The sequence below is a fragment of the Canis lupus genome, chromosome 2 (genome assembly GCF_048164855.1).
Source record: "Canis lupus baileyi chromosome 2, mCanLup2.hap1, whole genome shotgun sequence".
Classification (NCBI taxonomy): domain Eukaryota; kingdom Metazoa; phylum Chordata; class Mammalia; order Carnivora; family Canidae; genus Canis; species Canis lupus.
The window spans coordinates 71,605,621-71,677,709 of NC_132839.1; the positions used below are offsets into that span (position 1 = coordinate 71,605,621).

The following is a 72,089-nucleotide window of genomic DNA, read 5'->3' on the forward strand; positions in this document are numbered from 1 at the left end:
CATCAGTGAAGAATTTAGAACAGAGCCCAGCACAAGATAATTGTTGGGCACATACTCATTGTAAAGGGGGGCTCTTTTCATCACCATCCTCTTCTCCTTATTCCAGTTTCATTCATTTATTCACTAGTACACAAAGCTCACATGTGTGTTGCTCCCAATTCCTGCTCATGCTGTTCCCCTTTCCCTTCTCCTCTGATCCATCACCTGATCCTCAGGTGGCCCAGCTATGTGGTGTTATAATGCTTTGTCCTTCCCTTCACCAAAATCACAATTGAAAGCGTGTTGTGCTGCTATCAGTGAATTGATGGACAAAAAGAAATGAACCATGAGGCTGGTCGGACATGCTAGCATGTTTTTCATTCATTCATTCAGAAGTAATTTTTTCAAAAAAATTTTATTTATTCATGAGAGACAGAGAGAGGGGGGCAGAGACACTGACAGAGGAAGAAGCAGGCTCCCTGTGGAGGGCCCGATGTGGGACTTGATCCCAGGACCCCGGGATCATACCCTGAGCCAAAGGCAGATGCTCTACCACTGAGCCACCCAGGGGCCCTCAAAAGTAATTCTTGATCACCTGCTCTGTGTTGGGCGCTGCGGTAGGCCCCGTCGTCCCATTTCATATCTGAGGCACCAAGACAGAGCTTATCAGATAGTCATAGAATTCGTAAGATAACCGCCGCCCCCACCACCACCACTGCCACCACCACATTCAAAGGAACTATTCAAGAATGGGTCATACGATTATTGGGACCCTTACTCCAAGGCAAGGACATTAAAAGTGTCAAGAGAGTAGAAATCGGAAGATGTCTTTCGAGAGAGATGTTGGCTCCGAGGGCTGGAGATTGGGGAATGCTGCCTTCAAATTCCAAACCTGGTAAAGGGCAGCCAAAGGATCACCGGAGGGCTTGTCGTGTGCTGGTCGCTTGGACACAGAGCATCGGCACCTGCTCCCCTGGAGGAAGCTGAAGGGACCTGGGGCAACAGAGCAGAGCATCCTGGCCAGGTGCACGCAGAGGGTAGAGACAGCAGCAACCCGGGTGAAGGAGGTTCTCCTGTCCCTCAGCTTTCTTCCTCTCTGCGCATCAGCTCTGGTGGGGGCAGGACACGCAGCCAGCAAGTAGGGGCGTCAGTGAGTGAGGGAGAGAGAAGTGATTACGAGCCCCGCCTTCCCCGGGGCAGGTGCGGGGTCTGGAGCCCACCCAGGCTGGGGAGCAGGGAAGGCCAATTTGAAAGTGAGTTCTGAAGTTTGGTTATTCCCCGGGATTCCGTCTCCATGTCGAACTGAGGCCGTGGTGGTGACGTAGGGGGGCTGTGGAACTTCCTGCCTCATGGGAGGGAGCAGGGAAGCCCTGTATGGACGGTGGGGGTTCTCACCGTCAGCGGATAAAGGGCAGGTGGGCAGGAGGGAGTGTGAGAAACAGAACCACGACCACCTTGCTGATGGAGCCCATGAGTCCACACGACACTCTGGTGACATGATTTTGCACAACCAGGCGTCATTCTTGAATGAACGTGCATGCCACTCATTTACACCCTCTGCTCCGTGAGGGCAGGGCTGCGTCTCCCTTGCTCACAGTTTTGTCTTCCCAGGACTGGCACACAACAGATGCTCCACGATATTTGGTGAGAAAATGGATGAGACACTCGTAGCTCTCCAAATGTTCTGTTGCCTGAGAATTTATTTCCTGGTGCCCATCGGTCAGGACCTGCCTTCAGGTAGGACCTGCCTCGGGGCACAGGTGTGCTTCCTCACTCAGGCAGGTGGGACGCCTCCAGACACCTCCCCGGTCTGACTCAGCCTCTGTATTTGTAAGACAAAAAGGTTTAGTGACCTCTACCTAGGGGAGGGCGGGGAGGGGAGGGGGTAGAGAGCAGTGGTGCACCTGGGGGTTAGGTCCGTAATTTCTGCTGAGGGGCGGGGGATTGACCACCGACCGGTCACTAAAACAGTGACCCCCCCGGAGTACCTACCGTGTGCCAGAGGTGATCTAATGCTTTCCATATATTAGCTCGTGTCATCTTCACGACAGCCCTCGACTATCCCTTCCTGTTTTACCGTCAAGGACACAAGGCACAGAGGGGTTCCGCGCCTTGCCTGAGGCCACACAGTGAGCAGTGGGGGAGCTGGTCTAGGAACCCGTGCTGGTCGGCTGGGGCACCCCAGCAAAATGCCACCGACCCAGGGGGCTCGCATGCCAGAAATGTGTTTCTTCACTGTTCTGGAGGCTGCATGCCCAAGACCGAGGTGTGGGCAGGGCTGGTTTCTCCTGAGGCCTCTCTCCTTGGGGTGCAGGTGGCTGCTCTCTCCCTGTGTCCTCACTGGCCTTTCTCTGAGCACCCTGGCTGCTGGGATCTCTTCCTCTTCTTTTAAGGACACCAGTCCTCTTACAACCTCATTTAACCTTAATGAGCCCTGAAGTGCCCCATCTCCAAATACAGTCATGTTGGGGGTTAGGGCTTCTCCATATGAATTTGGGGGACATGATCTGGTCCACAGCAGCCCCCACTGCGTGCTCCAGATTCCAGGGTTCCACATCCCCCTTCCCCACCCCATGGCACTTTCCTCAATCTCAATTTTATCCTATATAAAGTGATAACTGTAATGTTATCTGTATGAGAGCACAGGATGAGAGGATGTATAAAAATACAGAACCCCGAGACGCCTGGTGACTCAGTGGTTGAGCGTCTGCCTTTGGCTCAGGGTATGATCCCGGGGTCCTGGGATCCCACCTCAGGTTCCCCGCAGGGAGCCTGCTTCTCCCTCTGCCTGTGTCTCTGCCTCTCTCTTTCTGTGTCTCTTGTGAATAAATAAATAACATCTTTTAAAAAATACAGAACACTGTTTGAATATGAGGATATTACAAAATAAACCTTATAAGCCACAGAGATGAGGCTGTGCAGGCTGAGGTCTGGGACCATCCGTTGGCTGGCCTAGTTAAAGAGACACTCTTTTTAACCATCTCTTGTGACAAGCATCAACAAATAGCCTTCCCAGGGACGCCTGTCTCGTCTTGCTCACTCCTTCCCATCATTCTCCCTGTATCAGGCTATCTTCTAGAACTCAATCAAGAGTCAGCACAAGTGTTGCCTCCTACAGGAAGCCTTCCTGGATCTCCCTAGACCTCATCTCCCCATAGCCCCTGTGTTCCCTTTGGCTCTGGCACACAGCACAGGTACTCAGATAGGCTGCTACCTTGCTGCCTGTCCCTAGACTGAAGCTCTGTGGGTGGTATGTCCATCTTATTATTTCCTGTTGGCCTCCTTTCCTTTTTTTTTTTTTTAAGATTTATTTATTTATTTATTTATTTATTTTTATAAATTTATTTTTTTTATTGATGTTCAATTTTCCAACATATAGAATAACACCCAGTGCTCACCCCATCAAGTGCCCACCTCAGTGCCCATCACCCAGTCACCCCCGCCCCCCGCCCACCTCCCCTTCTACCACCCCTAGTTCGTTTCCCAGAGTTAGGAGTCTTCCATGTTCTGTCTCACTCTAGTCTTTCATTCCTCTCTTCCAGCTTCCCTCCTTTTGCCCCCTCCTCCTCCACTTCCTCTTCTATTGTCATTTCAAAACCTTTTTCTTTTCTTTTCTTTTTTAAAGATTTTATTTATCTGATGGAGGGGGAAAGAGAGAGAGAGAGAGCATAAGCAGGGGGAGCAGCAGAGGGAGAAGGAGTAGCAGGCTCCCTGCTGAGCAGGGGGCCCGGTGAGATGGATGCAATGAGATGCGGGGCTGTATCCCAGGACCCCAGGATCAGAGCTGAAGGCAGACACTTCACTGACTGAGCCACCCAGGGACCCCCAAAACATTTCTCTTTTCTGACCTCAAAGCATAAGATACCATCCTTAGAAAATTTCACAAATTTGAAGAATCCCAGGTAAAATACAAAACTGTGATTGCAGGACCTGGATGTCTCTCTAAGCAAAGTTCCTTGCACTTCTTTCCCTCTGCATATATATATTTTTGGGCTAATTCTCACGACTCTATGCATGCAATTTTGTATCTTGTTATTTTTCTCTTTTTCTATATTCCATGGAGCATAGTTCCACATCGTGAAAGTTGCTTTGTCATCACCAATTTCATTGACAGCCATATATTCCAGTGTGTGTGGTGGTATATCTTTTCCCACCCTTATTCCTGCCTTTATAAACCTCCTCATTTCGCTGTGTTCTCTCCTTTCTGGCTCCGCTCTGCTTTCCCCTTGAGTGATGAGCCACTGATTCTATAAGAGCTCAAACTGGTCAGGGCACTTTGTTCTTAGAGAATCATAGAATTTTATGTGTGCATTTTCTTTCATCCCTAGGAACTCAAAGCCCTTGAAAGGAGGGGGTCACCTCTCAGAAAGTGACTGTGCCTGGGAATCAAGTTTTTATTAATCCCTGGCGAGTGAGTAGGAGTGAAATAGAGTCAGCCCCATTTACAGATGGAAACACTGAGGTGCAGAGAGGCGGTTTGCTTCTCCCAGGGTGAAGACTGCATTCTGATTTTGGAAAGTGGTAGGAACCGACTCTTTTCTTTCCACTGGCTGATGTCCTCCTCTACCAAACTTTCATTAAGAGCAAGTGCCTAAATTAAATAAGGTGCTCAAACCACTATATTCTTTATGCAAAACATCCCAGGGGGACAGGCTGGGGAACAGGCTGTAGACACGTAGATCCCTTCAGAATCTCTCTGTGTGTTTCCACTTGCTCTGTCTCTGTGTCTCACCCCCTAGACCTTGCCACACTGTCTCCTCTGCCTGGAGAGTCTTGATTCCTCCTCCTTGGACTAAATCCTTACTTAAGCTCTGAGACACATCTTAGGAGTGGGAAACCTTCCTGTGTCCCCAGGTTGGAGTCCAGGGCCCCTTCCCCATGCTGGTCTCTGATCATATCTGATTGTCAGTGTGTGCACTCATGTCTCGACCCCTGTCTGCTGTGTCTTTCTCACCACTATACTGTGCTTGCCAAGCACAGTGCCTGAGACATAGTAGGCACGTAGTAGGCATGTCAGAATGAATGAATCTCCATGGTCACAACTGTCTACTGCGTGGATCTGGGGGCCATAAAATGGAAAAAGAGACAAAAGGAGACAGATATTTTAGGAGAGGAGAAGGCAAAACAAAGTCAAATTGAGATGATGATAAGTATGCCAATGTATCCAACCAATTTGGACTCCTGGCCCACGTGGCAGTTAGCTTTCTTACCATAAAGGACACTTGCCTGTGGTTTATCCACCCATATCATATGTGTTGGTGTGAGTGAAGTGGTCCCCAGTCTATTCTCTGGCAACACCCAGGCTGATCTCCTTTGAGAACCTTGAGCTGGATTATTCCATCAGGATACCATGACCAGGTGGGATGGTGCATGGGCAGCCAGATGGCCTCCCTCTGGGACCAGTGTTTGCCTAGCACCCATAGTAGCCAACTTCCAAACCCAGCCTCTGGTAACCCTCACCTCCTAGTGTTTGTGTGCTGTGTAAGACCCTCCACTTGAGTGGGAGCTGGACCTAGGGACTCACTGATAACATTAGAATATGAAAAACATGGGGGCACCTGGCTGGCTCAGTTGGTTGAACATCTGACTCTTGATTTTGGCTCAGGTCATGATCTCAGTGTCATGAGACTGAGCCTTGAGTTGGGCTCTGCACTCAGTGGAAATCTGCTTGAGATTCTCTCTCTCTCTCCTTCCCTCCGACCCTACCCTGCTCACTCTCTCTCTCTCAAACAAATAAATAAAAAAATATGTTTTTAAAAAAGAATGTGATAAACATGACATGATGTTACTTCCGCTGTTAGGCTTTAAAAGACTGATTTTCATCTTGCCAGTGGATTCTTTCTACTAACTTCCTGGCTTGCAGCCTTTGATGACGTTGACTAGCACATGGGAGAGGCCCACATGGCAAGAAAGAAGCTGACTTCCAGCCAACAACCAATGAGGACTCGAGGCTTCTGTCAACAGCTGCAAGGACCTGGGTGTGACCAACACTCTCTGAGTGAGCAGACCCTTCCCTGGTGGAGCCTTCAGATGAGACCACAGTCCCTGGGCCAGTACCTTGATAGCATCCAGTCAGAAACCATGGAGCAGAGCACCCAGCTCAGCTGTGCCTGAATTCCTGACCCACAGAAACCATGAGATTACAAATGCTGTTTCAAGGTACTGAGCCTTGGGGTAATTTGCTAAGTAGCTATCATAGCTAAGATAGCACCCATTCTATGCCACTGCCTTCAATGTTTTCTGCAGGCACCTTATATCACTTGGTGCTCCTTTTCATGATCTTCTCCACCCAGCTACTTCCAGGGGATAGATGGATAAAGACTACACTTCCCAAACTCCCTTGCTTCCAGGATTCTGGTGTAATTTAGGTTCTGCCAACAAATGAACTTGTGCAAAATTTAAAAAGCAGGGATGCCTGGGTGGCTCAGTGATTGAGCATCTGCCTTTGGCTCAGGGCATGATCCTGGATTCTCAGGATTGAATCCCAATTTAGGCTTCTTGCATGGAGCCTGCCTCTCCTCTGTCTGTGTCTCTGCCTCTCTTTCTGTTTCTCTCATGAATAAATAAATAAAATATTTAAAAAAATTTAGAAAGCAGATTTTTTTCTGGCAATGGCAGTTGATAGGCAGGCTCTGGCAGACATGAACTTTTGCCATGGCCACACTCTGTGTCCCATTCTCTGCTTCTCAGTTCCAGGGTGTGGGGATGCTGGGGCATCAGCAGGAGTTTCCTGCAGTTTCTTGAGTTCAGAATCAAAGCAATGGTGATGTGACCTTGAGGCCAAAAGTCCAGCAACAGCCCATTACTTCTACACCTGCAGCTCATCCAACAGTTTTATAAGCATCCATGTCCTCATATTGAAAACCTTCCCACAAAAAATATTTAGACAAATTTCTGCTCCCTACATTGAACCCGGCTGATATAATCATTCACTGTTCAAGGCTCTGGGACCACAGGTGAACCTGACATAATTCTAGAACTCAATATGCCCACATGCTAGTGATGGAGCATCTTTCACTTGCATGAGTCCCTTCCAAGGTTCTAAGAGAAGGCTTGTGATTTTTGTTTTCATAATTTTTGTGGGGTGTTTTGTCCTTTTCTTAACACATATATTTTGAAAAAAGTTTTTAAAAGATTTTATTTAATTAATTATTTAGAGCATGTGAGCAGAGGGAGAGGGAGAGAGAGAATCTCAAGCAGACTCCACACTAAGCACAGAGCCCGACATGGGGCTTGGTCTCATGACCCTGAGATCATGATCTGAGCAGAAGTTAAGAGTCAGACAGTTAACACAGTTAACCAACTGAGCCACTCAGGCACCCTGGTTTGTTTGTTTGTTTTTTTTTTAATAAGTACCTCCTCAGAAATTGTACAAGTTCCTGGCCCCTCGAAACCTAGATGTAGGCCCTGGCTCTGGGGAATCCCATCCACTTTATGGCTTAGCCCACCAACCTTGTGATAGAAATCTCTGAGCTCCAAAGCTCTACCCACTTCTTGGACATCACTTCTAGGTTGTCTTCTGGCACTTTATTATTTTTTTTTAAGATTTTATTTATTTAGTCATGAGAGACACACAGAGAGGCAGAGACATAGGCAGTGGGAGAAGCAGGCTCCCTGTTGGGATCCTGATGCAGGACTCGATCCCAGAACCCCAGGATCATGGCCTGAGCCAAAGGCAGGTGCTCAACCACTGAGTCACCCAGCTGTCCCATCTTCTGGCACTTTAAACTTAACCTTCCCTTCACTCTAGGGGCCATCTTTGGTTGAATGACATCACCATCCACCCACTGGCCTAATCCAGACACATGGGGTCATCACTGACTCTCCTTTTGTGGTCCTACCTCATTCATGGGACTGATGTGCTGTAGAAAATTCATGACAGTACACAAGATAAATGAGAATGAGTCACACTGGTGATTCTGTCACCAGAAGGGTGGCCTCAGAGGAGGAGTTACCTGCATCCAGGGCCCAGAGAACAGCATCCATCAGAGTGACTCCAGGCAGAGAACTTGACATAGGGAGGCTGGAAAATGAGCCCAAGCTCTAATCTCCACTATCAGGCAAGGCTGGAACTGGACAGCAGTATTACCAGGTGAGTATTCAGATAATTAAAACAAGGAGGAATCCAGGGACAGGACGAGCTGAAAATGGGCATTGTGGACAGGGGTATCTTGGGGTTCCCCTTTGGCATGGCATCCTTTACTTACAAGGTTGTTCCTAAGCGCAGGTTCCCCCAAAGCAGATCCTGAGATGAAGACCCGATTCCAGTATTTCATGTGGGCGGTGATCCCAGGGGAGGGCAGTGAAACCAGAAGAGAAAGGGAAGTGATGCAGAGAATGAAGTGAGCAGGAAGGAGCCCATTGTGGGAAACCAGGACTCCGTCCCCCAGCACTTCTGAGAGCATGCAGAAGACACCCCAGAGTTGCCCCACTGCGGGCAGGGGCCCAGGGGATTTATCCTCCATCTTTTGTCCTCATTGGTTGAGGGTGGCTCTTAGAATGTCACTTTCCAGTGCTCCTGGCTTGTCCCATGTGCCAAGCCAGTCGAGCCTCTGCAGGGAGAGATGGATGTTCTTTGTGGTGTTTTGAGAATGTCTGTAGTGGTCTCTGGGCTGCCAGGTTCTCCGGTGGGGCACCGATGTCATTTGCGCCAGGGGCTGTCTCTGGTGTCTCAAAGGCTAGACTCACCTTTGGTGCAAGCAGCCTGTGGTAACCTACCTACCCGCCCCGTCTGGTGAGCAGTGAGGGGCACTGAGCAGCCAGCAGCAGAAACAGCAGAGCTAAGGAAAGAGCTCACCGGCTCTGAGTCCGACAGGCCAGGGTGGTGGGTTCTGCTGCTTCACTGATTTTCCTGCAGTGGGACCCTGACCTTGGCCTGGGGGCTTCCCCCAGTTCCCGGCTCCTGCTGCACTGCGTGCACTTCCTTGTCCCCAGCGGCTCTTTCAGGGTGCAACATCTGTTCTGCGCAGGCTGTAGGAGTCACAGTGGCCCCCAGACAAGGACACGTCAGCGTCTTTGAAGTGCCCTGGCTGGCAGAGCTCCCTGCTATTGTGGGGCTGGGTGGCTCTCTCCTCGCAGCTCCTGGAATGACAAGCTTGCAGGAGGCCCTGGCGGCCTTGGCAGCCGGGCCAATGTTTAGACAGTTTCTTCTGCTGTTTGAATAAGAGCCTCAGCGGGATTGCATCTCTGCTTCACCTCCTCTTCTGTGGCCGGAGGATGGGCCGCCCAGCATCCGGAGCTGCCTGTAAAGTTCCTCTCAGCGCCTGCAGAAGCTTTGTAGGTGAGGAATCTTCCAGCAGACTTCAAGCTTCCCCACTCTCCTCCTTTTTATGCAGGTGGCTCCTTTTAAAATGGCCTTTCCTTGACACTTAGGTGTTAAGGCACCCGAGCCCCCAGGGTGACTTTGAAAAACCTTGGCCCTGGGATTTGGCTCTCTCCCCAGCAACATAACCTTAAAAGACAGAGTGAGCCTTACCTGTTATTTAGGAGGCTCGGAGAAACTCAGTGTCTTTCCTTATGTTGCGTAGTTAGTTGAAGAACTCGGGGGAGGAGAACCCAAGCTTGCTGACTTCAAGTCCTCCAGGACCAAGGGGTGTGAGAGAGCTTTAGGGTCCAGGGGAGGGCAGGACTCACTTGCACCCACTCTCCCACCTTTGTGAGGATTCATGAGGAGTTGAGTAGAAAATGCTGTGAAATCTCCCACAGAGGTGCAGCTGACTGTGATCAGGGGCTTTATTTGTCTGTGGAATCTGGGAGCCAGTGGGAGCCAGTGTGAGAAAGGCGAGGTGTACAAGCCTGCCGTCGGAAGTGTTCCAATCCAAGTTTCTGGAATTTCAAGCTGCATGGCATTAGGTAAGTTACTTAGCCATTGTTGCCTCAGTTTCCTCATCTGTAAAAGAATGATGGTCACCCCACTGAGTTGATGCTAAACACAATGTCTGAGCCACCTAAGTCCTAGGTAAATGTTAGCTGTGGCCATTACAGACATTGTCATCATTGTTATTTGTCATCTCCATGAAGTTTCAGTTATCCGTGACATCAAGTAGAGGCTCAATACTGATAATAATGATGATTATTCTTGCCCATAGCAGTATTAAACCTGGAACTGGCTTCCTGGTCCCCCAGGTGGGGTGGCTGTCCCAGAGGAGATGGGAGAGTGTGGCCTTCAGAGTTGGTGAGAATATACCCACGAAGGCTAAACAAGACAGGACCATGATGGCACAGGCCAGGGACCATGGGTGGTATGATCCACATTCTCTGCTACAAGTTAAGTCAGTGATAAACAACCCCAGGAAACTTGAAGAGAGGAGGAGCAGGATGGAAACACTGAGGGCTTAATTAACTTGAGCAAGTCGTCTCCTCACTTCAGGGCTTTGTTCACTTGAAGAAGAAAAGGTGCATTGAGCTGATCAGTCCCTCTTAGTTCTGAAATTCTGTCCATCCACCCTTTCATCCACCCACCTATCCTTCTATCCATGTCTATGTAAGAACCGACCCAGACATCTCCCATCCACCCAATCCTATCTATCTAGCCTGTGTCCATGCTTCCCATCTGCCCACTCCCCTTTCATCCAGCATCCATTGATCCACCTGTCCATCCAGCCATCATCCATCCATTTGTCATCCATCCGTCCATCCATCCGTCATCTCTCCATCCATCCATCCATCCATCCATTCATTCACCCATCAACCATCCATCATTCATCTATCCATTCATCCATCATCTGTCCATCCACCCATCCATCCAGCATCCAACCACCTGTGCATCCAGCCATCATCCATCCATCCACATATCCATTCATCCACCCATCCATCTACCCACTCATGCATGTGTGCATCCATTAATCCATTCACCCACTCATTCATTCATCCATCATCCATCCACCCACCCATCCACTATCCATCTGTCATCTATCCACTCATCCATCCACCCTCCATCCAACATCCTATATGCAGGCCCTGGCTGGGCATTACTAAACAGATGAAGGGGCCTATAGCCATGGCCCTACTATTGAGAAGTTTATAGTTGGGTCCAACTTCCCACAGTTGGTCAGTGGGCCAGATTTCCAATCCCAGGGCTATCTGATTCTCAGAGTCACTAGTCTCACTGTAACTTGACCTTGTGTTCCTTTCTGCCTTCCTGGGCCCTCAGACAATGGCTGTGGGTTCACACCATTCTTCTGCTCTGTTCTTTGTCATGTGCTGGGGTCCCTATCCCACATGCATTTCCACTTCTCATCCTTATTCACTCTTGTGAGGCAGGGCTTCATATACTTGTTAACTGGGCAGACGACTGAAGCTCAGAGAGGTGAAGAGCTATCCCAGAGCCTCCTCTGCGATATCTGTCCCAGTGCCTTCTCACAGAGCTGGCCTCTGCCCTCCTGGGCCCTGCACAGAGAGCCTCACACTGGGTTCAGATCCTGGCTCTGCACCCTCCTGCCCTCTTCTATGAAAAGGAATAATAGTCCCCATCTTGAAGACTGTATGGGTGTTATCTGGTGTAAAACAAGTGAGTGACACATAAAGCACTCAACTATCAGTTTACCTATCATATACTACCTGTCAAGGCCAGACAGGTCCTAGGTCAATTTTAAGGAGAGGACTAACTGCTCAGTATTTGATGGAGGGATGGACAGAAGGAAGGAGGAGGGCTCCCCCTCAAGGCCACAGTCAAGGCCAGTGTGTTAAGAGCTGGTCCACAAATGTGCAGTCTGAGGCTCCATCTCCTGTCATGTGAGGTGGGCACTGGGACCACAGTTAATTTCTTTTACTGCAGAGTGGCAGGCATCAAGCCTCATTAACCCGATGAGTCCATGAGCCGGCAGGATTTGTGTAATCTTGTTTTCCCTTCAGCTGGCTTCCCGGGACGCCATTGTGCTCATACTGAAGCCTAGTAACTCCATCAAATTCCCTGCACCAGGCGGGGGCCCTCACATGCCTAAGCCCTGTCTGCTCGCATGAGAGCCCCGCAAATCACCTCTGTGCTCAGGCCTGGCCAGACATGCCTTGCCCCTATTGGCCTCCTCCAGCCTCACTCCAGGTCTGGCGAAGCGGAATGAGGTTCCCCACCCTGCACCCCACAACCTCCAAGACACTGGTAAGTGTGTTGAACACTTAAGCCACACAGAGTCAAGACAGAAAGGGAACTCATGTTCCATAAATGTCCCCATGTGCCAACAACTTTATTCCCACCAGAGTTTATCCTTTGGCTGCCATGTGGGGACCCCCTTCAGGGTGACCCTAGAGACTTCAGGGGCTCTGCTGGGACCCCAGGGGATGGAGCAGCAAGAGGTCACAGAGGAGCCTTGGGTTTGGGGCTGTGGCCCCCACTCCTTCGTTCAGGAGACCCTGTGCAGTTTTCCTGTCTATGCTTTCTCATCTGCAACCCCACCCCCAAGAGTAAGAAGCAGGAGATGAGAGGATGGCACATAGTAGGAGCTCAGAAAATGTTGGTTCCCCTCTTTCTCACTCATTCATTTGTTCATTCATTCATTCAAGAGTTTGGAACTTGCTAGATGCCAGGCCTGGCAGCTGAGCAGTGAGTTGGAAAGACAGAAACTAAAATAAACTAATAATTTAGGGAGTGCCTGACTGGTATAGTCAGATAAGTGTCCAACTCTTGGTTTTGGCTCTGGTCATGATCTCAGGGTCGTGAGAGCAAGCCCCAAGTCACACTCCACACTCAGTGGGGAGTCTACTTGAAACTCTCCCTCTCCCTCTCCTTCTGACCCTCCCCCTTCAAATGAATAAATAAATCTTAAAAAAATAAATTACACTAATTATTTAGTAGTTGCCAGTATGATAAGTACTATTAGGGGACTGAGAAAGCAAACCTGAGGAACTTGCCTTATGAGGAAATCCTCTGGGGGAGGGCTTCCTTAAGAAGGTCAGTTGTTTTTTTTAAAAGTAGGCTCTATGCCTAGTATGGAGCCCAATATGGGGATGGAATTCATGACCCTGAGATCAAGAGCTGAGCTGAGATCAAGAGGTGGATGCTTAACTGAGCCACCCAGGTACCCCAAGAAAGTCATATTTAAGCAGAGACCGACCTGGATGTTGAGGGGAGTTTGGCCCTGACAGGGTAGAGGTACCCAGCAGAGGGTGGTCAGATTGTGCCAGGCCCCAAGAGATGGGTGACAGGGAGCAGGGGCTGAGGGAGAGCAGGGCAGGTGGGCAGGGCCTTTGTGCTGCATGACAGACCTTAGGAAGCATTCTCAGGATAGGTCTCTGTTTATAAACCACATTTCCCCAATAAAACCCAAAACTGTTTATTCTGATCGGTGTGGCTGGCAAAATCCCCTTGGGACTTTGGATGTGGGTGTTTGCAAATTGTCCTTTCATTTCTCTGCAGTCTGTGTTGTGATACCTTGTGCCAAAAGCACAGATGTGTTGTGGTCCTGGTGGGCTCTGGCCAGGTGGCAAAGACTGTGAGCAAGGACACAACAGAGGGTGAGCCAGTGAAGGTCTTTCTCTTTGAAGACCCTGTGAGTCCCTAGATAATCTCAATGATGCTCGTTTCATAGAGAGACTTTGCCCTCTCTGGGTCCCTGGTGCTTTTTGGTGCTGGTCTCACTGAGCCCCCTTTGTGCCACTACCTGGTTGTGACTGCAGATGAGAGAGTAGAGGTAGAAGGCTGACCTGTGGAAGGTTGCCCAGCCAGTGAGAAGTAGAGCCAAGATTCAAACTCAGACCTTAGACATTGAGCTTTAAGCAGGCCCTTTATGCTAGGCCAGTAAATGGCAAGTCATTCCTAAGGTATTAACTTAGCACATCTTCCAGTGACAGCAGGCTTTGGCTTCTGGGAGTTACCAGGATCACCAAGGAGGCCAAGAGCTGTGTTTGGGTTCATGCTACAGAGACGGATATGGTCAGAAGAGTGTCCACTAGATAAAGTGAGCCAGCCCTTGGGTCTCTCAAGCTCAACCATCAACTCCTTACATATAGGATTGTGGAGCTGGAGTGGACACAGTGTCTCTTCAGTCTGAACTTCTGCTTCTTTGTTGATGAGGAAACATGCCCAGAATGGTCAGCGAATGGGGGGTGAGGTTAGGGGTGAGGTGGGGCTGGAGTCTAGGATTTCTTGATCCTGTCTGGTGGACTTTCTACCTCAACTGAACCACATTAGCATGGATGGGTAGAGGCACCTGACTGGCGCAGTCAGTTGAAACTCTTCTCCCTCTGACTAATAACTTAGAGCCACTTCATACCCTTCCTGGATCAAATGTCTACACAAATAATCCTGCCATGAGACCCCCTTATTAAATGACATTTCATCTCTGGGACTATTCTTTAAGGAACTCTTGATTTTGGGTTTTTAGCTCTAAAATCCCTCATGTGTCAAGAGAGATTTCACACCGGAACTTGAAACTAGGAAAAGACTGGCAGGTAAGAAAGGCGACTGAGGTATCTTGAAGCCTGGGTCCAGTGGGGGCTGCTGGTTGTGTGAAGCTGGGAAAGACAATAAGGTCTCCAGACCTCAGTCTACTCATCTACAAAGTAGTGATAACAATGGTTCCCTTTCCCTTGACCTCACAAGGGGAAGAAACCATGGCCTCTAAATCAATACACATGGATGATAGGTGGGGAATGATAATCATGGTTTTCATGTGAAGAATGATTTTTCTAAACATTAATATGATCAAATTACTCCTTTTATTAAAATTCAACAGTTTTTTCTATTGTATTCATTCATTCATTCAAAACATACTGAGTAACTAGTATGGGCCAGGCACTATTTTAGGCACCAGGAACATAGGAACCAAACAGACAAACCTCTGTCTAATGCTTACGGTATAGCAAGGAAGAGATACAACAGACAAGTTGAAGAAGTAAAATACATAGTATTTAGGGGGTGTGTTTGAGGAACTCACAATGCCTTTGGGCCCGGAGTGAGGGGGAGGAGCAGAAGTCTAAAAGGTAGCAAGGGCGGGGGAATCCTGGGTGACTCAGGGGTTTAGTGCCTGCTGTCCGCCGGGGCGTGATCCTGGAGTCCTGGGATCGAGTCCCACATTGGGCTCTCTGCATGGAGCCTGCTTCTCCCTCTGCCTCTCTCTCTCTCTGTGTCTCTCATGAATAAAAAAATACCAAAACAAAACAAAACAAAACAAAAAACAGCAGCAAGGACTAGAAATGTTAAGCCTCATCTTTTAATTTGGCATGAAATGGAGAAAGAAGCTCTGGAGGATTTTGAGCAGAGGAAAGACATGATCAGATTATGTTTTAACAAGCTCACCCTGATTGCCAGGGTTGGCAACATATTGCAGTGAGGACGGGGTCAAAGCAGCAGGGGATGGGGGTTGGGAACTGGTGGGGTGGGGAAGGTGATGAAAAACAGCAGAATTTGGTGCTCCTATTATTTGCACTTGGTTGTGTCTGCTGAGTGACTTTCGTGGGTTTGTAATTGTGGAGAGTGAGCTCATTTTCAGTGGACAAGATTTGCAACCAGGCTTGAGGGATGCCTTCCAAGCGGATTCTTTGTGTGATGCTTCCAGGTTCCCCAGACACCCACCCCCACTAACACTAGGCTACCAACTTAACTTCTAAAACAACCAACAAATACCGACTCATAATCATAGCTAGCCTGGCCTTTTTGGTTAATTTGCCCACTTCAGGTTTTCCAAGCTCGTGGGGAGCATAACTGCTAGCAGTGAGTATGAGTGCAGACAAGCTACGGGCATGAGTTCTTAAAGGATGATATGAGAGAGACCAGCAGGTCAGTCAGCTCCTCTGTGCTGGTGGGAGGGCTTTTCTGATCCTTCACTGGAGTTTAGTCTGTCAAGGGTCCTTGCTTTCTGGTGGGGCCTTCAATTCTCATTTGCTGTCACCCATGGGGCTAACCTTTCTCCTGACCCAGCTACCTACTAACACCCAAGACTCTAATTGCCCAGACTCTGCACCTCGTCCACTCAGGGTGGCCACGGGGCACCTGTGCAATTGCTCTGGTTGTCAGTTCCTGCCTTTTTGTTTGTGTGTGTGTGTGCCCTGGACATTTCCCTTATTGGTTTTTATGAATTGGCTCTGCATTTCAGGGAAGTTCTGTAGGCTTCTTTCCAGCAAGTAGCAGACGGTTCAGGTTATCTAGTCTACCATGTTGCAAGAAACCTGCCTGATTACCATCAGCGTCTTTTGACAGGGCTAGTTTAAAGTTTTTTTGAATCAGAGTCACCTCGGGAATGTGTAATGAATAAATGTGTATTCCCTAGTTTCATTCCCACATTGATCAAATCAGATTAGTAGAAATTTGGCGGGGAACATACATTTTAACAAATGCCCAGGGTAGATATGATGCACATACACTTGTGAGAACCACTGCCTGTTTGGCAGTTCGGGTTCATTGATTGACTCAGCAAACATGTATGCCACACCTACAGAGTACCTGCACTGCACAGGCTTTACAGGATACGGAAATAAATAAGATGTTCTCATTCTTCAAAGGGCTCATAGCATAGTTCAGGAGTTCGCAAGCTCTTTCTGGGGCAGAAAGTAAATAAAGGGACAGAGTAAATATTTTAGGTTTTGGGGTCATCTGGTCTTCTTTGCAAAAGCTACCAGAGACAATATGTAAACAACTGGGTGGCTGTGTCCCCACACATATTATTTACAAAAACAGGTGCTGGGCTGGCCTACTGTGATTTGCTGAGCTTTGGCATCATTAAAAGAGAAACATTCCAGGGCCCCCGGCTGTCTCAGTCTATAGAACATGAGACTCTTGATCTCCCGGTCGTGAGTTCGAGCCCCATGTTGGGCAGAGAGATTACTTAAAAAGAGAAAGAGAAAAACATGCCAAACAAAGGACCACAGTGCAAGCAGTTGCTATAGCAGAGGTGTGCAAGAGGTGTGGTGAGGCCAGGTGAGGAGTCCTGGGGGACGTAGGAGGCTTCCCAGATGAGCTAGCAGTGGAGATGAGACTCTGAGTGGTCCAGGAGGGCAGGATGCAGGTGATCACTGAGTATTTAAGTTGTTTGCATTCTTTGCTATTGCAAATAATGCTGCAAGGACCATCTTTGACTTTGTAAACTTGTCCGATTCTTTCTTAGGATAAATTCACTGTTTAGCTTTGGTGGCCCATTCCCAGATTGCTATGGGAAGAGGGAATTTCAATTTCCACATGCTCCAGGGAAGTGCACCAGGGCACACCTGCCTCTACACTTGTCAATGCTGGGTCACTAACTCAATTTCTAAGAGCACCAACAAATATCAATTCATGATAAGGCTTAGTTTGGCCTTTAATCACAAAATTAAAAACCTAGACCAGAAAGCCTTGCCTGGCTTATTATCTTTGGGAGATGTTCCAGTTCATTTTGTAATTGAGATAATAATTTATCTGTAACACTGTGTAAGGTTAAGATGAACAAGGTGCTGATTCGATACATTTCTATGTTGCAATCTGATTGCCACAAGCAGCCTTAGCTAAGAGAGCTTCTCGCTTTTTTTTTTTTTTTTTTTTTTTTGGTGTTCCTGTTTTTTGTTTCTTAGTGTTGGACAAGATAGGCTGTGTGTTTTGGGGAGCTTGAAGAGTGGCCCCTGGAATGGCATGATTCCTTGGTGTCTGCTGCAGGAGGAGGGTTGACGCCCTATCTCTGTGCAAACGGCACAGTCTGCCCAGCTCACTCTGCTCAGAAATCAGCTTTTTACACCGTGGCTAAACGCACACCCACATCAGTAGAAGGGAGGCCCAGGGAGCCTGTTTGATCTCAGTGGAAAGCTGGCCCAGGCTGGCATTTTGACATTTGGAAATAGTGAATACAATTACCCATCTGTGGACCAAAAGGGATTTTTTTTTCTTTAAGGGAATTGAAGGTATTTTGCCCGCGGTAGAGTTTCTCTCTAAGAGGCCCCTTCCAACTGGAGCAGTTGGAGGATCTGCCACAAGGTTTAATTCAAGAAAGAGGGGGAAGGAGGCGGGCTGGTGCGAGAAGTTTTGTCTTCCCCTGGAGCTGACCTTTTAGTCAGAGAAAAGTGGAAGACAAGCCAGCGAGAGCCACTCTGGCCCCTTAGAGTTAGCTCAGGGCTTTCGCAGACTTCGTTCATCTGTCCCTCACAGAGCCCTGTGGGGCGGGTGTGGTTACTTCATTGTTGACAAATGACAGCAATGAGACCAGACCTCGTGAGATTGTCTCCGATCACACAGTCGGACCATGGCAGGGCTGGGATGTGACCTGGAATCTCCGGACTTCAAATTTAATTCTATTCTCATGTTTTATGGGTTGAATTGTGTCCCTCAAATTCGTAAGTTGAAGTCCTAACCTCTAGTACTTTGGAGTGTGCCCTTCCTTGGAAATAAGGTCTCTGCTGATATAAATTCGTCAAGGTGAAGTTGTACTGGAGCAGGAGGGGGCCCTGATCCAACATGACTGGTGCCCTTATTTAAAAAAAAAAAAATCCATATGAAGAGTCAGAGACACATGCAGAAGGAAGATGATGTGAAGACAGAGAACATCATCTACAAGCCAAGGGATGCCTGATGCATCTAGAAGCTAGGACAGGGACATGGTACAGATTTTCCCTCAGAGTCTTCAGAAAGAGCCACCCTTGCCACACCTTGATCTTGGATTTCCAGCCTCCAGAGCTCCACTTACTATAATAAAGGAAATTGTAGCTCTTGAGGATCTACTCTGTGTGGCGATACAACCTATTGGGACTTGTGTTTTGTTCTCCCCATACGTTTTTCTCCATGTTCCAAAAAACTAGGACATAAATGGCTAACTGTTCTCCCTCCTTTGAACAAAAGAAACCTCCTCCCTCAGTTCAATAGCCAGGGACTACATTTCCCAGCCTCCCTTGCAGGTGGGTGTGGCCACGTGACCATATTCCCACCACTGGAGTGTGAGTGGATGCCTGTGTGCCACCTTCTGCAGCCCTGCCCTAGGAGGACATTGCTTGTATTCCTGTTTCTCTTTTCCCCCTTCTTGCAGCCTGGAATGTGGTCATCAATCACCACAGATGATCAGCTTGCATTATGTGGGTGTAGAACAACGAGGTGGAAGGAAAGTTGGTCCCTGAGTGACTTTGTGGAGCAAAGACCTAGTCCCTGCTGGTCTCCTGCTATGTTCTGGGCTGTCATGAGACAAAGGAAGAACTTTTTGTCTTATCTGAGCTGCTGTGTTTTAGGACCTTTGGACTATATCAGCTTGGCCTACATACCCTAACATGTGTATGTGTTTGCCTTTTGTTGCCTTTGGAGACGGTTGTGCTCCAGGCGCAAAGGCAGAGGTTGTACTCAGATGACCTGATTAACTCCTTTCTAAAACAACTTTGTTGAACTGTAACTGACACATGATAAATAGCATGTATTTAAAGTGCACGCCTGTGAAACCATCACTACAATCAAGATAGTGAGCCATCACCTTGAAAAGTTTTGAGTCACTGGGTTTTGTTTTCCAGGAGCCCTAATCACTTAGTGGGGAGACGAGAGAGGTGAGCAGCTAGCCGGAAGAGAGATCCTGGAGCTCGGTATGCGACAGAGAAAATGGGGATTTATATCAGGAGGCTGAGATTCAGAGGGACTGGGAATCTGAATTCTTTTTTTATTTTATATTATTTATTTATTTATGAGAGGCACAGAGGCAGAGGGAGAAGCAGGCTCCCTGCAGGGAGCCCAATGCAAGACTCATCTAGACCCCAGGATCACACCCTGAGCCAAAGGCAGGCACTCAACTGCTGAGCCACACTGGTGGCCTGGAATCTGAATTCTTAAGAAGGCTCTCAACATCCAATCAGGGTGAGGAGGATCTGGTCTTGAGCCTTTTCCTGGGAGATGAGTCCAAGGCAAGCCAGGCTTCGATTCTCCATCCCATTCTCCTTCCACACATCCATGTGGCCTTCCTAAATAGGGTATTAACTTAATGTTCTGCAAAGAAAAGAAGGAGAAAAACTTTGTTATTCTTTTGATTAACAGGGAAGTTGTCCAATTGGCTACGCTTGAATTATATCCCCTGAATATTAAACTCAGTCTTCTTTAGTTTTCATTTATTTTATTGGATTGTACAGAGATATTTTGAAAGAGTAAGGTGGGGGCAGGCGGGGGTAGTATTCTGGGATGGGGGCCACTTTTGCCACATGCAGAAGGCCAATACTGCTTCCAGAAGACTCAAGTAGACACAGGATTTCTTCACTCAGTGAAAGTTTTTTTATTTCTTCCAGAGAATATGATGTGGGTTCATAATTTATAACAAGCCAAAGTCTCTTCTGGTTCCCTGTTTAGAAAAACGGGTGCTTTGCTAAACAGTTCTCGCTCATGGCTTCCTTCCTGCATGGCAGTGTGATTGTCTCGAATATAAATTCTTGGAGGATTGTCCAAAGGCCACAGGCACTTATGTACTCCTCTGCTCTTAAAATGTTGTGATTCTCAATAAATAACCCACAGCCAAAGCATGGTGTTTTGTTTTGATTTGTCACAAAGAGTTCCAGCCTGTTTTTATTACACTGAACTGAGAGGATCTCAGCCTCCAAGAGCAGATTTTTCTGAGCTGGCTGTTGTGTTAGGAGCACTCGCTTTGCTTGATGAGGGTCTTCAGACCCACCGGGTGTGTCTGTCGGGCAGAGGCCTGTGGAACACAAGCACTAACACCATGTACCTCCAGCACAGTCAACACTGGACTCATTGAGGAAAACTTCAAGCAGAGAAGTAGCAATGTGCAGGATCACTGACTGAGCAACCAGCACACCACCTAGACTGGACGCCTCATGGAAAGGGCTTCTGAAGAGCGACCCTGCCCTAGGGATTCTGCACAGACCAAGAAGGAGAGAGCAGGAGACCTCCAGGCAGCAGTCAGCCTCATTGGAGAGGGGATTCTTGATCTTATGGCCATCTGCCTTTCCATCCCTCAGAAAAAAGGCAGGTCTGCTAACCTGGCTGGGCTCCCAGAGAAGGGAATGAGCCACAGGGCCTAATGAGCTGTCTGTCCTCTGTATCACTGCCATTCGACTTTGGGTGACTTTCCCCTGACCTCACCTGGCAAAGGAATAGTCTCTTAATCCAACAGTGTTGGGCACAGAATGTAGATTCTAGACAGGACTTCTGTGATTCTAGTTCAATTAGTGCCTTGCTCCAAGAAGGGAGCAGAAGCAAAGAGAAATTCATGGGACTTTCCCTGAATCACCTAGCGAATTCATGTGGGGCTGGGAGGAGTTTTCAGATTTGTGATATTATCTCCCTAAGGGCCCTTTGCCAGGACAACAAGAGCCATCTTCCTGATCCTGAGCTGAGGATGAGATTTGTTTGATTTCTCCAAGTTTGCAACATGTAACCTATTTCTTCCTCCTTTTCTAAAAATGTCCATGTATCCAACTGAAAGGGTCAAAGGATTTTCCAGTGCTTGCCATGGCAACAGCAGTGACCCGTCTGTCCTACCTTCTCTTTCCTATAGGTTGCAACTTTCAACTCTTTTGCCCATTTTGGTTTTGTAATTACCTTCATTTCATGGACTGATGTGTTTCTGTTGCTATTTCTTAGCTTTTCTGTTTCACCTTCCCTCTGTGGAAGATTGGACTGATTTTTCTTCATTCTCCTTTCCTGCCCCTTTCTTTCCTCTCAAACTTTGAATTCTTTCATCTTGCCAGTGCATTTTAATCTTAATTTTCTTAAGTGTATGTTTGCTTCAACCTTATCATGACTGTGTAAGTGTATTCAGACATATTGAATATTCTGAACACTTTATTCCTTTAGAAGTCTCTCCTGGAGATTTCTGACTTGAGCCTGTCTAGGCTCAATGTGGAGTTATACTCTGGAGTCTCTCTTCATCATCATCCTGGGGATCCCATGGCCTCTCTTTTGTCATGGATTCCATTTCCCTATATGCCACATCTTTTCCTTAATTGGTTTATTATTTTTTTAAAAAACATAAACGTTCTAGTAGCTTTCTGAGAAAAAGCATATGGGAAATTTTTTTTGAGAGACAGAGTATGCACAAGGGGGAAGGCAGAGGGAGAGAGAATCTCAAGTAGACTCCTCTCTGAGCACAGAGCCCAACGAGGGGCTCAATCTCACGCCCCTGAGATCATGCATGACCTGAGCCAAAATCAAGAGTTGGATGCTTAACCAACAGCCACCAAGGAGCCTATGGGAAATAAATTCAAAGAATTTGCATGTCTGAAGATATTCTGACACTGGCTAGAGAATTGGGCTCAGTATAGAATTCTAGGTTAAAGGTTACTTTCCTTCAGAGTTATCATGGCATCACACCAGTGCTTTCCTTATGTGGGGTTGCTATGATGGGACTCTTGGCACTGTCATGACTCTTGGTCCTTTGTGTGGGATATGCTTTTCTTCTGTCTAGAAGATTGTGTCATATTCCCTTTATCTACAGTGTTTTGAAATTTCTATTTATTTATGTATTTATTTATGTATGTATGTATGTATTTATTTATTTATTTACTTACTTATGATAGTCACACACACAGAGAGAGAGAGGCAGAGACATAGGCAGAGGGAGAAGCAGGCTCCATGCACCGGGAGCCCGACGTGGGATTCGATCCCGGGTCTCCAGGATCGCGCCCTGGGCCAAAGGCAGGCACTAAACCGCTGCACCACCCAGGGATCCCTACAGTGTTCTGAAATTTCATAATCATGTGTCATGTAGAGCACCCCTTTGGGGCCATTGTGCTGGACCCTTGAGGGACCTCTGCAGTTTGAAAACTAATGCCTTAGTTCTGGAAAATATTTTTGAAGGTTTTTTTGGAGGTTTCTTCTACTACGTTTTAAGGATTTTATTTATTTATTGATGAGAGACACACAGAGAGAGGCAGAGGGAGAAGCAGGCTCCCTGTGGGGAGCCCAATGCGGGACTCAATTCCAGGACCCTGGGATCATGCCCTGAGCCAAAAGCAGATACTCAACCACTGAGCCACCCAGGTGCCCCATCTACTATTTTTTTTTCTCTTTTTTGATAATGTTATTCACAGATTGAACTTCCTGGGCAGGGCTCTAATTTTCTTATGTTTCTTTCCCTTTCCTCCCATTTATTTCTTTGCCATTTTCCTCTCTGTTTTGGGAGATTTTCCAAAAAATTTTAAAAGATTTTATTTATTTATTCATGAGAGACACACAGAGAGGCAGAGACACAGGCAGAGGGAGAAGCAGGCTCCATGCAGGGAGCCCGACATGGGACTCGATCCCAGGACTCTAGGATCACACCTTGGGCCAAAGGCAGGCACTAAACCACTGAGCCACCCAGGGATTCCCAGATTTTCTCAAATTTATCTTCAAAATCTTTAATTTCAACATTTCTACTGTTATATTTTTTAGTTCTATGGCTAGTTCTCCCCTTTTATTTTATTATTATTTTTATTGTTTTGGTTTCCTGCCTATACCTTTTATATAGCAGCCTGTTCTTGTTTCATGGATGTACTCTTTCTCCCATAGTCTATTTTATCAAAGTTACTTTACCCCCCATTTGTATCTCTGCATTTCATCCACGAGGATTCCTTAGACATTTGGTGATTGCTTCCCATTCTCTTCCCCTTTTACCTGTAGTGCTATGATCATCTCTGAACTAACCCACCAAATTTGGTCTTTCTCATATTCTTGGCCATTTGGCATTAGCCTTTATTAAATGCTGACTTAACATGCTATTCCATTGGTGAAAAGCCTTCAATGATTTCCTATTTCCTACTTTATCAGACCCAAACTCTGCCATTTATAGCATTCCCAAACACTAATTCCACCAAAGCTATGCACCACATCTCTTGTCCTTGTAATGTGAACATTTTTGTGTGACTGGAGTTAGAGATTAGGTAAGAATAATACCAATACCACTAGGAATAACAGGTAATAATAATAGTAAGACTACTAGGAATAATAGCAATCAAGGATGGTAAAGACTTTAACATTTACAGACATTACAGACTCTAACACCTCTATGATGCCCACATCATTATGCCCATCGTAAGGTAAAGAAATGGAGGCTCGAATGGGGAAGTGAAAAACCCAAGATAACACAATGGGTAAGTACCAAAGCAGGGCTAGATTCATGTCTCTGTCCACAACACTGTGTTCTGATGGAGTCGGGTGCCAAGCTTTTTCAAGGCCATCCTCTGATAAATGGCACTACTACATGTATTGACCATGAGCTTCCATGTCTTTCTGCTAAGTGCCAGCTCCTCTGTGTACATACAATGATCTGTTGTATGCATTTTATACTTTGCTCATGAGCGTGCGAAAAACCTTGGATATTTTGGTGCCAGGGCCAATGGGAGCTGCTTACTGTCTTTGAGGACAATCAGGCTTGGCCTCCTGCCTTCTTTCCATATAATTTTTAATAAACCAGTAATCTCTCTCCAAGCATTGCAGACCTCTGGCTTGGACCAAGAAACCTGGAATTGTTTAAGAGAACATTAATTTCCTATGAGCTAGGATTACAGGCTGTCTAGAACTTCTTAATGAACAGTTACACTGCCTTTTTGAAGCATTTGTGTATTTGCCAATGCAGATCTGAAGGTTACACCAACTATTACAGGTTGTCCTTTCTGGAAATTAGAGTCTTCTAGAAGTCAACCAGTGATAGATCCTGGTGCTTGGGTATTTCTTTGATGTGACTTTAGGATGGCATTGTTAGTCCTCTTCCCCACACATGCTCCTCTGACATCTTACTCTTATTTTAATGGACTTTTGGTAAATGAAACATTTTATGACTCAATCCCATCACTTTACCTTTTTTTCCCTCATCACTTTATCTTTGTTGAAGATAAAATCAAGTTCAAACTTTGCCTTATTTTATTTTTTCAGCTTCTTTTCCCTTGAACTGATTCGTGGGAGACGAGCGAAACCCAAAAAACCCATGTTCAGACCTGATGCTAAGGGGCTGAATGACGCTGGACAGAACATAATACCTTGGGTCCTCAATTTTGTGATGATGGTTAAATGAGTGATTCTCAAACCAGTTCTGACATCTTGAAAAGGTGCTTCTGACTTCACAGTTACCATGTAATTAGAGCTTTGAAATGACAGTGCAGTGAACTCTCCTTGATATTCCCCTAAGCCTCTACATTGAATGGTGATGAGGATCCTATTTGGAAGCTTTCAATGGTGTCTTCTCCAGGGGAAAAGGTGAAGAATATTTTGTAAGCGACACTGTCTTTTCAATTTTTACCTCCTGATTTTGAGCACGGCGATTCTACTAAGCTGTGTTTTCTTTTCCCTGTGAAAATGGTTTTGTGAGAAAATGTAACCAGTGCAATTATACTGAACTTTCATAAGATGAAACGTTAATAAAATGAATGTTTGACCAATAAAATACTTGATGCTAAATTAAATGGGCCTGAAGGGAATTATACTTTGGAGCAAACTCCATGGGAAACAGGATGAAAAGGAAGACTATTTTTGAGCAACTATATGAATTTCTCCAGAAACACAAATATATAAGTTGCAACATCTTTGGCTTGCCTAGAGAGGGTAAAGCATAGTGGCTAAAGATGTAGATGCTAACGACAGATTTCTTGAGCTCAAATCCCAACTTTGCTAGTTCTTGTCTGCCAGCCTTGGGAAAAATACTTGACCCCATTGTGCTCCAGGTTTCTGGCCCATACACTGAAGCTAATAACAGTATTTTCCCCATAATGTTGGTGAGAGGATTGAGTTTGTACATTTAAGGCCATTAGTAATGCCTGGTGCCCAAGAAGTGTTTGGTCCACAAGAGTGATTATCATTAGAAAGCCATGAACTTGAAATGGTCCTTGAGAAATTATGTGTTCAGATACCTGCCCTGGAGCCCAAGGCTGGTTTCCCTGTTTTCTCCAGGAGGCACTGGGGACCTTGAACATGTTGAAGAACATGCCAAAGTCACATGGCATGTCTGTGGTGGGAAGAGAGGAATGCTGGTGTTCAGCATGAGTGACCTCTAAACTTCATAGCTACTGTTCCTTTTTACAGCAACCAAGTGATGATGATCCAGAATGCATGGGAGAAGCAGTCTGGTTAATTAGACTTCTGGTGAGCTGACAACCACATTTCCCTAGGGTAGGTGGGAGAGTAAGTTAGGGTAATAGCTGCCAAAAACCTTACTGTCTGGACTCTTGTACCTGCTACCTGTGTCTGTTCCCTTCCTATTGTACTTGGATTCCACCATCTGGGTCTCTACTGGGATCTTGTGACCAGACCACCAGGAGCTTCATGGCCCTTCCTGCACACTCCTTAGCCTTATCTGCTCCTTTGAAACCAATGCTCAGGACATAGCAAACCACCTCAGCTTCCCAGTATGGAATGTGTCCCTGCATTTTACTCAGAATGCTTCTTCCTCCCTGGAGACATGTAGTTATCTTTTTCATGAAAATGCCCAAAGATCACCTCCTTTGAGAGCCTTTTCTGCCTCCTTCGTGATGTTCCTCCCTTGTCCCCTCTTGCATCATCTTGTAAAACCTCTATTATAGCACATAAGAAACTACACACTTCTATTATAGCAGTTGCAGCCATATGAAATTAAGAATTATTAAAAACCAATTCTGTCCCTTCTACTAGTTAGAGACCTTCTTGAAGATAGGAACCAGGCTAAATTCTTCTCTGAACACCTGCCCTGTGGCATAGGCCTGACTCAGCAATGGTCTTCTCCTGGTTGCTTAGGCAAGTTCAAAGTAACCAACAGAGATGTTTTCTGATAATTGAGACTCTTATATTTTCTTATTTCTTTTTAAAGATTTTTTTTATTTATTAATGAGAGATACAAAGAGAGAGGGAGAGACTTAGGCAGAGGGAGAAGCAGGCTCCCCACAGGGAGCCTGATATGGGACTTGATCCCAGGACCCCAGAATCATGCCCTGAGCTGAAAGCAGACACTCAACCACTGAGCCACCCAGATATCCTGACTCTTATATTTTCTTTGTTTTATTCTATTCAACTTTTCTTTGAAAATAATTTTAAAAATATTTTTTACTGAAATAGACCCACAGAAAGTACACATATTGTAAATGTACAGACCAGTTGAGTTAGAGACTGGAAACATCTGTGAAACCAGTACCTAGAGCCCTTCTTATGCTTCTTCCAGTCATTATCTGTCTCCCCATCACCACCAGGAACCACTATTTAATTGTGATTAATTTTACTTCTAATTTTTATATAAGTGGAATTACATAGTATACACTCCTTTGTGTCTGGCTTCTTTTGTCCAGTAGTATGCTATGAGCACTCTGAGTTTTTGACAGTAGAAATAGAAAGCACAGGTCATAACTTGAAAGTGTACTCATCCCTAGCCTTTTTCTCACACATCACTGAAATCTTACATAGAGTCGTTGAAAGAATATGAGACAAATTATTGTGTTGAAGGTTTCGCTGGTACTCAGTGAAAATATTTGAGTTAGAAGCTGAGTTTCTCTTTTGTTCAGTCAAATATACATATTGAAAAAATTAAGGACAACTCCTAAAATAATGGAAATAGATTATATAACTTTCAGCCAAGTGAAAAGAACCAAAGAACTAGTAATTACTTTGCAAAAACTAACAATAATCCAGTAAAAGTCAGGAGAGGAGAAAACATAAATAAAATAAAAAGCAAAAAAAAATAATGATAGTACAAGTAAGTCCAAACAGAATAGCAATTACAAGAAATGAAAAAGGATTAAATTTTATTAAATTTCAGGGATTCTCAAACAAGATTTACAAAATCCAGCTCCATGCCATTTACCAGAAATAAACCGAAGACATAATAACACAAGAGATACAAAGTAAAGGAATAAGAAAAGTTGCAGTAGGCAAACATTCTCTTCCTCTCATACCCACATCCAATGCAGCAGAAAATTCCATCTAATTGCATCCCCAAACAAATATTTCTCACCTCCTCTGCTGCTAACACACTTGTCAAAGCCACTGTTGCCTCTCCCCTGGCTTATGATGAAGCCTCGCAACTAATCTTTTTATTGTTGCCCCTCTGGTTTAATTCTTCATATAGCAGCCAGAGTGATTCTTTTCAAACATATTCAAAATATGTCTCTGATCAAAACTCTTTGGTAGTTTCCTATGCTACTCAAAGTAAAATCCCACATTTCACCATGTTTTTTAAGCGTTATACATTCTGGCCCCTTGCTTTCCTTTTTGAAATCATCTCATATGACTTCCAACTTGATCAATGCATTCCAGACTGAGGCTAGGCTCTAGAGGAGGATGAAGGTGAAGCAGGAATACTGGGGAAAATCTTGGGACAAACTGGTTGCCACCCTAAGCAAAAAGTAACACCAGAGATATTTGAATCTGGTGATGTATTGAAGATAACTGAAGAAGCAACAAAACCCAAACCTGGTTCAAAATTAGACTAGACTAAATATACTCTTGAGAGTAACAGGCTGGTTATTTGCAGTCATAAATACTATTTATTTCAGTCTAAATTCTACACATGATGTCTGGAAACCAATTTTTAAACGTGAGACACATGAAAAAGCAAGGAGAAAAAATGTACTGTCAAAAGATGATGCAATTAACATAATCAGACTAAAAGAGGACCCATATTTTGTAACCATCAGAAGGAAAATTAAAAATAACAATGATTAATACATTAAAAGGGTTAGTGGAGATGGACAGCATACATGGGCAAATGGGGTATTTCAGCAGGGAGACTGACAGTGTGAATCAAAGGAAATGTTAGAAATAAAAATATTAGTAAGATAGATGAAGACTGCTTCCTTAGAGGCTTATCAGAAGACTTGACACGATGAGGAAAGAATCTGTAAACACAAATATAGGCCAATAGGAATTACTCAGACTGAAATATGGAGGGAAAAAAAAGAGTGGGGAAAACCAGAACAGAGCATTGGAAAGCTGAGGAACAATATCAAGTGATTTATCATACATGTAATTGGAACCCTAGAAGGGGAAAAGAAACAGATCAGGGCAAAAGAATATTTGAAGAGATAAAGGTTGATAATTTTCCAAAAGTAATAAATGACAACAAACCAGAAACCCACAGAACCCAGAGCCCTCCAAGCAGGAGAAAAATTAAAACAAACCACCTGGGGACACCATATTCACTCTGCTGGAAACTAGGAAAAAAGAGAAATCTTGATGGCAGCGAGAGAAAAAGTCACATTACACACAGAGGAACAAAGGTAAGAATGTCAGCAGATGTCTTGTCTGAAACTATGTGAGCCAGAAGACAATTAAATAACATCTTTAAAATGTTGGGAAAAAAAAAAAAAAAGAACATGTTAACCCAGAGAACAATTGCTCAAAAATGAAGGAGAGATAGACTTAAAAGCAAGTAAAAACTGAAAGAATTAAAAAATAATGCATTGCAAGAAAATGTCTGCCAACTTTGAATTCTGTAGCTGACAAAAATCTTAAAAAATGAAAGCAACACTGGAAGCAACCCAAATTCACCCTACCTGTGAACAAACAAGATGTAATATGTTCATACAATGGGATACCACCAGTCAGTGATAAAAAGAGAAGAACTGATACATATAGCAATGTGCTTGAATCCCCCAAACATAAAACTATGTGTAAGAAACCAGCCACAAAATAATATATACTATGTGATTCCATTCATAAGAAATTCTACAAAATGGAAAATTATAGTGACTGAGCAGATTAGTAATTTCATCAGGCTGGGGACATAGAAAGGATTGACCATACTGGGGCAAATGAGAACTTTTAGGGATAATAAACACACTCTTAAACTTGATTGTGGTGGCTATTGCACAACTGTATACACTGATCAAAGTTTATTGAACTGTACATATAAAACAGGTTAATTTTATTGTATGTAAGTTTATATTTCAAAGCTATAATAATTAAATATTTTCAACTCAAAATCAAACAGATGATTCAATCAAAATATAGTAGTACCATAAGTCTTGTGGGGGTCTTAAAAATGTTATGAAAATAAACATTAAACATATTTGAATGATCAAAACTAAGCTTGATAATTTCAGGGAAAATATGAATACAAAATAAAAACATTTCTAGACCAAAAAAAATATTGTGAGAAGTGAAGCTGAGCACACTTAAACCAAAGGAAATTTTATTTTATTTCATTTCATTTATTTTATTTTTAAAATATTTAATTTATTTATTTGACACACAAAGAGAGAGAGAGCACAAGCAGGGGGAGCAGCAGAGGGAGAGGGAGAAACAGGCTTCCTGTTGAGCAGGGAGCCTGATGCCAAGCTCAATCCCAGTATCCTGGGATCATGACCCCAGCCAAAGGCAGGCGTTTAACTGACTGAGTCGCCCTGGTGCCCCCAAAAGGAAATTTTAAAAGGAATTCATCAGGCAAAAAAATCATGGTCTCAGATGGGAACTGAAATCCCAGAAGGAATAGAGAGCAGTGGATAGGGTAAATATGTAAGTATAAATGAATGTTGAATGTATGCATAATTGCAATATTTCATGGTGTGCAGAATATATGCAGAATTAAAACATAATAACACAAAAAGTGTGTTTGGGATATTAATGGAGCAAAAGTGTTCCAAGCTCCTTTTATTATCCAGGAAGTGGTAAAAATACAAATTTATATTAGACTCTAATAAGTACAAAATGCATATGATAATGTCTAGAACAAACACTAAAAATAGAGCAAAAGAATGGATGACAAACATGCATAGAGGGGTATATGGAATAATAAAATATTTGATTAATGTAAAGGCAGGCAAGAAAGAAAAAAGAATTTCTGTTCTTTGAACAGTTGGAATAAAAAGAGAAAACTAAGATATTTGATTTAAACCATATCAGTAATGGCATTAAATGTAAATGAGCTAAATATTCCAATTATACACTAGATTGTCAGACAAGAAAATAAATAGTGCCAAATGATATACAGCTTATGAGAGGCACACATTACAGAGCACCTGGGTGGCTCAGTTGGCTAAGCATCTACCTTTGACTAGGGTCATGATCTCAGGGTCCTGGGATAAAGCCCCACATTGGGCTCTTTGCTCAGTAGGGAGCCTTCTTCTTCTCCGTCTGCCACTCTCTCAGCTTTGGTTGCTTGCTCTCTTTCTGTGTCAAATAAACAAATAAGTTCTTTTTTTTTTTTTTTAAAGAGTCACACATTAAACAAAAATTCAAAAAAAATTGAAAGTAAAAGAAGGATAAAGATCCACCACACAGCACTAATCAAAAGAAAGCTAGTGTGATTGTGATTCTGAAATCAGATAATATCAAAGTAAACTTTAAGGCAAGAGGCATTTTTTTCAGAGAGGGAAAGAAACAGAGAAGAGAAAGTGGGGAGGGGCAGAGGGAAAGAGAGAGAATCTTCAGCAGGATCCACGCCCAACTTGGACCCTGATGCAGGGCTCGATCTCACAACCCTGAGGTCCTGACCTGAGCCAAAATTAACAGTCAAACGCTTAATGACTGAGCTACCCAGGTGCTCCAAGGCAAGAAGCATTATTAAAAATAAAGACAGATGTTTCATGAAAAGGTAAATTTACTAGTCATATACAGCAATTCTATATCTACAAGCATATTTAGTAGCATAACTTCAAAGCGTGTAAAGCAAAAGTTGGAAGAACTGGAAGGAGAAATAAAGAAATTTGCAGTCATGGTGGAAGAGTTTACTGAGCTTCTTTCAATGATTGATAGACTATACAGATAAAAATTCAATAAGGAGATAGAAAAATTGAATAACAGAATTATAAAATTCAACCTGCCTGACAAATATAAGACACTTATACCTCCCAAATGCAAAATATCAGTACTTTCCCAGTGTGCATGGGAAATTTACAGAATTGATCATATGCTAGGCCATAAGAAAGTTTTGACAAATTTCAAAAGATTGACATGAAAGTGTGTTATCTGACTTCAGTAGAATTAACCTAGAATAGAATAACAGAAAGGTAATTGGAAAATCCACAGCTTTCAAGAAATTACATCATATAATCCAAAAGTAAAAAAAAAAATTAATGAAATTTAGAAAATCCAAAGAGCACAAATAAACATCAAAACATGTGAAATGCAGGTAAAGACACACTTTGAGGCAGAGTTTTAGCCTTAAGTGTGTATATTAGCAAACAAGAAAGGTTGAAGACCTAAGTACGTGCAGCAGACACTGTACTGTCCAGAGACTCCCTTGGGACAGAAGAACTCAATGACTCAGGTGTAGGGAAGTGTGGTAGGGACAGTCCTCAGTGGAGTCTCCTTTGGGGAATTGCCCTTGCCAACACAGAAGCCCGTCTTGTCCTAGACCTCCTCCCAGCTCAGGTGGTTGAGACTTTGAGATCGGCAAAGCCCTTTCTGGGAGTGCACTGCAGGTCAGCTTTTCCTCTGCCCAAACTGCCTTTGTGCTCCCTCAAAGCTGCTGATTCTTCAATTGTCCCTCCATACCTCTTATATACAAGTCCTTGTCCTGGAGTTTATTAGGAGGAAACGCATTATACAACAATAGCCAACTACATAAGTTAGAAAAAGGACCCCCACAGAAAGCTTAAAAAATGTAGAAAGAAAGAAATAATACAAGTAAGAGTAAGAATTACTTTAAAATAGAAAATAAATGTGCTGGGGCACAGAGGTGGCTCAGTCAGTTAGGCAACTCACTCTTGATTTTGGCTCAAGTCATGATCTCAGGATTGTGAGATCAAGTCCTGTGTTGGGTTCCATGCCCAATGAAGAGCCTAGTTAAGATTCTCTCTCCCCCTCCCCCTCCTCACTCTGCTCTCTCTAAAAAAAGAGAAAAGAATAGAAAACTTGCTTTTCTGGTATATAATCCAGATTTTCTTCTACTATAAATAATACTGCTCATTTCCTTTTTTTTGTAATTATTGATGAAAATAACATACATAATGAGTTTTCACTATGTGCTGGGTGTTGTTGCACAAATTTTCTGTGGTATTTCATTGAATCCTCATGACAGCCTGATGGATTTTACCCTCTGTGGTGCCGCTGAGCTTGCAGGCACATGGCTCTAATCTTCCCTCAGGTCCACTTGCCCTTCTCCAATGTGTCAAATCTCCCTCTGCCTCGCTCTTCTTAAGGACACTTGTCGTTGGGCTTAGAGCCCACCTAGACAATCTATGTGAACATCTCTCAAACCCTTAATGTAATCACATATTTTGACATGCAAAGTAATATTCATTTTTTTAACTAAATGAGGTAATATTCAGAGATTCCAGGGATTAGGATGTGGAAATATTTTTTTTTTTTTTGGTGGTGGTGGTGGGGGCGGGGGTGGGCAGAGCTCACCATCCAGCCCACCAGAGGGTTCACAGCCTGTTGGATTATAGCTGAGTCAAGCCTGACATTGCAAATTTGCTTAGCAAATCTGGGGAGGGCAGGAAGAGTGTGGCATTACACAGCATCAGAAGGGAATTTGGAGAGTAGAATGGCTCCAACTGCATAGTCTCATGTTTTATAGTTGGAGGCTTTTGCAGACCACTGAAATAGTTCATCTGTAACAATCTGCTGAGGTTCTCAGATTCAAAGAAAATAGCTGGGTATGTATCATTTTTCCCTCAAAACAATACAATTATTACAATCACCAGGGGGCATGAAGGCAAGTTTTCTAAATGGAATCACATGCTTGAACGTAAAAACCATACACAGTGTAAAATCCTTTTGTTCCATTGATAAAATGCAAGGAGAGTATGTAGACTTGAGTCAGACCTGAGACGGAATCCTGGCTTCATTCCTTTTTCTTATGGGACCTCAGACAAGTCTTGGGCCATTCTGAGTCTTGGTTTCCTCATCTGCAAAATGGACCACTTGGCTTGCAGGGCTACCATGAGGCCTCCAACCGAATGTCTGGCCCACAGGAGGGCTTCACAAATGCCTGGCTCTCTTCCTGCCTTCATAGGCACTCACGGACCAGCACAGAAAGAGATCTTTCTGATGGTCATGATGTGGAGGGGGAAAGAACCCGATGTTCTACAAGTGCCAATATCCTCGCAAGGGCCAGATGTGTAGATTGAACTTTTTACTTGTTTTCTTCTAGTTGCAAGTAACAGAGACCTTGCAGGCTCCTTCAAGGATCAAAGGGGTGTTATTGGAATGACAGCGGGGGAGGGGGTGTTTTCACGGAAATATCCAGGCAGAGAAATACCTGTTCTCAGGACAGGATCTGCAGGAGAGAAAGTTATGTCTTGAGTTTTACTAACCTCGAATTGAAATTTTAGTATTTCCTTCACTTATGAATCTAGACATCAAACCACAGTAGTGTTAGCAGTACCTTTGAATTTGTCACAGAAGTCAGAGATAGTTCACATCACACGACTTTTACCACTAAGTATTCACTATTAAGAAGTTAGGACCTCCCCTACCCAGCTCTATGGAGGTATAATTGGCATCTTACATTGTGTAAGTTCTAGGTGCACAGCCTGATGATTTGGTATAACACATATCTCATAAAACAATGACCACAAAAAGACTAGTTAACACCCCATCACCTCACATTGTCACACATTGCCTTTTGTATGTGTGTTTGGTAAGAATATTTATGATCTGCTCTCAGCAACTTTCAAGTAGATAATAAAGTGCTATTAGCTGTGATCACCATGCTATACCCCACACCTCCAGAACATCTTTGTTTTATTACCGGAAGTTTGTACCCTCTGACCAGCTCCTCCCCATTTCTTCTATCCCCTGGCCCTTGACCACCACCATTCGATTTGCAGTTTCTTTGAGTTTGCCCTTTTTAGATTCCACATATAAGTGACATTGCATAGTATTTGTCTTTATCTGTTTGGCTTTTTTCACTTAGTGTAATGCTTTCAAGTTTTATCTATGTTTTAGAAGATGGCAGGATTTCCTTCTTTTTTAATTGCTAAGTAATATTCCATTATATATATAAATGACATTTTATAGATATATCCATTATATATATATATTCCATATATATATATATATATATATATATGACACATTTGATAGATACAATTTTTCCTTTATCCATTCATATGCAGTGGACATATAGGTTGTTTCTATGCCTTGGCTATTGTAAATAATGCTGTAAGAAATATCTCTTTGAGATGGTGATTTCATTTCCTTGGATACACACCCAGAAATGGTATTGCTAAGAAATTAGGGTCTTATTAGTCAGAAACTAGATTATGCTTTTTTCTATTTTGAAGATTCTATTTATTTATTTGACAGAGAGAAAGGGATCACAGGCAGGGGGCATGAAGGCAGAGGGAGGAGAAGTAGGGTCCCCACTGAGCAAGGAACCCAACTCAGGGTTCAATCCCAGGGCCCTAGAATCATGACCCAAGCCAAAGGCAGACAGACGCTCAACCAACTGAGCCACTAGGTACCCCTAGATCATGTCTTTTATTTTATTATTTTTAAAAAATATTTTATTATTTATTATTCTTGAGAAAGAGAGAGAGAGAGGCAGAGACACAAGCAGAGGGAGAAGCAGGCTCCATTCAGGGAGCCTGACGTGGATCTCGATCCCTGGTCTCCAGGATCCCTGGGCTGAAGGCGGCACTAAACCACTGAGCCACCCGGGCTGCCCTAGATCATGTCTTTTAATGTGTTAATAAAGCAGCACATATATTACCGCTTCACAAGTGTGGTTTTAAATTTAGATAATAATATAATCCTCAGTAATCCTCTGCATTTTATACATATATATATTTTTTCCCCCTTTTTCCAAGAAGAATGCCAAGGCCTGGCCCAGATGTCAAAGGCCCTGTGACACACAAAGAATTTAGGATCCCAGGTTACACTCTCTGTCCATGGCTCCTGTGGGCAGGTCTACTGTGCATTCTCTCTCTAGATTGGCTGATTTTGTGCAAAGATTCTGTTGAGGGCTGTGCTGAGCACTCTTCTTACACATAATGGGGCATCAGCTCTATGAGATGAGCTCTGAGGGTGATGTTCACTCCTCTCCTACAGACCAAAGGATATATGGGGAGTCCAGTGCCTACAGTTGGTGTGGAAGCACAGGCACGGATGGATCGGCCTTATCAAGAAGGTGTTCTAAGGCCATCCACTGTCCTCAGCTTGGGATAGGGGCTGGCCTCCTGGGGCATTTATGTTCCTCCTCTGGATGGATCCCCAACCTTATCTCTCAGGGCCAAGAATCCAGGGAGTTTTCAGCATGGCCTGGCCTTGTTTTATTTCATTTTTTATATATTTTTAAAGATTTATTTATTTATTCTTGAGAGATACAGACTAAGAGAGAGAGGCAGAGACATAGGCAGAGGGAGAAGCAGGCTTCTTGCAGTGAGCCTGAAGTGGCACTCAATCCTGGATCCCGGGATCACGACCTGAGCCAAAGGCAGGTGCCCAACCACTGAGCCATGCAGATGTCCCCCCCCCCCCGGCCTTGTTTTAGATGCTGGGGACAGAGATGTACACTAGCTCTGGACCTGCCACAAGGAGCTTCAGGTAGGGACACAGAAATAAACATTCACAGCTGTAACTCCAATGCAGTCTGGCAAAGACAATGCAGTGAAGTCACTTTACTTGGAGGCGTTGACAATGCACAGACTGGTTCCTCCACTGGGTGCACCCTTCCCCTGTCTTCTCCTTCTGGCCTGCTTCTTCCATTCATGCACAGTGGGTAGGGCCTGGCCTCCATCTGGCACAGCCTTCACCTTCGCCTTCCTCTGTCATGACATGTACTTCTCTGAACCATCTCTTCATTTCTCTGTCACACTCTGGGAGCACAGGATCTGCCCATTTTCTGCTGCTCAGAGCCAGGCCTGACAACCATGAGGTGTTTAGGAAGTATAGACTGATCGGGTCACATGCATGGTTAATGAGTTGAGCTCTGGAATTGGCTTCCCGTGTGTATGGTCACCAGAAAGTGGCCATTTTCATAGAATTGTGTGGACTACCCCTCCTCCTCTGCACCAACTGTGGGATAGGTGGGTGCCCGCTCATTGGGGACAACTCAAGTAGTGACTCTGCTCTTGTCCTCATTCAGCACAGGTTTTCCACAAGCCATGGGTGGCTGGCCATTGGTGCCCAAGGCCCATCCCTGGGCCCCTATGAGCCCACCTACTGCCATGGTGGACATTTCCAGAAGCTTCCAGTTGCCCTTGCCCACCTCAATCCCTGAGGTCTTCTCTACTTCTCTACTGGAGACTTGATGCCTCCTGAGGAAAGATGGGAGTTGGTGGAAAAATAGCCCAGCAGCCTCATTACTTGGACCAGTTCTGATGTGGGTTCCTCCTGATTCCTCAGGGGTCTGCCACCAGGACTGACCCCAGTTGCCCACAGAGATGACCCCCTCATTAACTCCCTTGCTGTGACTTTCCTCTTTCCCTGCCTCACTGTCTCCTCCTTCACCTAGCTTACCTGGACCACTCCCAAATAAACCCATTTGCACCCAAAGACATTTGCACCTACCTCAGGGTCTGCTGCCAGAGGACCCCAAACCAAGCCACCCTCCTAATCACATACATACTTGTTCTGTATCTACATACTGAGTCTCTCAGTATGTAGATACAGAACTCTCTCTCATACTGCTCTTCCTGAGCATGAGCACGTGACCCCTTTGCATGTAAACCCAGGCATCTATTTACTGGTTACTGTCTGATAGCTTTGTGGCCTCCCATCATGCTACCACAAGAGGCTAGTGTTGGTTATGGTCTCCCTCTGGAGCACCTAAGAGTCCAGCAAGTCTCCCACTGGAATGCCTAAGGGTCCAGCAGGTCTCCCTCTGGAGCACCTAAGCGTCCAGCAATGGATAAAATTCTCAAACAAATAAGACACATTCCTGCCATAGGGCCTTTGTACTGTCTATTCTTTCTGCTTAGAACACCCTTCTCTCAATATACTTGGATTCACTTCCTGTTGTAGGTTGAATTGTGTCCCCCCACAAAAGATCTTTTGAAGTCCTAATCCCCAGTGCCTGTGAATGTGACCTTATTTGGAAATAAGATCTTTGCAGATGTTGTTACTTACGATGAGGTCATATTGGATTAGACTGGGTCCTAAATCCAGTGATTGGGGTCATTGGAGAAAGAGACAGAGACTAGAGTGATGTGTCTACAAGCCAGGGAATGCCAAGGACTGTCGGCAGCCATGAGAAGCTGCAGAGGGACATGGAACAGAAGGACAGGGAGTTCTCACTCAGTCTCCAGAAGGAACCAACTCTGTCCACACTTTGATTTTGGACTTCTAGCTTCCAGAATAATGAGATAATAATTTCTCTTGTTTGAAGCTACCAAGTTTGGTAATTTGTTATGGCAGCCCTTGAAAATGAATATACCCCACCTCTTCAACACCTTTTCAGGGAGGTCCATGCAGAACACCTAGTCAATGCTGCAGGCTACCCCACTCCCCTTCCAGCCCCTTTCTGTCCCCTGTATCTACTGGTAATTTCTCTCAGCTTTTGGAGCCAGGACTGGCTCCCTAATTGGTGGGGCCCAATGTAGAATAAAACTATGGGGTTTTTTGTTCAAAAGTTATTTAGGACTTCAACAAATGGTGTTGGGAAAAATGGATAGACACATGCAGAAGAATGAAAGTGAACCACTTTCTTACACCATACACAAAAATAAACTCAAAATGAATGGAAGACCTAAATGTGACACAGGAATCCATCACAATCCTGGAGGAGAATACAGGCAGCAACCTCTTTGACCTTGGCCTTAGCAACTTCTTATTAGATGCGTCTCCAAAGATAAGAGAAACAAAAGCCAAAATGAACTCTTGGGACATCATTAGGATATAAAGCTTCTGCACAGCAAAGGAAATAGTCGACAAAACTAAAAGGCAATCTACAGAATGGGAGAAAATATTTGCAAATGACATATCAGATAAAAGGCTAGTATCCAAGATCTATAAAGAACTTATCAAACTCCACACTCAAAAACCAAAGAATCCAGTCAAGAAATGGGCAGAAGACATGGATAGACATTTCTCCAAAGATGACCCACAAATAGCCAACAGATGCATGAGAAAATGCTCAACATCACTGGGCATCAGGGAAATACAAATCAAAACCACAATGAGATACCACCTCACATCAGTCGGAATGGCTAAAATGAACAAGTCAGGAAACAACAGGTGGTAGTGAAGATGCAGAGAAAGGGGAACCTTCTTACACTGTTGGTGGGAATGCAAGCTGGTACAGCGACTGTGGAAATAGTATGGAGGTTCCTCAAAAAGTTAATATAGAGCTACCCTATGACCCAGCAATTGCACTTCTAGGTATTTACCCCAAAGATACAAAAGTAGTGACCTAAAGGTTGCATTGACCTGCACCCCAATGTTTATAGCAGTCATGTCCACGATAGCCAAACTGTGGAAAGAGCCCAGATGAATGGATAAAGAAATTATAGTGTATATACAATGAAATATTACTTAGCCATCAAAAAGAATGAAATCTTGCCATTTGTAATGACATTGATGGAAATAGAGGGTATTACGCTAAATGAAATAAGTCAGTCAGAGAAAGACAAATACATGATTTCACTCATATGTGGGATTTACAAAACAAAACAGGTGAACATAGGGGAAGGGAAGGAAAAATAAAATAAGAGGAAAGCAGAGAGGGAGACAAACCATAAGACTCCTAAATATAGGGAACAAAGTGAGGGTTACCCGAGGGGAGGGGATGGGGCAAAGGGATAATTGGGTAATGGGCATGAAGGAAGACATGTGATGTCATGAGCACTGGGTGTTATATAAGACTGATAAATCACTAAATTCTATCTCTGAAAGTAATAAAAAAATTATCTAGGACTTCAAGATAGTGACAGTAGAGTACTGAACTAAGCTTGGGGCCCTTCTTTTTTTTTTTTAAGATTTATTTACTTATTTGATAGAGAGAGAGAGAGTGAGCACAAGTAGGAGGGGCAGAGGGAGAGGGAGAGAGAGAGAATCCCAAGCAGACTCTGCACTTGATCCCTTGATATGGGGCTCCATCCCACAACTCTGAGATCATAAACCAAGAGCTGAGACTCTGAGCTGAAACCAAGAGTCAGATGCTGTGCCAACTGAGCCACCCAGGTGCCCCTTGCCTGGGACCCTTCTAAGCCCAGGGGTCTGTGTGAGTGTGCAGGCCACACACCTGTGAGCCCTGTCCTGAGCACTTCATACCCTCTGATATAGTTAAGGACTTCTTTCCCATTGTGTCTTGTCTGTTCCACAAGAACAGAAACTCCTCGAAGGCAGTGCTCTCTCTCTCTCTCTCTCTCTCTCTCTCTGTCTCTCTCTCTCTCGTGGACACATCCCAATCCTCTCAAACAGCTCCAAGCGCATGACAGGCTCTCAGGAAAATGGCATCAATGATTGGCTAAGAGGCAACCGAAGAGTGACCATGGCTGTTGTCCCTGGCTAAGGCCAGGGTTTGGGGCCCCCAGCTGCCTGCCCCAGAGCTTCAGCAGCACAGCAGAGCTTAATGTGGGCCCATGATGGAGTCTTGTCCCTCATTTTTTCAAAGTCCCTCAGTTTTTCCTTAGTACCTCTGGCCTCAGTTTCTGCATCTGGAAATCAGGCAATCATAATATCCATCTCTTGAGATTCTTTCTTTCCTTTTCTTTCTTTCTTTCTTTCTTTCTTTCTTTCTTTCTTTCTTTCTTTCTTTCTTCTTTCTTTCTTTCTTTCTTTCTTTCTTTTCTTCTTTCTTTCTTTCTTTCTTTTCTTCTTTCTTTCTTTCTTTTCTTCTTCTTCTTCTTCTTCCTCTTTCCCTTTCTTCTTCTTCTTCTTCTTCTTCTTCTGCTTCTTCTTTTTTATTGTTTCAAAATATGTGAAACACTCACAATAGTGTCAGGCACATTGCAGTCGCTTTGGTGAGCCCCAGTAGCTCTTCCCATGGCTATCAACTGCATGCATCTGTGCACTGGGCGTCCCTGAGAACAGAACTGTCTAGGGAGGGGTGGGGGCTGCCATCTGGGTGCAGAGATGAGTACACTCACAGCACTTGGGGCTAGCTGGAAGAGAAAAACAGAGACAGAGCATAGATAACACAAGTCGGGAGGCGAAAAGCTGACTTGGACTCTGGCAGATGGAGAAGCCCGGAACATGTAAGCAGCCTTCGGAATGACAACAAAGAGGCCATTCGAGGCCTCCTGCCCTGCAGGCAGCTCTGTTATGACTTACAGGATGCATTTTGAAGACTCTAGCAAAGAGCTGAATAATTGATTTTGAAATATTTGAATTCTGGAACATGAAATGGAACCCGTTAAGCTTTTCATGTACCTCCTCTCCTCCATAACAACACGGAGCTTATTTTAAACTCCAGAAATAACAAAAAGAACCAGGAGACCACCCCCTTAGAATAACTCCCTGCGGTCGATGAAAGGAAAGCAGATCGAATTCACTTTGGGATAGAAAGGATTCTAAGAAATGGATTTTCACAATGTCAGAATGGGGTTGGCCTATGGATTTTCACAAGGATTAGACCAGCCTGCTTTGCTTTAGGATGAATACAGACGGTCAAATGCATTTCACCAGACTTTGAGGAAAAAAAAAAAAACTTTTTAGGAGGAAATTTAAATGGTTCCAAACAATGCAAAGTTCTTGAATGAAATTACTTGTCAGCAAAATATTTTGTTCAGTTAATAGACTTATTTTTTTAGAGCAGTTTTACAGAATGACAGAATGGGGACAGTTCCCATACACCCCTCCTACACACACACCGCAGGTGCCCCTAATATAACATCTGCATGGACGTGCGACATTTGCTACAACGGATGAGATCAATATTATTGGGCTAGTGATACTTAAGCTCCGTAATTTACAGCAGGGTTTATTATTTGTGTTGTACAGGTGACCTTTGAGCAACTCAGGTTTGGGCTACATGGGTCTACTTATGTGCAGATTTTTTTTAAAGATTTTATTTATTTATTTGAGAGAGAGAGAGCGTGCACACAGCTGGGGGCAGAGGCAGAGGGAGAGGCTGACTCCCCACTGAGCAGGGAGCCTTACGATGAGGGGTGAGGGGCTCTATCCCAGGACTCTGGGATCATGACTTGAGCTGAAGCACTTAACCAACCAACTGAGCCACCCAAGTGCCCCTTAACATGCTGATTTTTTACAGTACAATCCTGTAAAGGTATTTTTTTCTTCCTTATGATTTTCTTTCCTCTAGCTTACTTTATTATAAGAACACTGCATATAATATGTATAACATACAAACATGTGTTAGCCGATGGTTTATGTTGTTGGTAAGGCTTCCCATCAACAGTAGACTGCTAGGGGTTAAGTTTCTTGGGAGTTGAAAGTTATACACAAATTTTTAACCATTCAGTGTTCAAGGGTCAAGTGTACATCCTAAAGGTTTTGACAAATGTATACAGTCATGTATCCACTGACACGGCATCAGAAGAAGTAGTTTTGCTGGCCTGTTTTCTTCTGCACCTCTCTGTGCCCATTTCTCCCTTCTCCCTCCAAACCTCTGGCAAACATTGATTTTTTCTTTTTCTTTTTTTTTTGACTGTTTTCATGGTTTTTATTTTTGCCCTAAGCTATTTATAATGTCTTTGACTATCAGCTAATAATAGTAGGATGCGTATTGGGTTTATAAGGAAATTAATCAATGTATATTCATAGTGCAGATCTGTTTTTACTAAACGCGCACCAGATCCCTCAATTTGGAGACTCCTGCCCTAAAGATGAACTTATAGCTGAACATCTTTCAATGAGGGTCTAGAAGCTCCTACTCCAAAGTAAAACACGTGCTCTAAACAATGACAATATTTCACTAATTGGGGGGGGGGATGATGATGATGTATGTTTGAGTTTGCAAAGTGCCTTCAAAGTTTGAGTGTCAAGGTGCCATTTTGTCACTGTATTCTTCTATGGGGTGAGAAAGGGAGACATTTTTACCTCCATTTTAGTGGCAATATTTGGTGACTTTCTGGACCCTCTTGCCTCTCTCTGTTTCTCCCGTAAAGATGGGCTCAAGGGCAGAGTATCTCATACAGAGGTTGGCTTGTCAGATGAATCTCCCAGCTCCACGGTTGGTGGTGATGTTTTCTTAGCAATTTCAAGGTGACTAAGTCACTGCTGGTTTAAAACAGTCTCTCTGGGGCCAGTTCTCCATCAATTCTGGATTCTTACCTTCCTTTCAAATTCTTCTCCCATGTGCCAGGGGTGAAGCCAGAAGCCAGGAGACAGATTTAGGAGTCAGCCCTTGGGTTCCCACCTGTGTTGGTGTTCATTCTTTCCCTTTCATTAGTGCAAAATCTGTGGGCTATTCAGTAAAGATTCTCTTTTTAAAATTTTCTTTTTTAAAATATTTCACTTATTTATTCATGAAAGACACAGAAAGAGAGAGGCAGAGACATATGCAGAGGGAGAAGCAGGCCCCCATAGGGAGCCTGATGTGGGATTTGATCCCAGAACCTCAGAATCACGCCCTGAGCCAAAGGCAGACATTCAGCCACTGAGCCACCCAGGTGTCCCTCAGTAAAGATTTTCACTGAGGATCAGTGCACGAAACAGGAGAGACAGCCACATGTTCGGACTAACCTTTTTGTAAACTTGTTTACACAAACATCCATGTCTTGTGTGACCTCCTTGTGAGATATTTGAGATGCATGATTGACTAGTGCTCACCTGGGTCATACCTGGGGAGAAGGCATCTGGGATGGAAGGAGATGAATCTTTAGGTGACTATTGCAACCCCTTGTCCCAACTTTAGAGCAGATCTCTCCTCTTTTTGAAACAAGTTCCATTTTCCAGCGCTCAGACAAAGTCCTGCCCTTGGCAAGTGGGCATATGCGTCCTGTTGGCATCCTCACTTCTCTGCTGGAGCCACTGCTAGTCATAAAACCAGGCCCCGTGCTCTCCTGGACACAGCTGTCCTAGACCTAACATCATTGAACATGTGGCTTTTCCTTTTTTTTCTGGGAGCTTGGAAGGTATGTGAGTTTAGAGAATACAAATGGATCTGAAAGACTGATTTTTTTAAAGATTTTATTTATTTATTCATGAGAGACACACAGAGAGAGGCAGAGACATAGGCAGAGGGAGAAGCAGGCTCCCTGTGGGGGGCCTGATGTAGGACTTGATCCCAGGATCATGACTTGAGCCAAAGGCAGACGTTCAACCACAGACCACCCAGGTGCCCTTGAGGGACCAATCTTAACAAATTTTGCCAGCTCTAGTCTTTCCTGAATCTCTTAGAAGGAACTCCCCATACTCCTGGAGAGCAAACATTTGGAACTTCATGAGATAGTGTCCTTCTCTGGCTGATCAAACAATCCTTCTCTCCCTTAGTGACACAAGGGTTGGTGCAGTCCCCCAGGATGCTAAGGATCCTAATCAGAGAATCCTCCCCCTACAGGCTGGGGTTGGCTTACTCAGAGGGCAGTGTTTGCACAGAAACCTTGTGATGGCCTTGGAGGGTGGGGGAGTGACAAGGGGGCAGCCAAACCTTGTATTCAAAGGGTGGACTGCTCCACCTTGTAGCTCTGTAACGCTTTAAAAGAAGCTGTTTCCTATTTTGATGGTAGGCTTTGGCCTGGCGTCATCACCTCTACCTTACCAATGTGGAAAATGCAGATAAGGAAATGCCAAGATTTAAATGAGTTGTCCAAGATTTTCATAACCAATGGTGTTAGAGCCAGGAGTAGCATCTGGGCCTCATAAATGCTCTGATGATGAAGGCGTTAGCAGTATCAGCAGCAGCAGACCTCAGGACATTGGTGTCTCCAAAGCAGCCTTCTGCCTCCGAGATGGGGAGCCCCCGAGGGGTGTTGCAGGACAAAGCCTGGTGGACTGCAGGACCTGGAAGAGACTTTAGAGTACTCCAGTTACGTCTCTGGTTTTTACTGTAATCCCGAAAGATGAAGTGACTTCACAACATCAGATGTCTAGCTCATGGCAGACCAATCCCAGAGATTTGGGACACAGTCAGAACTTCCTGCTTTTCTATAACAACCAGATAGAATAAATCTTGACTTCTCTATAAACTTTATTCAACTACAGAAACAGCAGGACAGAGAAAATTATTATTTCTCCCATCTGGAAGAAGCATGGCAATTAGGATTTCTGGGCCTCCATCCATTCTTCATAAAGGGATGATGGGGGAACAATATGATAAATAAAAGATATTATCAAATTTTCATCAGTATCATGGTTAACTTTTGCTGGAAGTTAACAGCTTGGCATTGCTTAGCACACTCCCGAGAAGCTGTTTTGTTCTCTTGGCTAATCAACCCAAAAATGGTTTTAAAAGCTTGGAGTGTAGTCTGGACCCAAGATGGCTAAAGTAGGCTGGAGATTAAGGCACAAATCCAATTTTACTTTTCTATTAAAAATAATATTTTTATTAAAACATTATGGACTCTAAGGGGCATATTAGTTTTGCTGCTGACCAGTAGTGTGACCTTGGAGAAATGACTCGTTGCATTAAAGCCTCCTGCTCAGTGTAAAATGCACAACACCCACCTTCCAGAATTAGGAGAGAATCTGGGTAGCTGAGGAAGCGGTGTGGAAAGTGTGCTCGGGAGGCCCGCAGATGTCCTGGCTATGATTGCCTTGGGTTGCCAGAAGCTAGTGTGGATTCTCAGCCTCTGGGAGATGGGGCAGAGAGTCTTTGAGGGGCCTCTGTGAGTTTGTAACTCTAAGGAGGAGGGACCTGCATTGCTCAGACAACAGGGAGGAGGGTACTGGTTTGCTTGCACAGCCTGGGTACCCAGATCCTTGTGGCTGTTCTCTGAGAGTCCACACTGAAGAATGTTATTGGAAAGATGGAGATCACTCCAATCAAGATCCTCAAGTAGGAAAAGGAATAGAGAACTTGATGGCAGTCAGGGGAGTTGGGCCTGATGGCCTGGTCAACATGGGGATGGAGGATGTATTAGTCATGGTTCTCCATAAAAGCAGAACAAATTGGATACATGTATATATGGAAGAGGATTTATTTTCAAGAATTTTTTCACATGATTATGGGGCTGACAAGCCCCATAATCTGCAGGGTGGAATGTCAGGCTAAGACCTAGGGAAGAGCTGATGTTGCAGTTTGAGTCCAAAAGCTGTCTGCTGACACAATTCCCTCTCTTGCTTGGGGGAGGTCAGTCTTTTGTTCTACCCAGGCCTTCAACTATTGGAGGAGGCCCACCCAAGTTTTGGAGGATAATCCTCCTTATGCAAAGTCCCACCCTGTTAAATGTTCATCTCATCCAAAAACACTCTCACAGAAACATCCAGAACAACGTTTAACCAAATATCAGCACTACAGCCCAGCTAAGTTGACACATAAAGTTAGCCAGTACAGATGGTTAAGGTTAGCTGGAGAGAGAGCTGGTTTGGGCAGAAGTCAGGACCTATTCTGAAAATCCTTCTAGACCCAGTCACCCTTGCAGTTATGTCCGGGGGAGCAATGGCTGAGCTTGGGAATGTGGGAACATGAATCACAAGACCTGTATTGTTGGTGCTGACAGTGGGGCATGTGAAAGCCCCGACCAGGGGGAGCTTGCCAGCGGCAGGGGTAAGGGTCCTTACCCAAGCTGCACCAAGCCTGGCTTCAACAGTGACATCTTGTGGCCACGAGGAGCAATGACAGTGGTGGATAGATGGACTCTGCTCCTCCAAAGAAACCTCAGAGGCAGCAGTGACCCATCCCAGACTGAAGATGCCTCCCCAGGATCCAAACGGTTGTGGGGTGGTGAGCGGGGTAGGTTCAGGGGTGCCTGAAGGGGTTCTCAAGACCAAGACATGCAGTTTCTGCTACCGAGCACAGAATTCCTCGGTGATTCGCTGGAAAAGCAGAGGGTGGGCTACCCGCCCCGAGCTGCTGAAGCAGAGCATGCAGGCCGCCTTGTCAGATGAGTGAATGGCTGCCTTGTGCCTTACTGCCGACACACACAGGTTTGGGGAGCCCCACACGTGTTCCCACACTTTAGCTGACCTGCAGTTTCTCACGGTTTCCCTTCTGGCATTTTCCATGAGGCAGCTTCACTCTGAGTCTTATTTCACATCCTCGAGCAAGTGCCCACATGTTCAGAAGCATGGGAGCACTCTTGCACTGGAGTGGAAGGTAGGTATCCCCTGAGTGTGTGGAGGGGGTATGCTTCCCGGGGGGGTGGGTAGGACAATGACACTTGTCAAGGGGTGGGGGTGCTTTACCTCTGGCATGTCTTATCTCCTCAAACTTCCCTGGCATTTGGGGTGGGGCATTCAATGCCCCTATGTTATGTCTGGGGAAACTGAGGCACAGACAGTAACTTACCTGTGGTCCCAAGCCCACAGGTTGCAGAAGCCAGGAAAGGAGATGGTGTCCCTCACCCACACTCCCAGAGACAGACGGATTCTGCACAGACTTTCTTAGGAAGCACGAGAATGCTCCCTCTCCCGCACCCCCAGAACTCCCTGGCACGCAGACAGTCTTTTTTCCACCACAACAAATTGCTTTCAGGATTTTTTCTCTGAGGCCAGTGGAGGAACATGGGTACGATCGTTTTTCATGGCTCAGTTACCCGGCAATCTGCAATTACAAGATGGTGGGAAAGTCTCCTCTTACTCTGTGGTGACTTGGAGCATATCCTGGGCATCTCTCTGAGGACCAGGCTTAGCAGCAAGAGTGGGCTTTACCCGTCTCCACCTCAGGGCCACAGACCCGCCCAGTGGAATATACCAGAGGGCCTCCTCACACAGAATCACACAAAAACAGCAAAACCGCTTAGTCTGTTTGGGAAAGGAAATACCGTACAATTTTGGGTAGGTTCCTTGTATTAAGAGCACTCAACTGCTTCTTACCCATCATAAAATATTATTTTAAAGATATTTCTTCCTTCAAATAAAAGTCTTATTCTTCACAAAGTAATGCTTACACAGGCTTTGGATTTAGAGATTCCTGAGATGGAAGGCTGACACTCGCACTGTGCAATACTGGGCAGGTCGCTTAACCTCTCTGAGCTGAGCCTCTGTTTCCTCCTCAGCCCTGGAAGGGGCCCCTGACACTGTCTGCACTCAGTCGCTGTGGGGGTCGATCGCATTCATGGGGGTGACATTGTGAAGAGCTGAACTCACGTGGAATATCGTTATTTTTTTCATGGTTACAGCATATGTGTCTTAGGACATATAAAGGAATGCTTGCCCTTCCAGGAACTGGCTGAGTAGGTCACAAACTTCACGGCCTGTGGGCACGCAGAATTCCCGGATAAAGGACAATCGGAGTCAATGCTGAAGGCACTGGCTTGCGCTGAGCACCTGTTTCCGTTGGGGGTGCCCCAGGCTCCTGACCCCCATCCCCACTCCACCCTGGGGCAGCGTTCCAAAATCCTGTGTGGTCAGAAGGCGGGCCACAAGAAGGGGTTCACACGTGGTCTCCCGAGCCCACCTTCCTGGGGCCTGAGCCCAACCCTGCCATTTGCCAGCTGTGTGACTTGGGGCAGTGGATGTTTATCTCTGGGTGCCCGGGCCATAGGAAAATGAGGCTGGCCACGGTGAGGACGGACTGGTCCCCACGGGTTGTTGTGAGGATTAAGAGCTTCGGTCAGCAAAGCATGAGGTGCAGATCCTGGCACATCGTAAACGCTGAGCCAGCGGATTTTGCACAGGCTGCTCTGGCGGTGCTCCCTCCACGGCATGGCTCAGAGCTCTGCTGTCACTCGATCCCTCCACAGCCCCTGCTCAGTGTCCATGGCAGGGCCAGGTCGCCCTCTGTGTGACAGCTGGAAGGCAGGGCAACAGAACCCAGCGCCTCCCCTGCTCCCTGGATCCCTGGAGACCCCCCATCCCCCCTCACATGGCCCACAGGCTTGGCCAGGGCTCTCTGTGGACTGGCAGGGCTGTCTTCTGGGGCATTCTGGCCCCAGTGGGGTCAGCATTCCCCCTTGTCCTGGCAGGGACAACACTCAGATATTTGGTCTGACTTGGGTTTTCCCTTATGTTGCTCAGGACTTGGGTCTTCCTGGAACGGGAGCCCCTGCCCCTGCCCCATCCCTGCCCCACTGCCTCTCCTCTGGCCCCAAATCTGGTTCCTTCTCCAAGCCTCTCAGTGTGAAACTCCACCCCTCTCTCTGGAAACAGGATTCGTGCCACAGCAGGAGTCTCACCCTTGAGTTCCCTTTTGCTTCAGCCTGAGCCCAGCCGCCAGAGGATGGGTGTCGGCCTTTGGCTGAGTGGGTGCTGCTGCTTTCTCCTGAATGGCACCACCGCTGGACCAGTTCTCTGAGCCCTTGTCCGGCTGTCCTGTCTGACCCTCTGTCCTCCCTGACACTCTATATCCAACTGGTCAACAGCATCTCTCGGGTCAGTCCTCACTCAATCGTTCGATGTCTGTTGACTGAGTTTCTGCCATGTGCAGAGCACCGTCCTGGGCACTGGGGGGTACTGCATGGTCTCCCCTGGGGGGTCGAGACACAGAGAAGCCTGCTGAGTCCATAAAGCACACTGGGTACCCCGAGTAATGGGAGCAGAGAGAGGAAGAAACTAAGGCTTGCGGAGGCTGTGATCCACGCACCCCCCAACCCCACGCCGAGATCACATGATGTCATCAGTGGAGCCCTGCATCCAGCCAAGCTGGAGATCACATCTCTCCCCAGACTGTGGGGGGTCCATGAGGCGCAGAGCTAGGATGAGGCCCCTTCCTTGGCTTCCCAGGGGTGGGCTCGGCCGCCCCCATGGCCTGTTCCAGCCCCAGCATTCCCTGGGCCAGGATTAAATGTTAATTTATAATAGGGTCCGCTGAAGGCATCTCTGGTTGCAGGCCGCGAGGCAGATTACTCTGGAATCTCGGTGGAATGAATCAGAGGCCTGATTTTGGCAGTCGGCATGTGAGACTTACCCAGGGAAAGATGGCAATTTATGCTGTGTCGAAGAGAATGATAGTGTTCTTGTTTTACTGCCAGGAGAACCCCGTGGGGCAGGGGCCTGCGGATGGAAAACCAAAGCTGTGTCGGCTGGAAAACTTTTGTTTTTATTTATGAAACTGATTTGTATATGTTAAGGCCAATTGGTAGAAATTGGTCCATTTGCAAATTGGCAGACGGAGAAAGATCTTGATTTAGGACAAAAAGCAATGAAGCTAAAGCAATAAAAAGAGAATCACTTTCATTAGAGCAAAAAAGCAGACAACTTTTTTTCTTTTTCGAGCTTTTTTTCTTCTTCAGTTTTTAACGTCTCCCCTTAAGAAAAGGGTTGGAAATCGTTTCAGGGACACAATATGGTAGGATAAAGATAAACAGATGAAGAAATCAGGGAGAAAGAACAATAGAGGCAGGACAACAGAGTGAAGCCAGAGAAAAGATAACACAGAGAAGCATATGATACCCTAGGGGGCATTAAAAAAGGGTTACATTTTATTTTTCAATATTTTTCCATATATTAAGTTTAAAAATCTTGGGTGTGGAGATCCCTGGGTGGTTCAGTGGTTTGGCGCCTGCCTTTGGCCCAGGGCGTGATCTTGGAGTCCCGGGATCGAGTCCCACATCAGGCTCCCTGCATGGAGCCTGCTTCTCCCTCTACCTGTGTCTCTGCCTCTCTTTCTCTCTCTCTGTCTCTCATGAATAAATAAATAAAATCTTTAAATAAATAAATAAATAAATAAATAAATAAATAAATAAATAAATAAATAAATATCTTGGGTGTACAGCTTGGCTTGATGAGCTTTTGCTTGTGGACCTACCCAGGTACCAGCACCCAGATCAAGATGGGGAACTTGCAGCTTCAGCATCCTGGTGGGCTTCCTTGTTTGGGGCTGGCCAATTTCTCCAGCTAAAATATCTGTGAGATTCAGCTGCACTGGGACATGGGACTGTCAGGTGTCCCTCTTCACAGCTGTGTGCTATTTCCTCACAGGGATATACCGGGATGTACTCATCCGTTCTGCTGGTGATGGATAACTGGGTCATTTCCACTCTTTGACTGTCATGCAGATAGCTGCCACCGACACTCTTGGACGTGTCCCTTGGGGGACAGAAGCACTTGCTTCTGCTGGGCATATGCACTGGGGCGTGTGGCTGCCAGCACATAGTTTGCTTTGGTAGAAGATGCCGAGCACTTTCCCTAAGCGGTTGTACCACCCCCAGCCTTCCATCGGCAGCATGTGAGAGCTGCTCCGCGTGTTTGCCAATGTTTGGTGTTGTCAGTCTTTTTAATTTCAGCCATTTTTGTGGTGTTTTCTCCATTTCAGCAATTACTTCCCCTTTGTCGGGGAAAGCATGGTGCTCCCGTGGCAGCCTCCATTCACCAGCTCTGGCCAACTAAGCCTGGGGCTAAGCCCATCAACACATCATTTTTGCCCTGGTGCTAACTGATTTGGGATGAGCCTCTTAGGTGGAACCCTATGAGTTTCTAGCCTTTTTGCTGGGAATTTGGACGGATCTAGCAAATGTTCCCCAGCTGCAAGGGAGAGCTGGTCTATGAATATAGTCAACATGGGGGTCCCAACCAAGAGGGGGTAAGAGCACCAACTGATCCCCGATTCCAGCTGTCCCCCAAACTGCATCCACTACCTTGGGCAGTATTTCCCCTTTTATTCTTAAGGCAGGTTGAACTGGGGTTTTGGTCACTTGTGCAGTTCAAATGCCCTATAAGTCCAAACACATCAACATCATTGCAAATACAAGCCCTCAAAAAACTCAGGGCTTCCGCGACATGTGAAGCTCTGTCCTTTGCCCCGGGGGTGCTCCTTCTCTCCACAGGGCCTCACCACGCTTTAGGTCTCCCCCTTAGGTGTCTCCCGAGGATGGAGACCCAGCCTCACTCTGCACGGTACTCGGGCACTTCTTTCAGTTTGGTTGTTTACTGCTTATTGATGGAACCCTGCTTAGTCACCTCTGTGATTCCCATGAGGTCAGGGACCGGCTCTGTTTTGTGCCCATCACAGCATCAGTCAGTATGTGTTGAATGAATGAATAAAAGGCTGTGTCTTAGCCTTGGTCTGGGCTCCCATCCGCCTGGCCCTGGGTGACCTGGTTGTCCGGTCAGCTCACCCAGCCCCCACCTGCACACGTTCATTTGGATTCTCCTGGAGGCAGAGCCTGAGACACTGGAGGGAAATCCTGTCAATGAGGAAAACGTTATAAAATGGGTTAGGGCTCATGCCCCCTGAAAACTCTGGGACAGAGCATAGGCAATGCAGAGCTACCCCATCCAAGGGAGAGAGAGCTGGGGTATTTACACCCCAGCTTCCCTGAGGCACTGCTGCCTACTCCTGCTGGCCTGAGGAGGCATGAACCCCAGTGCTTGTGGCAGCCAGAGAAAGCCCTAAGGCAAGGAAAGAAGAGTGCAGGTGTTGGGAAACAGGATGGGGTGCTCCAGGATGGTAATGGCTCCCGGATGTAGATGTGGCGGCTGTGGTGTCTGCCTCACAGTCCAAATGGGATCCCCCTGGGTTCCCCACTGTCCTAAGGAAGCACCTGCTTTGCACCCAATCTGAATCTACTTCCTCTTTTGTCACTCTGTGAATTCACTTAGGTCACTTTACCAGGATGACCTTCCTGGGAGAGCAAGCCACACCTGCAGGGCTGCTGGCAGGATCACACGCCACGGCGGCTCAGCTCCTGGCAGGGGTCTGGGCCACAGCAAGTGTTGCCAGGGTATGCTTCCTACCTCTTGGCCCCGAGGGCCCGTGCCTTCCAGCAGGCTTGCACCATACTTTTTTTTTTTTTAATGAATGTATTTTTTGTTGTTCAATTTGTCAACATACAGAATAACATGCAGTGCTCATCCCATCAAGTTGCACCATACTTTTTCTTCTCCAAGGCTGGATAGCAAAACAGAACCTCAACCTGACAAGTCTGAAATGAGTGTTGTTTGGAATGCTGGGTGGCTCCTGGACATGTCACCTCTAGGCCCTTATAATCGTGCTCCCTGGAGAACACACCTTTCCCACTTACGTGCACAGAGGTTGAGGGGGCACAGCAGAGGGATGGCTGGTGGCCAAGAAAGGATTAGACTATTTCTGAAAAGTCTTAAGCAAACAAATAAATATTTCCCCCAAGCCACTCGATGGAGAATGTCTTCTCAGTTTAATTTCAAACAGCCCCTCTTTGTGGGCCTGGAGCCTGAGGCCATGTGGGGCACAGGGACCCCAAACAGGCTTCCCTTTGGATCCTGGCAGAAGATGGTTTGAAACGCCTGAGGGACAGCTCCCATCTCCAGGAAGGATAAAGTTGCCACGACTCCTCCAGGGCTCAAGCCCTTTACAGTTTCAAAGCCTTCCCCCCCCCCCCATTCAGCTTCTCCTTTGATCCTGGAAACCAGCCCTACTGTGAGCTGGGCAGAGTGGCCTCATTATATCCACTTTAACAAGGATCAAGGAGGCCCAGAGAAGGAGAGCTACCGGGACATGGTCACACAGCAAGGCACAGCACAGCCAGAATGGGGACCCAGCATCCAGTTCTTGGAGGGGCACTTCCTCCACTGTGGCCCTCTGCACCCCAATATCAAACCCCAAAACTCCGGAAGGGCGGTGACGCCAGTCCCTTCCTGTCTTTTAAAGAGACCTCTCTTCTTGTCCCCACCCCCTTCTTTTTAGTAAGTAGAACCATTAGTTTTTATTGACGGGACTAATGCTTTTCATTTAGGGCCAATTACAATGGGAAGGGAGACGCTTAAGGGTAACTGGGTGATGAAAGGCCCCCATTACGGAACAAGCTCAGGAGCTGCTGTTTCCCATTTGTAATGCTGGTTCCACATGCGAGTCATATTTAAGCCATAAACGGTGGCGCCCAGGGAGCACTCGCGGACTGCCTTGAGAAACCCAATACTTTTATCAAATCGCCAGATGGCCCCATATTAGAGAAACCATTTATTTAATTTATTTTTTCCCCCTCCGAGCTGCTTAGATTCTCAGAAGCTGGCTTCACCTAACCCCGTAGACCTTCCAGTAGCATCTATGCTCCTGCTTGAAATAATCGTCCTTTGGGTTTTACTGGCGCCCCCGTGGCTGCTTGTAAACTCTTGCTCATTTTCCCCCTCTTTTTTGCAATTCTGTTCAAGAGAGGAGACGACGAATATGTACTTGGTGCTTACCTGGTCCTAGGTGCGGGATTCCAGCCTTCAATCATTTGGTCCTTGCGGGGCTCCTTCAGAGGCACCCATTTCACAGATGAGAAGATGGAGGCTCGCAGTGACACCCCTGACCCCCACCCCCAGAGCTTGACAGGAAGTGCATGGAGAGAAGGGATGTCAGCTCACGGTTGTCTGCCTCTTTTTAGGGCTGCAAATAACTTGGAATCTACACTAAAAATTCCTAATAGTCTAATATATTGTATATTTACATTGTATTTTTTTCCCCCTTAAACCAGAGACTTGGCAAGACCCGTGATTATGTAGAGGAGCCCCAGATGATTATGGTGTGGTGTCTGGGCTTTGCGGAAGGTTTTGGCATTTGTGGCCGCTTTTTTTTTTCTTCTTCTTCTTCTTAAGGTTTGTGAAAGTAAACTGGCGCTTGCCCTAAGGGGGCTGAGCAAGTGGGGGCTGGAGCCGGCCTGGGCACCGAACAATGCGGCTGGAGTCCTGGGAGGGGGGGCAAATGTAAACAGAGAACCAGGAGCATAAACAGCAAATCAGCCCAGGACAGAGACTTGAGGGATGGGCAGGAAGGGAATTCTAGCTGGGGTGGGTGGAAAATGAAGAAGGAGGTCGGAATCTGCTTTGAATTCTGCAGGCAGATTGGCTTCAGGGGTCCGGGATGGGGGTGGGGGTGGGGGTGGGAAAGTCCAGAGTGTGGGGGAGAAAGTCTCCTGCTGGAGATGTCACTCCCAAGAGGAGGGGAGAGTCCACACTCGGTGTGGAGAAGCACCCAGGCTGGGCTGAGGAAGGGCAGGGATGGACACCAATCTGGGGGAGCAAGTGCAGATGCAGAATGGAATTAATTCATTCCCGGTCACGGGGGCTGGATGAGAGCATCCCACAGTGGGTTCCCATCTCATTGGCACCCAACCCTCTTCAGTAGTGGAATTGGCCTCATTTTACAGACAAGTTAGTTGAGGTTCTGAGAAGCTAAGTCATTGACCAATACCCTCTAGTAAGTGGGAGGCTGAACCTCATAGATTCCAGAACCCAGCCCTCATCGCTGCACACAGCTGTCTTAGCGAGAAGCACAGAAGGAGGAGAAGGCACAGAAGAAAGAAGGGTCAACTCAGCTTGAAGAGGTCAGGGAAGGCTCCCAGGAGGTAGTGGTATGGCACCCATGCGTTGGCAGATGAATTCACCCAACAGAGGGGAGGAGAGGGCATTCCAGGCAGAGGGAATGGCCCGGGCAAAGGGGTGGAGGCTTAGCTGTGTGTTTGGGAAGCTGAGCAGAGTTTGGTGAGGCTGAGGCAGTGGAAGTTTCGGGGAGCGGAGCAGGCAGGGGAACCCCAAGCAGCTCTGCCTGTCACTGAGGCTGGGCTATGTGAAGTCCTGATTTTATTTTGAACGTGTGTTTTGCCAGTGAAGTCTGATGGGAGAATGGAGCATGCGCAGGAACCGACATGTACAATAAGTGTTTCCTGCTGTTCTTTGCTGCCCCCTTTGCATATAGCACCCCCACATTGCAGTAGTCCAGAATTCTGATGGACGCACCTGCGTGCAAGGTCTGTGACGACTCAAAGCAAGGACAAGGTAAGCTTATCACATCTACGGACAGACTTAGGGGGAGTACTGATAGCTCCAAGGAGCCACTTTTTTTTTTTCCCAACCAGAACTTGCTTCGTTTTAAAAATAATTTTTTTAAAGAATTTATTTATTCATGAGAGACACACGGAGAGAGGCAGAGACACAGGCAGAGGGAGAAGCAGGCTCCATGCAGGGAGCCCGACGTGGGACTCGACCCCAGGATCCCTGGGCGGAAGGGAAGGCAGATACTCAACCATTGAGTCACCCAGGGGCCCCCAGAACTTGCTTCAAATGCAGAAAGAAGACACTGGCATTCTGAGAAATACAAACAACTTGCGACATCCTTTCCTACTCATGTCGCTTCCCCAGATTGGCCAAATGCTGCTGCTGCTGGAAGCGATGGCATTGAAGGAAAAGGAAAGCCAGGCCAGGGATCCCTGGGTGGCGCAGCAGTTTGGCGCCTGCCTTTGGCCCAGGGCGCGATCCTGGAGACTCGGGATCGAATCCCGCGTCGGGCTCCCGGTGCATGGAGCCTGCTTCTCCCTCTGCCTGTGTCTCTGCCTCTCTCTCTCTCACTGTGTGCCTATCATAAATAAATTAAAAAAAATTAAAAAAAAAAAAAAAAAAAAGGAAAGCCAGGCCAACCCATGGTTCTTTATCCATGTACTACTCCTTCTTTATTGGTGAGCAAGCGGAAGTCAGAAAGTGGCAGCAGAACGTGTGTGTCAGGAAGTGAAGTAAAAACAGCCGAGTTGGGGCAGCCCGGGGGGCTCAGGAGTTGAGCACCTGCCTTCGGCCCAGGGCATGACCCGGGATCCCGGGATCGAGTCCCGCATCGGGCTCCCTGCATGGAGCCTGCTTCTCCCTCTGCCTGTGTCTCTGCCTCTGTGTGTGTGTGTGTCTCTCACGAATCAATAAACAAAATCTTTTAAAGAAATTGGAAACAAAAAAAAAAAAATAAAAAAAATAAAAAAAAAAAAAAAAAAAAAAAGAAATTGGAAACAGCCGACTAATTCTGTGCAATGCTCCCACTGCCCTGATAAGAGTGGAATACACGTGCATGAGCTATGAGATACACGAGTGTGTGGCTCCCGCAATTTCATCTAGCAGTGAAGTGCTTCTATCTGCATTTAAAACTGACATTGCACACCTTGAAGATGAAGGGCACAACTTCCGCTAATAACATACAATTCTTTAAATCCTTTTTTTTTTTAAACTTAGAATGTCATAAACAGAAAATTAAAACAACAACAACAATAACAACAACAAAAAACCACTACGGCCAGCCGAGAGCGAGCCTGGAAGGACAAGAAAAGCTTTTCTATTTCGGTACCGTGCACGGGGACCGGGAGAGCGCGCCCCGCGCGAGGTGCCGCCTCTCTGCTCAGTTCCCTCCCCTGGAAAATGAGTCAAACATCACTTGGTGCAGGTCCCGTGAGGCCGGCTCCGCAAGGCAGCACATGGCAAAGGAACCGACAACCCATACACGAGGAGCTACGACGTCCAAGCGCCCCTGACGGCACACACGATGTGCGCAGGCGCGGACGGCATCGGCCCTCTACTTCCGGAAAACGCTCCAGGCCCCTCGAGAGGGCTTTCTGGAGGCAGCCATTTTCCCTCATGACTCCTCCCCCCACCCAGCCGGTTGGTTGTTGATTGGTCCACACCTGTCCCGTGACCAGGCTCAGCCAATCAGCTGCTGAAATCGGGCTTTCTTGAACGACACGTGGCCGCTGTTGCCTGTGGTTTCTATTTCAAGAGGCAAAACGCGGAAGGCGTCAGAGGCACTTCCGGTCTCCAGTGGGAGCTTTTGCGAGGGCCTAGAGGAGAGGGTCGGAGCTTGCTTGACGCTCCCAGCCCTGGTTGCACTGCCCGTGGAGGTTGACAGTGTTTCTGTTGGCTTTTACGAGTCAGCACAGTTCTTTTGTTCTTTTTTCTTTTTTTTTTCTTTCTTTTTTTTTTTTTTTTAATTTCCAGGCTTTTCGTTAAAAATGGTTCATGGGGATCCCTGGGTGGCTCAGCTGTTTGGTGCCTGCCTTCAGCCCAGGGCATGATCCTCGAGACCCAGGATCGAGTCCCACGTCAGGCACCTTGCATGGAGCCTGCTTCTCCCTATGCCTGTCTCTCTCTCTCCCTCTCTCTCTCTCTCTCATGAATAAATGAATAAAATCTTAAAAAAAAAAAGGTTCATGGGTGTCTGCTGCTTCTGATGCAAAGAGTGCCCCTTAATCTCTTTAATAAAATGTCCCTCCTACGCCCCGGCAAAGCCTTGGGGCAGCTTCCAGCCCACACGAGGGTGGGCGTGCAGTCAGCTCCGTGCTCTGCCTAGGATGCTCTGGGTGCCGGGTGCCCCTGGGTGCGGCAGGCGGGCTGGGACCTGAGGGGGCCTCTTCGTGCATATGCTCCGGGGAGAGCAGCATGGATTTACTGACTTTTTTTACAGGAGAGGCTTGGGGGACCAAGCAGCGGGGTAGCTCCTCGGTCAGTTCCCTCCCCGCCCCCTCGGCCCCTCGTCTTCTGTCTTAACCACCAAAGGTCTCTAATTCACCACAGAGACTAGGACATGGCATGAATGGTCCTAAATTAGAAGGGACCTACTGTTCCCTCTGGGGAAGCTTATAGGTTGGTAAGGGAAAAAGCAAACCAACCGACAATTCACTTAATTAGTTAAGCACATGGTGGGTCTGTATGTAAACATTCATTCATTCATCTGTCTGACGATTATTTATGCTTCCGTAGGATCCAGACACTTCTGGGGTTCAGGGTACAGGGGTGAAAACGTTAAACAATGACCCTATCCTCCACGAATGGAGATTAACACGGAAAGATGAACCATCACAACCAATGTTCACACATTCATCAGGGGCTTTTGATTCGAAGTACTTTCACAGTGATTTCCTAAATCTGGCCCTTGCAAGAGCCTCCTGGGGCAAGTACTATACCCTCCATTTTACAGGTGATAAAACTCCAGGTTGTTAAGTAATTGGCTCAAGGGGATTCATATTTACCTTGGATTCAAACCTGATACTGCTCCCAAATATTTTTTTCTACTAGCATATATATATATTTATTTATATATAAATAAATATATATATTTATTTTTATATATTTTTATATAGTATTTATTTATTTATATAAATATATTTATTTACTTATTTTTCTACTAGCATATATATATTTATTTATTTACCTATTTACTTATTCATTTAGTAGGGCTAGCCAATGGGACAGACGGAGATATCTGCTTGGGGAAACAATAAAAATATTTTTGCTCCTTGAAAGCAAACAAGTGTGGCATGAGTCAAATGTCTCCCTCTCCTCTTCATACCTCTACATATCCATATACGCATGCTGTACTTCCAATCTTCAACCACAGTTGAAATGTCTGTACCTCACAACTGCAGGTAGCTGCCAGCTTGCAGCTCTGAGATGATGAGCAAGAGGATGAAAAGTCAATAAGCTGAGAATAGCAGTAAAGAAAGGTTGAGAGAACCTAGATTCTTGATAACTACCTTGAGTTGCTGTATCAATCCAAAACTGTTGCCTTCAGACTTAATATTATGGGAGACTATTAAAGGTCCCTATTGCTTAACCCAATATAGATGTTCTATTACTTGGAGCCCAACACATTTATAACTGATCCAAACTGCCAGAATTTCAGTGTAGGAAAGAAGCTCATCATGTCCATCTTGTTTCTGGATTACAATTTCTGGTACCCCCTTTATTCATATGGCACCTTGGGCAAGTTTCTTATATTTGCCTGTTTCCTTATCTGTATGATGTTGGTAATAGTGGTACCTACCACATAAGGTTGGTAGGACTGGGTAATTTAATACATGAGAAACTTTTAGAATATCTAAGTAAACTAGGAAGATAGATTGGACTGTCCTCAGGCTGATAAAGTGCATCAATGAAAAGCTTATAGCTAACATCATACTTAATGGAGAAATAACAAATGCTTTTCCTCTAAGATCAGGAAAAAGACAAGGATGACCATTGTTACAGCTTCTATTCATCATCGTATGATAGATTTTAGCTACTGCAATAAAGCAAGAAAGAGAAATGAAAGGCATTCAGATTAGAAAGGAAGGAATAAAATCATCTTTTTTTTTTAATATTTTATTTGTGGGGCACCTGGGTGGCTGGCTCAGTAGTTGGGCATCTGCCTTTGGCTCAGGTCATGGTCCTGGGGTCCTGGGATTGAGTCCTGCATCAGGCTCCTCACGGGGAGCCTGCTTCTCCCTCTGCCTGTGTCTCTGCCTCTCTCTCTCTGTGTTTCTTATGAATAATGAGATGTTGGTAATCTCTGGGCTATCTCACACATTCACTCCCTTGTCAAGTCTGAAAGTGACTTCTATTTTCCTGTTAAAACCTGACAAACAATTTCTAAGGCTTTTTCCAGACTAAGAAAAAATTCACGAGTTTAATAGTTTTATTTTATTTTTATTTCTATACCCAGTGTGAGGCTTGAACTCACAACTTAGATCAAGAGTCATGGGCTCCACCAACTCAGTCAGCCAGGTGCCACAGTAAAATTGTCTTTATTTTCAGACAATAGCATCATCTATGCAGAAAACCCTATGGAATCTACAGAAAAGCTACTACAGCTAATAAGTGAGTTTCACAAGATTTTATGTTACAAGATCAATTCATATCAACACATTGTATCTCTATATAGTAGCAATGGACAATCAGAAATTGAAATTTATTTTTTTAAAAAGATTTTGTTTATTCATGAGACACACACACACACACACACACACACACACACACACGAGTCAGAGACACAGGCAGAGAGAGAAGCAGGCTCCATGCAGGGAGCCCGACATGGGACTCGATCCCAGGTCTCCAGGATCAGACCCTGGGCTGAAGGCGGCGCTAAACCACTGAGCCACCTGGGCTGCCCCAGAAATTGAAATTTAAAAAGAGTACATGAATCAGAAAACTTTCTCTGTAAAGGGTTAGATAATAGCATTTTTAAGTTTGTAGCTACATACAGCTGCTGTTACAGGGCAAAAGCAACCAGGGACAATATGTACATGAACGGGCATGGCTGTGTTCCAATAAAAGTCATGACAAAATAGGCAGTGGATGAGATTTAGCCCATTGGTCAACCCTTGCCATATACAATAGGATAACAGATATAAAAATTCCTAGGGATACAACCGACAAAAGATATGCAAGACCTATACATTTAAAAATCACAAAACATTGTTAAGAGAAATTTAGAAACATATGAATACATAGGGAGCTATACTGTGTCTGGATTGGCGGCTCAATATTGCTAAGATGTTAGTTCTTGCCAGATTAACCTATAGATCCAGTGTAATCCCAGGCAAAACCACAGGAGACTTTTTTGGTAGAAGTTGACAAGTTGATTCAAAAATTCATATGGAATTGCTAAGGACCTCAACTAGCCCAAAAAACTTTCAAAAGGAAGTTGGAGGACCTATAGTACTTGATTTTCAGAATTATTATAAAGCTACATTAACAAGTATGTACTATTGGCATAAAAATAGACAAGTAGATTTTGAAAAAGCCAACAATAGAATCTGAAGTCCAGAAATAGACTCACCATACTACCCATATACACAGATGAATTTTAACAAAAGAGTAAAAAAGTAATTCAGTTTCACCAAATAAGGCTGGGACAATGGAATATCCAGATGCAAAAACCTGAGCTTCAATCCTGAGTTGCACCACATAGAAATTTAACTCATAGACCTAAATGTAAAACCTAAAACTCCGAAACTTCTAGAGCAAAACATCATGGAAAATCTTTGTGGCCTTGACCTAGGCAAAGATTTCCTAACTATAACACCAAAAGCACAGTATATATAAGAACAATTAATGAATTGTACTACATTAAAATTGACAACTCTGGTTTTAAAACAATGTTGTTAATAGATTAAAAGGGCAAGCCACAGAGTGAAAGAAAATATTTGTAAACCACATATTGGTAAGGATCTTGTATTTAGAATATATGAAGAATGCTCAAAGATTGGTGAGAAAATAACTTAAAAATTAGGTAGAATGGTTGAACAGACACTTAAAGAAAATATATGGAAAGTAAATGTATTAAAAAATGAGCCCCGACCACCCTGGGTGGCTCAGCAGTTTAGGGCCGCCTTCAGCCCAGGATGTAATCCTGGAGACTCAGGATCAAGTCCCACGTCGGGTTCCCTGTATGGAGCCTGCTTCTCCCTCTGCCTGTGTCTCTGCCTCTCTCTCTCTCTCTCTCTCTCTCTCTGTGTCTCTCATTAATAAATAAATAAAATCTTTAAAAAATGAGCCTCATGATTAATCATTAAAGAAACACAAAATTACAACCACAATGATACATGACCACATGCCCACTGAAAAGATGAACCACACCAAGTGCTGGCAAGGATGGAAAGCAGCTGGCACTTCACACACTAGTGGGTAGGACTGTGAAGGGGGACAACTGCTCGGAAAACAATTCAGCAATTTCTTAAAAAGTTAGACACACACCTGGCATATTACTTGCCCATTCTACTCCTAGATATTTACCCAAGAGAGATGAGGGCATATTTCCACATAAACACTTGTATACAATTGTTCATAGCAGCCTTACTTGTAACGGCCGGAAACTGGAAACAACGTAAATATCCATCAACAGGTGAAAGCATAAACAGATTGTGGTATATCCATACAGTGGAATATAGTCAGCTATAAGAAGGAATGCACTATTGATGAATTCAGCAACGTAGATGAATCTCAAAAGCATTTAACTGAACTAAAAGTCTGCCTAAAAGGAGTACACATATGATTTCATTGATATGGAATCCCAGAAAATGCACTCTAACCTATAGTGACAAAAAGCAGTTGTCTGAGTTGGGGGTGGAGAGAACAGGAGGGGTACAAGGAAATCTGGAGGGTCTTGGATATGTTTACTCCCTTGATTATGGGGATAATTTCGCAGGTATAAGAATATATCAAAATCACATTGTACACTCGAAATCTGTGCAGCTTATTACATGTCAATTTTACCACAATAAAGACAAACCTAGCACAGTGAATGTCAATTCTCATTAATATTTTTCCTGAAGTGGTAACTGAAGCCAGAGATAGAAAGTGACTTCATCCCACACCTATCCTTCTGTTTGTTCCCTCATCCAGCCTCCCTGTCCTTCTCTTCTCCCCCTGTCAATATTTATTTCACACATTCTATGTCCCAGGCACTAGGGTAGGGTCCTGGGATACAAGGATGAACGACACTCCGTCTCTTGCCCCTCTGGAGCCCACAGTAGCCACAAGTTAGTAATCCTAAATGATAGGCCATGGTGGCTTCAGATCAGATACATGCCCCTTGGGGGTCTGTTTTCATTCAGACTCATTCCTCACCCATCCCTGCTCTGGTCTGCATCACCATGGGATGATTCCACGGGAAGCAATTCCCAGGGCCCCCATCAGCTGGATTCTGGCTGGGTTCATGAGTGGAAGTCTCTGGAGGGAGTCTTGAGGGCAGATGTGGAGAGGGAGGTTGATGCAGAGTATCTTTTCTTCCCTCTCTGCCTCTTGCATCTCTAAAAGCAGCCTTGCCTCCTGCATGACTCAGTTTCCACCATGTGATTGGCTCCAGCCCACTGTGGCCCTGGCCCCATTGGGTATTCCTGCTCCTACCCCCACTCCATTAGCACCCTCACTTTGTCCTCCAACCTAGGGATGCCAGCAGCTCCTGCTGTTGGTAATCTCTGGGCTACCTCACACATTCACTCCCTTGTCAAGTCTGAAAGTGACTTCTACTTTTCTGTTAAAACTTGACAAACAATTTCTAAGGCTTCTTCCAGATTAAGAAAAAAATCATGAGTTTGATAGTAGAATTTCAGACATGGGAACAGGCAGTGAGGGAGGTATGTGGAGGACACGATAGCCTTCTGGAAGTCTCTCCAAGTTCATCGCAAAGACAGCTGTGTTTCTCCATCCAGGACCCATGAGACTGTACATGGGGACCGAATCCAGCCCCCAGTCTGAGGTTCAGGGGAGTATTTGGCACGAAGCTCAGACGTGTTTCCATTTAGAGTCCAACACAGATCAAAGTGATGTGGCCGCACCATGCTTTGTCGGCTCAGTTAAAGGGATCCAAGGTGCTTTGGAAGGACATACTTGGTCTGGCCAGACTGCTGTCAGCATCAGCTGGGAATTTCAATGGGAACAGCTGCCACATCTCTGTGCACACATGTGTCTGTGGGCACGTATGTGTATCCTCAACTCTGGCATCCTCTTGTGCCTGTTAAACTCTCCTGCATCTGGGATGCCAAAATCTCAGCCTCCATGGAATGTTCTGCTTCTTCACTCCCCAGGAAAGTTGTTCCTAAATCAATGATGCCTTTAATCATTGATGTTGTCTTTGAATTGACGAAACACAGATTCCCCCTCCCCCAGAACACCACCCAATTAGTGTTTCCCCAGAAAGATGCTTCATGTTTTTTTAAAACCCAAATTTCATAGACTATCTATGTCTCACAATACTTCCCTTTTTTTTTTTTTTGGTCTGGTGTTTATAGAAGAAAAAAATATATTTACAATTCAAATAACATTACATTTTTCCTAAATAAAATGATGAGTGGAAAAGTTTCCAATTACATCCCAATAAAATCCACAGCATGTCAGAATCACACGTACATATCAACAAAAAGAGAGTATATTTCAAATAATCCTGAAGCTAAAAGAGGCCTTCTAGATTCTTCTCATGGTGAGCCATTCTATATCATTGTGTGCTTGCCTGCAGTGCTGCTAGGATCATGTCCTTGTTTTTGACTAGAGTTGAACAATATGGACCCTCAAAAGTTGCAAATGGTGGCAAGAAAAGTGATGATGGTAGAAGAAAAAATGCTGTCATGCAGGAAGTGTATCAGCCAGCTATAGCTGTGTAATAAATTGCCTACAAGTTGCTGGTGACAAATAGCTGTCATGCACCTGCAGGGTGACTGGAGGCTGGTTGAACAGGGCTGGGCTCTGCTGGATGTTCTAGGATACTGTTGGCATTTAGTGAGATGGGGAAGACAATAGAAATAACAGATTTGAGGGGAAGGGAAGCCTTGGTGGTTGGGGTAAGTACTTGTTAAGTTTGAGAGAGGTATTAGACAGCCAAATAAAGGCATCAAGTAGCCTGAACCTCAGAGGAGAGTACACACCTGAAGATACCAGTTTGGGGAGCATCTGCTGGTAGTTAAAGCATGAGAAGGAATGAAGTCAGTAAGGGATTACAGACAAGAAGAGAAGATACTGGAACACACCCAAGACCGAGAGAAAGGGCGCAATGTTGAGTTTGTGAGTTCACCAAGGATCACTTGCTCCTGAGAAATTGAGGGCAAGGAGAAGCAGTGGAATCAACACCCCTCACTTGACTTCAGAGTGGTGGCCCAAGGCCTGTAAAAGAGCCTGGACACGTGTTTTGTCAAACTACACAGTGTTTTCTGAAAAATCTGAATTAATCGCCGTCATTGAAAAATGGAATAATTCAAGGAAAAAGTCTAGAAAAAATTGAAGTTTTACTGAAAGGTCTGGACTTTCAGCTTCCCTTGACAGATTAAAACCTCTGGGCATATGAAGCCTGCATTTCTGCCTAACAGCACTGAGGCAGAGCTGAGAATGGTTGCCTTGGAGGCAGGCTTGGGCGCTCCACTCCACTCCAGTCCCCACCACTCCCTACTGTCTTATGCAGACCCCACTTGGCTCACTTATATTTCTGACATAACCCCTAGGGGCCTTGAGTCTGTAACTCTCTTAGCTGAGTCTATGGGCATTCTTCACGAATTCGTACCTCATGGCCCCAGGGTTCCTGTCCTCAGAGAAGACTTAGAGCTTCAGGAACCTGCTCCATCCACAGCCTCAGAACCTGTTGGGAGGTCGCACTCCCTGGATACCATCTTTGATGGTTTGGAGCATGAATTTATCATTGAGGACCAAGAGTGCAGGCCTATGTAGAATACTTTATGTGAAAAGTGGGGAGCTTTACTTCTTGGCTGCAAGTGGGTTAGACCAAAGCCAAATCTCGAGTTTGTGTTATGGCCTAAACTACACCCTAAGTCTTTAGGGAATAAAGAAGGGACAGAGTGAGGAGGAAGAGGACAGCATTGCCTTGTAGTCCCCAGGCTCCTCAGGCCTTCCCCCAGGGAATGGGTCTGCTCTGGACACATCAGGGTCTTGAAGGACCATACCAGGGAAATGGCAAGGCAAACATTTTTCCCAAGCGCTGTCCTCAGGGCCTCCGGGGAATTTTAAATGGCTCTGGGTTGGTGTACTTGGCATAGCTCACTGCACTAAATACAAAGCAGATTCTAGCAGCTGCAGCTACAGAGCTGGTTCTGGGTCCCAGGCCTGGCATGTCAGCAGGAGCAGAAGCTGCCGTCCAGCTTGTGTTGGACAAATAAGGAGCCCACAGGAGAATGGGCAGTGCAGGGGGTCACAGCCTTCAGGGACCACACCCATGTGGGCTGAGAAGTCACAGCCCTGCAGTCACAGGTGGGTCACATTGCTTTCTTGCACCTCCAAGTTTCTCATCCCTGAAATGGGAGAGAAATTGCAGTTGGTAATAACAAATGACAGGGGACTGAAGGAAGCTGTTTTGGAAGGATTCCCACCTTAGTGCTCAACAGCCTTGTGAGACAGTGTGAGGAGTATTTAGGAGGGATTTGCACCAGATCGCATGAGTCTGAAGGCTGCCTCTGCCACTAATGGGCTGCATGGCCTTGGGCAAGTAATTTAACCTCTCTGTGCCTCAGTCTCTTCATCTGTAAAATGGGAATGGTAATAGTCCCAACCTTATAATCATTGGGATGGTGACAATCTTGCCTTATAGATTGGTAGTGGGGATCAGTAATGGAAATAGTAATAGAACACGTTCTGTTCCAGGTGCCCCCCCCCCCATCTTCTGTCCCTCTAAAATGAGGGCTCCATGAGGATCAGGCCAGACTTTGAATCCCTGGCACTAGAGTAGCGCCTGGCACAGCATAGGCCATCTGTAAATGTTGGCTGATGCGTGAATGAGCATGAATGAATGAAGACCTTCAGTTCCTTAACAGCACTGACATTCTAGACCGAATTTCCTCTCCTGCTTTGTTCTGATTGATTTTTGGACTTCAGGCTCCTGATTACTACCCCCCGGAGACAGCAAAGGGACTTTCTCTCTGAATGGAATCATGCCCCAAAGTTCAGGCCGCTCTGGGGGCATCCACTCCAATGGAAGGGACCTGGCTGTGAGGGGTGAGTTGGATGAGGCTTTGGGGTGCTATCACCTTTAGGATCTGCCCAGCTTCCCTCACAGCCATGGTCCCCGACTCCAGGCAGTGAACACACATCAGGGCAGCAGGGCCCGGGGCCGGGGGGACAAGAGCCGGCCATTCCTGCCCAGTGCTTCAGATACAGAGCGATGGTAAACAGGACAGAACGACATGGTGTCATGGGCAGCTCATTAGTCCACAGTAACATTTACTCATGAGGCCACACAGTGAGGACGAGGAAGTGGTTTCAAATAAGTTCTACCTGACGCTTGCTCTGTTTGCCTCCAAAGCTGATTTATTTCTGATTTCTGAAGCCCACTTGGATTCACAGTAATGAAAGTAATCCTCACTCACAGACTAGTTGCAGTGGCAATGCTTCTCAAAGGCCTCTTCTGCTGGCCTCTGTTCTCCCATCATTCATCAGCCGAAGGAGGAAGGAGAGAGAGCACCCTCCACGCCTAACTCCCCCTTTAATTTTCTTAAGTCTGAACAAAAGCTAGTTAACTGGCCGTCCAAGTTATAACACATTCGTGGTGGCCTCCAGAGTGCTAAAATCTGGTTCTCCATCTTATTTGAGTCTGTGTTTTTTTTTATTACATTTCCATAATAGTTAACAACTGTATTAAAGCATTGGAATATGAAACATGCATCTGAAACATTCCTTAAAAAAACACTTTAAAAATCATGGGGTGAGATTTTACTAGGGTCCTTCCCCACTCGGACAAGCTCCTGGTCAAGGGACTAGTTATTTATTGCCATAATTGGGCAGAATAACCTGCCATTCCAACACGCGTCAGCATTTCTTTCCGTCATAAGTGGCTTGGGGATCAAGCAGGGCTCAGCCGGGTGCTTCTTCTGGTCTCTGTTGGTGGCGTCTCATCCTGCCCCAGGGTAGCCCGGTGTGCTTTCCCAGCAAAGGCAGAGGGAGGAACACAGGAGGGAAACACACCCGCACTTTATCAAGCTTCTGCATGCATCACATCCAGGCACATCCCTCGGGCTAACGCATGTCACGTGGATGAACTCAGGGGTAGGGAGAGGGACTGTGAAGTCATGTGGCAAAGAAGATGGGGAGGAGAGGAAATTTAGGACCATTGGTGCAATCTTGCACCATATTTCTCTTCTGGTGTTCCTGCCTTGACTCATGGAAGGAGGGAAGTTCAGCTACTCCTTGCAGGGTCTTGGGGATCATGGGGAAGGAGCTTTTGCTCTTCTCTCCACACTTTACAGGTTAAGTACCCCTTAGCTGCCCTTTCACAACACAAGCCTGCTGAGAGCTGCTCGCCCGTGGAGCCTGAGATGATGGCTGGGGTTGCCATACCTTAGATGAAGTGGGGCTCCACCTCATCAGTCTTGGGGCTCCACCTCCTCAGTCTGGGGCTCTTGCTCTCTGACAGTGTCCACCCTTGTGCATAGTGAATTCATCACACACTTCCTATCTCCAGAAGGGAGTGTCAAGGGTCTTCCCATCCTATATGGTCGTCCCACACCCTCCAGCATCCCAGCCTGCAACGCAGTGAGACCACTGGGAGCCTTTGCTTCAGATCTCAACGCTTGTTCTATGACCCGGGTTCCTAGGGGATTTTGTATTCTTGGTCCTAAGGCCACACCTCTAGTGGAAATTGGCCCGGTTTTGTGTTCATCTCCTACTCTAACTTGTAATAATCCCATGAGTGTCAGTGAGAAGGAAGCACCGGGCAACCGGGCATGTCCAAGGCAGGTTTCTCAAATCCCCCCAAACTGGTCAATGAGGAGAATGCCTACTCCTCTGAGCCCTGTTTCCTCATCCCTGTGATAATGGTTATGTGGTCAGGAGCCCTGGCTGAGCTGTGGATGAGCCACCCAAGGGCACCATGCCATGCTTCTGCCACCAGTCCCTGGCCAGAGGAGGGCAGGGCTCACGGAGCCGTGGGAAACACTCTGATGGGGACATTTTTAGTACCAGACATGATCTTCTCTTAATAAGGCCATAACACAATGGAAGGGCAAGAGTGCTTCCTCCAGGGCACTTAGTGTATGTTTATGTCTAAGTAAAATGAAAAGTGAAGCGGTCCCTCTGGGTGACCCTGTGGGCTCTGGTGATCACTGTGGCCAGGCAATATGGTTCTCTGCATTCTCTGTCCCTCCATGTGTCTGGCTTAATGTTGAATGCTTAACCAACTAATATGTCTCATTAGGAAATTTGTTGGAGCCACTTTGGGAATGGGGTGGAGGAGGGTGCAGGAAGCAGAATGTTAGGGCAGGAGGGTTTAATTGACTTATTTATATTATATTTATTTTTAGACTTCTGCCTCACACTGAGGAGGATCTGATACATTGTACTAAGATATACTTGATGCATTAAGAAAAGAAGGCAGAAACGAGGGCATTTGGGTACAGGAGGAAAAACAGATGGATCCAAGCTAGGTTGGATATGCCATAGGTGATGTGTACTTGCCACAGCTGATCATCCAGGATGACTGTGCTTCCTCCTGCAGAAGCAAAGGGGTAAATGTGATCAGGGGCCAGGTTCATAGAGTCTATAAGACATGGACATTTCTCAGGGAAAGCTCAGCTGTTCCTGGTAGAGATGTGAGAAGGCATTTCCCTTAGGTTTGCAAAAAGGGAAGCCTCCCCAGCTCAGCTGAGAGGGGCTGGGAGATCAGGCCTCTCTTTCCTTTGCATGCGGAGGGCTGAAGTAGGAGGAGGAAGGCCTGGAGCACCAGGGAGCCAGGAGAGGCACTGTGCGTCATCAACTACCCAGATGCGGAGCCAGCCCAGTCTGGGGGGTCACCCTGGCTTGACCTTGGCGTCCAGCCCATTTTTCAAAGTTGGGCAACTTTCTGAGTCAAGCCTGTCTGGGCACCGCCAGGGAGAAGGGAGCAGGTCAGGGGAGATGCTGGATCTCTGGCGGAAGGCATGGGAGCTCCGTGACCCCGGACAGAAAGACATGGTGGGGCCGGTGGGTTTTGGGGTGCTCTCCCTTGCCGAGAAAGGAGACTTTGCTCTCAGTTTGAGATGAGCCATTTATAGAACACCTGGTGTCCAGAAAAGGTGGACCGTGGAAATCCTCACCAACACCCCATTCCCTCTCCTCGGTGAGTACAGGGACCCCTCTTTCCAGCCCCTCCTGGGCCTCGGGGCATGTGGCCATGTGTCTGATGATGGCCAATAGGGCAGGAGTGGAAAAGGCCACGCCCGAGCCATGCCCCTGCCCGCGGGTTGAAACAGGTGTAGCCTCCCCGCTCCTCCCGCACAGACACCCGCTGGCAGCCGACTGAGTCCCCAAGCCCCTGCGTGGAAGGGCTGCCTGGACTCGGGGCTTGGTCTCTTACTATAGCCAATCCCATGGGGACCGAGGCAGAGCGAGGGAAAATCTCAGCCCACTCCCCGTTGTGGGACTAAGTGGGAACGTGACAGCGGGCTCTGGAGCCTGGCCACCTTGGTTTGGATCTCAGCCCTGCCAACTCCTAGTCTATGCCTGGGGCAACGAATGTGCCCTCAGTTTCTCCACCTATAAATGGGGATCATAATAGTAGCTGCTGGGTGGAAGTGCTGTGAGGGTTTAGCGTCCTCCTAGATGGGAAACACCCGGCACCTGTTCCTTCTATTCCCCGTGCAGTGTCTAGTGCAGTGCCTGACACACCTGAAGTCTGCAAAGCTGTTGCTTCCCTGCCTCCACCCTGACACCTCCCTTCTCCAGCCTTTAATGTCATCCTTCACTGAGGGATTGAATCAAAGATCAACAATAAATATGGCCTGCCCCCGTAAATGTTCTATGTTAGATGCCCAGCCATTCCCAGAGGAGCAAGACCTTGCTGTGCATGGGCCTCAGACTCTGTAGGATGGACCTGCCTGGGGTCCAGTCCAGGCAGTACAGACTTGCTGTGTGACCTTGGGCAAGTCGCATCACCAATCTGTGTCTCTGTTATCTGCGGAATTATGGCTTTACTGAAATGTGTGCTGTCAGCTTGGCCCTATTGTGCCCATCTGTGGGTGGAAACTACATTTCCCAGAGACCCCTCCCTTATGTACTACTGGGTTTGAGTTGCCCAGGAGAGAAGCTCTTGGGGGATGTGGAAGGCAGGAGCAAAGTAGACGTGTTGGATACCAAAAGATCATGGTGAGAGGCTCAGAGGTATATGGTGAATCCCAGCCTGTCCCTGTTGCTCTGCATTCCACATCCAGCTCATCTTCCCATCTGATGGCCTTGCTGGCCAACAGTGGCCCCAAGCCCACCACCAGGTGTGCTGCCAGCCTGTTCTACAGGGACAGCAGGTGCCCTGGAGGAGGCAGGCTCCCAGCCCTCTTCCCTTTCCGCGTCCTGCTGAGCAGCCAAAGGCACAGGGCCTCTTGGATCTTTCTGCTGGCTGCCACTGTGCAGCCACGCTAGTACTCACGGTCTCTCTGATCCCCTTCCAGACTCCCTCCCCTTCCTGTCCTCGCTTGTGTATGGTCCAGTCCCTGTGTTCAATCTCTTCTCCCCCCAGTACTCCTGCAGTTCTGCTTCCTGGCTGAACCCCGATGAATGTGAAAGTAAAGCCCCCTCTAGGGTGTCATGGAGACAGGTGGGGTGAGGCCTGTTGCCCTCCTCACTAACCAGCGGGGTCATAGCTGGTGGGAGCCACTGTGCTCCATGCTGCATCTGCCTCCCCCAACAACCACTCCTGCTGGAGGCCCAGGCAAAAAGGGTCCACGTCCCCATGGTTGCTTTAGCATTTGGTTGGATAAGGGTTCTTCCTCAAGCTGTACAGCACACCTGCCTCCCCTTGTCCAAGGAAGTTTCCAAGCTCCACTTCACTTATCTCTTGACTAACACAATGAGGACCCAGTGTCTGGGTGGACCAGCCACCACCCTCGTAGCCCTGCTGGGACAATAGGATGGAGGGGGACTTGATTTCTGGTAACTGGGCCCCAGCTTTGTGAGGTCGGTGTTGAGACAGCCCTCAGTCTGCTCTATCCATGAGCGCGATAGCATGCTTTTATCATGTCATTACAAATTCATTACGAAGATAAATATTTAATGACTGCTTAGCATTCCATTCACTAGATGACCCTAAGTTTGTTTAACTAGTCCCCATGGTTGGACATTAATGTTGCCTGTAAGCCTCTAATATAAATAACATCACAATGGACACTTTTATTTCTAATCTTTGTCCAAATATCCAGTTATTTCCATAAGATAGGTTCCTAGGAGTAGAATTCCACAATCAACATTATCTAAGACTCTTTGTACAGAGAGTCGAATTGCTTTCTAGAGGTGAACCCTCATTTTAGGGATGCAGAAATGAGGCCCAGGGAGGGGCTGTGACCTTCCCATGGTCACAGAACGGTGGGAACAGAGTGGGCAAGAACCTGGTGATGCTGACATTTTGGCTAGTGCTGGTCTGCTGTTGGCCACTGGCATGGAGTGGAGCTAGGATTTTGTTGCATCTGGGTTCTGACAGCACCACGGTGGCTTCAGGGTGGCCAAGGGAGGATGGAGGAGATGCCAGGATCTCACACTCTGGGGACTATAGACTCTTGGGCATCATCTCAGCCAGTTGGCTGTCAGCATCTGCCTTGGCTTCAGAAGC

At 46.0% G+C, this 72,089-nt stretch overlaps 1 long non-coding RNA gene across 1 annotated transcript; it reads left to right on the forward strand.

Moving 5' to 3' along the window:
* The first annotated feature begins 8,944 nt into the window (after positions 1–8,944).
* Positions 8,945–25,213, forward strand: LOC140621385 (uncharacterized). Its single transcript, XR_012021090.1, has 3 exons — positions 8,945–9,259; positions 9,685–9,831; positions 24,704–25,213. It is a non-coding gene; the product is annotated as an uncharacterized lncRNA (long non-coding RNA).
* Positions 25,214–72,089: the final 46,876 nt, after the last annotated feature.